The sequence below is a fragment of the Mus caroli genome, unplaced genomic scaffold, assembly GCF_978045245.1.
Source record: "Mus caroli unplaced genomic scaffold, Mus_caroli_1 scaffold_15, whole genome shotgun sequence".
Lineage (NCBI taxonomy): Eukaryota > Metazoa > Chordata > Mammalia > Rodentia > Muridae > Mus > Mus caroli.
Window position 1 is genome coordinate 58,287,044 of NW_028227270.1, and position 72,089 is coordinate 58,359,132.

Below are 72,089 nucleotides of genomic sequence, written 5' to 3' on the forward strand. Positions count from 1 at the left end.
AAGAAGGGTTTTCACCTAAGAATAAAATAACACATTTTTAAAAGGACTTAGCAGTACATTATTTTCTTTTGCAGATAAAATGTGTTATCACCTTGTACTGTTTTCCTCCATCCTTATAGGACAAAATGTTTACAATCTAAAATGAAGGTAATGTTTTCTGTTAAAATGTTTGATCCACCTAATCTTATTTGAGCATCTATGAGAAGGCTCAGTGTGAAACACTTCTGGTGTGCAAGGTTGGCAAACTGATATTGATCAATGTATATAGATGGCCAAATGTGATCACACAAAATCATCTTCCAGTCTCCATAAATCCATGGGGCCCTAAAGGCCCATTATCATATTCACACACATACAACACAAAACAAGATAATACATCTCATTGCTCTTGCAATATCTAGCATCTCTAGATAATTCTATCACAACTGAGTAATTCAAGATGAAGTGCCAAATGGATAACTAATGGGGATATGAAGGAGCATGAATTGCCAAATTATACATACATCTTTGGGCTGGAGAGATGGCTCAGTGGTTAAGAGCACTGACTGCTTTGCCAGAGGTCCCCAGTACAATTCCCAGCAACCACATGGTGACTCACAACCATCTATAATGGGATCTTATGCTCTCTTCTGGGGTGTCTGAAGATAACTCTGGTGTACTCATATACATAAACAAATCTTTACAAAAAACATAAAACAAACAAACAAATAAATAAATAAAAACAAGACAGCAGATCTTCTGTGAGGCAAAGGTCACTGCCAGTAGGACCAAACAGGAGCCTACACACTGGAACATAATCTTCAATAATCCTTCATCTGACAGAGGTATAATATTCAAATTTCTAAAGAACTCAAAAGGTTAGACACCAACAACCCAAATATCCCAATTAAAGTATGGGGTACAGTACTTATCAGAGAAGTCTCAACAGAGGAATTGTGAGTGGCCAAGGAATATTTAAGAAATGCTCAAAGTCTCTCGTCATCAGGGAAATTCAAATCAAAACTTTGAGGATCCATCTTACACCCACTGGAATTGCAAACATCAAAGACTCAAAAAATGCACATGTTGGAAAGAATGTGGAGCCAGAGAAACACTCTTGTATTGGTGGTGGGTGCGCAAACTTATAGAACCACTTTGGAAATCATTTTGTCAGCTTCCAAGAAAACTGGGAACTGTTTTACTTCAAGAGCCAGCTATATCACTCCTGGGCATATACCCAAAACATGCTCCCCCACTCCACCAGGACACTTTCTCAACTATGTTAATAGCAGGTTTATTCATGACAGATATAAACTGCAAAATACACCTTTCATGTCGCTGACCTGAAGAATGGATAAAGGACATGCCATTCCTTTACACGAGAACAGTCAGGCATTGAAAACAAGGGCATGATGCAGGCAAATGGATGGAATAAGAAAATGTCATCCTGAGTGTGGTAACCCAGACCCAAAAATACATGAATGTTATGCACTGACTTATAAGTGGATATTACAGATAAAGTATAGGACAATCGGCCGGGCGTGGTGGCGCACGCCTTTAATCCCAGCACTCGGGAGGCAGAGGCAGGCGGATTTCTGAGTTCGAGGCCAGCCTGGTCTACAAAGTGAGTTCCAGGACAGCCAGGGCTATACAGAGAAACCCTGTCTCGAAAAACCAAAAAAAAAAAAAAAAGTATAGGACAATCATACTAAACTTCATAGATCTAAAATACCCAAATAATTAAGAGGGCCCAAGGAAGGCTGATTGCATGTTCCTCATAAGATTTCAAACTGGGTGGGAAAAGAAATTTGAAAGGAAGCTGTGGGTGAGGGGAATGAGGTTCAGGTGCAGGGAAAGCAGAGAAGATAATGGAAATGGGTGGTATAGGATCCAAAAGACATGTTTAGCTTCTGCCAGGAATCACAGACAGAGGGAGCCCACAAGATGACTATTGCAAGCCTCTAGCTAAAACTCCTAGGACTGGAAGATGTGGATCATGAATTGCCCACTTCCTGTAGCCAAGCAGGTCTCCCAGTGGAGAAATAAGGACATCATCTCACCCACAAAATCTTCCATCTACTCTTGACTTCTTGCTCTAGCTCTGTCCTCTCCCTCCTGCTCCCCCTTTCACCCCATTCCTCTTCCCCTCTCTCTCCAGTGCTCATGGCCAGCCTCTACTCCTCTATTCTCTCTCTGACCTTCTCTATCTCTACTACCTTCTTAACTCCCCTCCCCTGTGCTTAATAAACTATATTCTCTACTCTATCTATCTATCTAAAAACAAACTTCCTTCTAAAACTTGCCCTGTCTATAAGACAAACAGGGAGAAGATAGCAAAGAAGGAAGAAGTGGTCAATCAATAACTGGCCCAAATTGCGTCCCATCCCATGGACAAGAACCAATCCCTCACACTATTAATGATATCATGTTATGCTAGCAGACAGGATACTAGCAAACCTCACTTCTGAGAGACTCTAATGAACAGCTAACAGAAATACCTGCAGAGACAGACAATCATTAAACAGAGCTTGGTGAAGTGTTTGGAAGAGTTGAGTTCAGGAAAAGATTGAGGGACCCAAAGAAGATAGGGAATCCACAGGAAGACCAATAGAATCTACTACCCTGGAATCTTGATGGATCCCAGAGACTGAAGAACCATCCAAATTGTGAGGATGAACTGGACTTAGGCCCTCTCTCATATATGTAACATAGGTACATATTGGTTTTAATGTGGATTCCCCAAAAACTATAGTGGTGGTTGTCTCTGATTTGATGCCTGCCTGTGGATTCCATTACCCTAAGTGGGCTGTCATATCTGATCTCAGTGAAGAGATGTGCCTAGTCCTGTAGAGAATGATGTGTTCAGGCTAGAGGGGTGGAGATAAAAGTAGATTTGAGGATTATACACAGGACTGGTTCCTCCATCTCAAAACAGAATGTGGAGAGGACCTGTAAGAGGGTGGTGGGAGAAGAGGGCCTGATACTGGGGTTTTAGTTTAAAATAATAATTTTGTTAAAAAGTGTAATCAATTGTTGATTCTGAAAAAAGGACAAATAAGCTAAAAAAAAAAAAAAAAGAAATCTACGTAGCTATCCTAATTTGAAAAGGAGAAAGCAGGGCTGGAGTGATGGCTCAGCAGTTACGAGAACTTCTGAAAGTCCTGAATTCCAATCCCAGCAACCACATGTGGCTCACAACCATCCATACCAAGATCTGACGCCCTCTTCTGGAGTGTCTGAAGACAACTACATTGTACTTACATATAATAAATAAATGAATCTTAAAAAAATAATAAAAGATGGCCATTCCCCTGCAGAGAGAAAGGCATTAAGAAAGTGCTATATAATCTTGCCCCTGAATACAATGTTAACTTCTGAGATATGTAAACATACAATGTCTTAGGGTTTTACTACTTAGTTAGGGTTTTACTGAACAGACAGCATGAACAAAGCAACTCTTATACAGCAAAGAAGTAATTGGGGCTGGCTTACAGTTTCAAAGGTTCAGTCACTTATCATTCAGGTAGGAGCATAGCTCTGTCCAGGCAAGCATGGTGCAGGGGGAGCTGAGGATTCTCCATCTTCATCTGAAGACTGATAGCAGAATACTGGCTCCCAAGCAGCTAGGACAAGGATCTTAAAGCACACACCTATAAGGCCACAGCTCCAACAGTGACACACCCTGGGCCAAGCATATAGGAAACATCACAAATACACACAGTTAAAACCAATGGCCTGTTTCCTCACCCCTCTGAGATGAATTACCTATGAAAGGTGATAAAACATATCTACAGGGCGCACCTGGTACGGGTAAATTCAATATTCACTGGGTCAAGCACGCCTCCTCAAATTGTATGCATACAAATCTGCTGGGAACCTGGCGTGAATTATTAATACATGCAGAGAAATTACAAAATCCTTCAGCATGTCACAATGCGGTACTTTTGCATAATTGTCACTCTAGCAGCTGATTGCTTAGAATATTTCTCCCTGTGAATTGTACAACAAGAGACTACTCTGATTCTGGTGTGAAGTTAAAAGCCATTGTCCACATCCAAATCCTTTTCCTCTTGCTGTGATGCAAAGTTGACAACATGATTCAAATGGGTAACTGAAAAACTGAGTGGTGGGACACCCAGCTAATTGAAGGGTTTAGCTAGGTTAGTCAAGAAGACAACATGTTATTGCCCTCAGGAGCAACAGTGGGATCAAGGCCACCAGAGTCAACCAGAGGAGCTTTTCTCAGTCTGATTCTAGACTGGGAGCAGCTGCTCTAGAATCAATATGTATCTCTTGGAAGAAATTATTCCACACATATAAAAGATTTTTTTTTCAAAAAAAAAAAAACTTTTTAGTAACAGCCAAAATTCAGCTTGAGTTAATTCTCAAAGACAAGACAAGCAAGAACAAAATTTGTATTCCGCATATGATGTCATTCTGGAGGCTGTTTTGTTAATAGTCTGAAAAGAAAACAGTCCTTTCCTGTTTATAGTCTGAACAGAAAACAGTATTCTACTGATGGAATCTCTCTATTTCTTTGAGCATTAGTGAGAAGGATCAACGTGAAATGTCTACGGTGAGCAAGGCTGATAACCTGACCTAGATCTCCATAGAATGATGGCCAAAAGTGGAAGCCAAAAAGTTGTCTTCCAGTCTCCACATATCTGTCCTGACCTAAAAACACATCACCACATCCTACACAGACTCAAAGTAAAAAGATTTAAAATCTCACTGCATTTACATCATCCTACATCTACAGATAATTTCATTAAAAGACAGCAGTAGCTCAAGATGAAGTGCCAACTGCATAACTCACAGGACATGAAGAAGCATGGGCTGACAAATAATATATACACACACATTGCATAGAAAGCTATGTTGTGAGATATACAGTTGATTGCTGATTATTCTACATTACATTTCTATGAGATAGAGGAATATGATAGGAATTTTATTGTTCTTTCTATTTCCATCCATTAAGCACTTTAACATTAATATTATTTAAACATGATAAAGAAAAAGGACACACTGAGCATACATCTCCGATTCCTGGACTTGTACTCAGAAGGCTGACACATGAGTATCAAGAGGTAAAACTAAATACTGACTAAAGACTGACACCAAAGCCAGGCTGGATAACATACAACAATATCTCAAAGAAGTTCGTGAATAAAATGAAACAACAAACAGATATCACCATGCTTTTAGCAGCAACCTTACTGGAAATGTATAATCACACATATCCTTATATTTAAAGAATGGGCCACTTAGAAGAGGGGTATCCAACTAAATTCATTGCAGCAGAAAAATACCTTTCAACAAGTAAAGTTGAAATAAAGGTGAACTTAAGTCTCAGAATGAACTCAAGGATCCCCTAATAAACACCTGTAAATGGATTTGAAATTCATAGAACAAACGTCAATATCGATTCCAAAAGTTTGAATATAAAAATCCACCACCACGACTGGTGATCTCTACTACAACACATGGGTGACAATGGGAAATAATATACTTCCTTCAAGGCCAGGATGAAGAAGAAATTAAACAGGATTTTTTTTCCCTGATGTCAAAAACAACTGTGGTGTCTAAAGTCTATAATGAGATCATCAACATACATAGGGTTTTTCTCTTGTATAAGTGTTTTCCATTTTCTGACATCAAGATGATATAAAACACTGTAAAATATTTACATGGGTAGACACATGGCCAAGCAATTAAGAAAAGTTTATTCCCAGGAACCAGGTCAGGGTTTTAGATCTTCCTATATTTTCTGCTATACAACAGCTTAATTTTCTGGAAATCAGCATTCACATAATCACACAAAGCCACAGACAAAGCATAGCCTAGATGAACCAAGGCAAATTCTAGGATGAAATCATTGGCTGGGAAATAGACATAATAGCATAGAGCATAAATATCTGCCAAGCTCATGTGCTGACTAAGGCTTATTATAAATATAAAGGCTGTGTGTCTTTTACCTGAAAAATAAATGGCCAAAGTTGGGATTGGAAACCCTGGTTTGGGATTTTTCTACAATAATTAAAATATTTTCTCCCATCAACAGAAAACACACTAATATGCACCCATAGTTTTACACATGAATGAGTTATTTAATGGACTTAAAGTGAACTGTGAAATTTAAACCAGTTACCTTATCAATGAAATTGAAAGGGCTTTTGAACCTATGAATTTACATGTTAAAAAAATAGAGACATTTCATATTTGAGCAGATAGTTGACACTTGCTAGAGTTTTTCTCAGGAATAAATAATTTTGTGTAACTTAATGAAAGTGGATTGGCTAAAAATTGTTCCAAGTCCATCAGAGTCGTAGCCTGCCTTACTTATGAGTTCTTAGAGGTTGAAAAATTACTGTGATGTGCTAAAGTAACAGATTTAGTATAAGCTAATGGCTTTCCTCTCACATAAAGATACTGTGAAGTGCAAAGCTTTACCTTAATGACTACATTTGTAGGGCTTTCCTGCAGCATGGATTTTTACCACATTGTGTACATTCATAAGTTCCCCCCCCACACACACACCTCTGTCTCCCCAGTATGTGCTCCTTGATGCATTAGAAGATAAGTGTGTTGGGATAGGTTTTATCACACAGTTAATATTCAGAGGGTTTCTTGCCAATACAAATATGTTCAGGATGATTAAGACTATGGATACTTGTAGATTTTACCATATTATATACATTCTTAAGCTTTCTCTACAGTACTAATTCTTTTATGCTTTTGAAGATGCCTGTGACATATTCAGGCTTTCACACATAGATCACATTCATCGGGTTTCTATCCAGTATGTATTCTTTTATGTCTTTGGAGATTATACTGTCGAAAAATGGCTTTCTCCTTTTTATTACATCTGTAGGGTTTCTCTCCAGTATGAATTCTTTTATGTGAATGGAGCTGACTATGTTGTAAAAAGCCTTTCTCACATTTATTACATTGCTAGGGTTTCTCTCCAGTATGAATTCTTCTACGGGACTGGAGGTTACAAGGTTGTGAAAAGGCTTTATCACATTCATTACATTTGAAGGGTTTCTCTCAGGTATGTGTTCTTTTATGTATTTTGAGATTATGATGTTGGGAAAAGACTTTCTCACACTGATTACATTTGTAGGGTTTTTCTCCTGTCTGTGTCCTTTTATGCTTTTGGAGATCACTGCTTTGGGGAAAGGCTTTTTCACATTCTTTACATTTGTATGGTTTCTCTTCAGCATGTATTATTTTATGCACTTGGAACATAATATGTGGAGAAAAGGCTTTGTCAAATTGATTACATTTGTAGGGATTCTCTCCAGTTAATGTATTCTTTTATCCATTTGGAGATCACGGTTTCGTGAAAAGGCTTTATCATATTCATTACATTTGTAGGGGTTCTCTCCTGTATGTGTTCTTTTATGCTTTTGGAGAGATTAGTGTTGTGAAAAGGCTTTACCACATTGATCACATCAGTAGGGTTTCTCTCCAGTATGATTTCTTCCATGCCTTTTAAGACGACTATGCTGTGAAAAGGCTTTACCACACAGATGACATTCATATCATTGCTCTTCAGTATGTGTTCCTTCAGGTTGTAGGAGATTACTGTGACTTGAAAAGGCTTTTTCACACTGATGACATTCATAAGGTTTCTCTCCGGTGTGAATTCTTTCAGGCATTTTAAGATGACTGTGATCTGCAAAGGCTTTACCAGATTGCTTCCATTCATAGAGTTTCTTTCCACTTTGTGCACTTTTATGAATTTGGAGACTATGTTGAGCAAAGGCTTCAACAAATTGAATAATTCCATGGGTGTTCTTTTCTGTATGAATTCTTTGAGCATGACTGTGAGCATAAAAAAAAAAGACTTTATCACATTGAGTATATTCAGACGCTTTCTCTGCACTCTGACTTCTTTCATGACTGACAAGAAAATTGGAACATGTGAAAGCTTTATCACACTGACGAATACTTTCACCTGTATGAATTAATGGTATTATTTGTCTAAATAGAAGGGGAATCAGATCTTAAGATTTTTATCACTTTGCAGTTTATCATTCATGCTATTACCTCTTCCTTATGGTTTTGGGTTTTTTTCACCTTCAAAGATACCTGAGAAGGTATGACCATATATTACATGGATCAACTGTTGGGAGTTATTAAGACAACAATTGATCTCTGAATTGAGCCTCCCCACCATCCCCCGAGAAGAAAAGGGTCAAAAGTGGGCCACTGATACACCGATTCCAAGAATAACTACAGAATGTTCCAACGCTAAGTCATCGCCGATGTCTTAATTAATTAATTAATTAATGCTTTTAGAAGAATTAATGATTTTATGGAGTTCCTGATTTGATTAAAATAATATGAGGAATATTTTTTATAGTGTGCCCATTCCTCATAAAACTAAGTAAAGTTTTCCAAATAAGAAATACAATGACAGGATCTTAAGACTTCTGGTGAGTGGAACACAGCTTCTGCTCCAATCCAATTGCGCGCGGGACCTGAGAGTGCATTAGTTAGGGAAGCAGAAATCCGGCCTGAGTAGGGCCACAAGCCTCTTCAGGTCGAACCAGCACCGGGGTAGCTAGGGCACAGGGTCGGCTGACACCCGCCAGCTGCCCACGACACCCACTACAGGATCTTGGGACTTCTGGTGGGTGGAACACAGCTTCTGCTCCAATCCAATCGCGCGGGACCTGAGATTGCTTTAGTTAGGGAAGTAGAAAGCCGGCCTGAGTGGGGCCACAGGCCTCTTCCTGTCTGACCAGCACAAGGGTGGCTGGGGCGCGGGGTCAGCTGACACCCGCCAGCAACCCACAACATCCGCCACAGGATCTTAAGACTTCTGGTGAGTGGAACACAGCTTCTGCTCCAGTCCAGTTGAGTGCGGGACCTGAGACTGCATTGGTTAGGGAAGCAGAAAACCGGCCTGTGTAGGGCCACAAGCCTCTTCCGGTCGGACCAGCACTGGGGTAGCTAGGGCGCAGGGTCGGCTGACACTCGCCAGCTACCCACGACACCCGCCACAGGATCTTGGGTCTTCTGGTGGGTGGAACACAACTTCTGCTCCAATCCAATCGCTCGGGACCTGAGACTGCTTTAGTTAGGGATGCAGAAAGCCGGCCTGAGTGGGGCTACAGGCCTCTTCCTGTCTGACCAGCTCAGGGGTGGCTGGGGCGCTGGGTCGACTGACACCCGCCAGCAACCCACACCACCCGCCACAGGATCTTAAGACTTCTGGTGAGTGGAACACAGCTTCTGCTCCACTCCAATCGCGCGGGACCTGAGACTGCTTTGGTTGTGGAGGCAGAAAACCGGCCTGAGTAGGGCCACAAGCCTCTTCTGGTCTGACCAGCACCTGGGTAGCTAGGGCGCAGGGTCGGCTGACACTTGCCAGCTACCCACAACACCCGCCACAGGATCTTAAGATTTCTGGTGAATGGAACACAGTTTCTGCTCCAATCCAACTGCGCGCGGGACCTGAGACTGCATTAGTTAGGGAATCAGAAATCCGGCCTGAGTAGGGCCACAAGCCTCTTCCGGTCTGACCAGCATCGGGGCAGCTAGGGCGCAGGGTCAGCTGACACCCGCCAGCTACCCACGCCACCCACCACAGGATCTTAAGACTTCTGGTGAGTAGAGCACAGTGTCTGCTCCAATCTTTAAACAGAGACAACGATAACAACTAACCCCAGAGATTACCAGATGGCGAAAGGTAAACGTACTAATCTTACTAACAGAAACCAAAACCACTCACCATCATCAGAACCCAGCACTCTCACTTCCCCCAGTCCAGGGCACCCCAACACACTGGAGAAGCTTGACCCGGATCTAAAAGCATATCTCATGATGATGGTAGAGGACATCAAGAAGGACTTTAATAACACACTTAAAGAAATACAGGAGAACACTGCTAAACAGGTAGAAGACCTTAAAGAGGAAACACAAAGATCCCTTAAAGAATTGCAGGAAAACCAGACCAAACAGGTGATGGAATTGAATAAAACCATCCAAGACCTAAAAAGGGAAGTAGAGACAATGAAGAAAACCCAAATTGAGGCAACGCTGGAGATAGAAACCCTAGGAAAGAAATCTGGAACCATAGATATGAGCATCAGCAACAGAATACAAGAGATGGAAGAGAGAATCTCAGGTGCAGAAGACTCCATAGAGAACATCGGCAGGACAATCAAAGAAAATACAAAATCCAAAAAGATCCTAACTCAAAACATCCAGGAAATCCAGGACAAAATGAGAAGACCAAACCTACGGATAATAGGAGTAGATGAGAATGAAGATTTTCAACTCAAAGAACCAGTAATTATCTTCAACAAAATTATAGAAGAAAACTTCCCAAACCTAAAGAAAGAGATGCCCATGAACATACAAGAAGCTTACAGAACTCCAAATAGACTGGACCAGAAAAGAAATTCCTTCCGACACATAATAATCAGAACAACAAATGCACTAAATAAAGATAGAATACTAAAAGCAGTAAGGGAAAAAGGTCAAGTAACATATAAAGGCAATTCTATCAGAATTACACCGATTTATCACCAGAGACTATGAAAGCCAGAAGGGTCTGGACAGATGTTATACAGAAACTAAGAGAACACAATTTCCAGCCCAGGCTACTATACCCAGCCAAACTCTCAATTACCATAGATGGAGAAACCAAAGTATTCCATGACAAAACCAAATTCACACATTATCTTTCCACGAATCCAGCCCTTCAAAGGATAATAACAGAAAAAAACCAATACAAGGATGGAAACCACGTCCTAGAAAAAGCAAGAAGGTAATCCCTCAACAAACCTAAAAGAAGACAGACACAAAAACAGAACACCAAATCTAACAACAAAAATAAAAGGACGCAACAATTACTTCTCCCTAATATCTCTTAATATCAATGGACTCAACTCCCCAATAAAAAGACATAGACTAACAGACTGGCTACAGAAACAGGACCCAACATTTTGCTGCTTACAGGAAACTCATCTCAGAGAAAAAGACAGACACTACCTCAGAATGAAAGGCTGGAAAACAATTTTCCAAGCAAATGGTAGGAAGAAACAAGCTGGAGTAGCCATTATAATATCTGATAAGATTGACTTCCAACCCAAAGTCATCAAAAAAGACAAGGAAGGGCACTTCATTCTCATCAAAGGTAAAATCCTCCAAGAGGAACTATCAATTCTGAATATCTATGCTCCAAATACAAGGGCAGCCACATTCATTAAAGATACTTTACTAAAGCTCAAATCACACATTGCACCTCACACAATAATAGTGGGAGACTTCAACACACCACTTTCACCAATGGACAGATCATGGAAGCAGAAACTAAACAGGGACACAGTGAAACTAACAGAGGTTATGAAACAAATGGATCTGACAGATATCTACAGAACATTTTATCCTAAAACAAAAGGATACACCTTCTTCTCAGCACCTCACGGTACCTTCTCCAAAATAGACCACATAATTGGTCACAAAACAAGCCTCAACATATACAAAAATATTGAAATTGTCCCATGCATCCTATCAGATCACCATGGACTAAGACTGATCTTCAATAACAAAATAAATAATAGAAAGCCAACACACACGTGGAAACTAAAGAACACTCTTCTCAATGATACCTTGGTCAAGGAACGAATAAAGAAAGAAATTAAGGACTTTCTGGAGTTTAATGAAAATGAAGCCACAACATACCCAAACTTATGGGTCACATTGAAAGCATTTCTAAGAGGAAAACTCATAGCTCTGAGTGCCTCCAAAAAGAAACTAGAGAGAGCACACATTAGCAGCTTGACAACACACCTAAAAGCTCTAGAACGAAAGGAAGCAAATTCACCCAAGAGGAGTAGAAGGCAAGAAATAATCAAACTCAGGGGTGAAATCAACCAAGAGGAAACAAGAAGAACAATTCAAAGAATCAACCAATTGAGGAGCTGGTTCTTTGAGAAAATCAACAAGATAGATAAACCCTTAGCCAGACTCACTAGAGGGCATAGGGAAAGTATTCTAATTAACAAAATCAGAAATGAAAAGGGGGACATAAGCCGGGCGTGGTGGCGCACGCCTTTAATCCCAGCACTCGAGAGGCAGAGGCAGGCGGATTTCCGAGTTCGAGGCCAGCCTGGTCTACAAAGTGAGTTCCAGGACAGCCAGGGCTACACAGAGAAACCCTGTCTCGAAAAACAAAAAAACAAAACAAAACAAAAAAAAAAAAAAAACAAAAGAAAAGGGGGACATAACAACAGACCCTGAAGAAATCCAAAACACCATCAGATCCTTCTACAAAAGGGTATACTCAACTAAACTGGAGAACCTGGATGAAATGGACAAGTTTCTAGACAGATATCATGTACCAAAGTTAAATCAAGATCAGGTTAATGATATAAACAGTCCCATATCCCCTAAAGAAATAGAAGCAGTCATTAATAGTCTCCCAACCAAAAAAAGCCCAGGACCAGATGGGTTTAGTGCAGAGTTCTATCAAACCTTCAAAGAAGATCTAGTCCCAGTTCTACACAAACTATTCCACAAAATAGAATCAGGAGGTACTCTACCCAACTCATTCTATGAAGCCACAATTACTCTGATACCTAAACCACATAAAGACCCAACAAAGATAGAGAACTTCAGACCAATTTCCCTTATGAATATTGATGCAAAAATCCTCAATAAAGTTCTCGCTAACCGAATTCAAGAACACATCAAAACAATCATCCATCATGACCAAGTAGGTTTCATCCCAGGGATGCAAGGATGGTTCAATATACGAAAATCCATCAATGTAATCCATTATATAAACAAACTCAAAGACAAAAACCACATGATCATCTCGTTAGATGCTGAAAAAGCATTTGACAAAATCCAACACCCATACATGATAAAAGTCTTGGAAAGATCAGGAATTCAAGGCCCATACCTAACCATGATAAAAGCAATATACAGCAAACCAGTAGCCAACATCAAAGTAAATGGTGAGATGCTGGAAGCAATCCCACTAAAAGCAGGGACTAGACAAGTCTGCCCACTCTCTCCCTACCTATTCAACATTGTACTTGAAGTCATAGCCCGAGCAATTAGACAACAAAAGGAGATCAAGGGGATACAAATCGGAAAAGAAGAAGTCAAAATATCACTTTTTGCAGATGATATGATAGTATACATAAGTGACCCTAAAAATTCCACCAGAGAACTCCTAAGCCTGATAAATAGCTTCGGTGAAGTAGCTGGATATAAAATTAACTCAAGCAAGTCAATGGCCTCTCTGTACACAAAGGATAAACAGGCAGAGAAGGAAATTAGGGAAACAACACCCTTCTCAATAGTCACAAACAATAAAAATACCTTGGCGTGACTCTAACTAAGGAAGTGAAAGATCTGTATGACAAGAACTTCAAGTCCCTGAAGAAAGAAATTAAAGAAGATCTCAGAAGATGGAAAGACCTCCCATGCTCATGGATTGGCAGGATCAACATTGTAAAAATGGCTATCTTACCAAAAGCAATCTACAGTTTCAATGCAATCCCCATCAAAATTCCAACTCAATTCTTCAACGAATTAGAAAGGGCAATCTGCAAATTCATCTGGAACAACAAAAAACCTAGGATAGCAAAAACTCTTCTCAAGGATAAAAGAACCTCTGGTGGAATCACCATGCCGGACCTAAAGCTCTACTACAGAGCAATTGTGATAAAAACTGCATGGTACTGGTATAACGACAGACAAGTAGACCAATGGAACAGAATTGAAGACCCTGAGATCAACCCACATACCTATGGTCACTTGATCTTTGACAAGGGAGCAAAAACCATCCAGTGGAAAAAAGACAACATTTTCAACAAATGGTGCTGGCACAACTGGCGGTTATTATGTAGAAGAATGCGAATTGATCCATTCCTATCTCCTTGTACTAAGATCAAATCTAAGTGGATTAAGGAACTCCACATAAAACCAGAGACACTGAAACTTATACAGGAGAAAGTAGGGAAAAGCCTCGAAGATATGGGTACAGGGGAAAAATTCATGAATAGAACAGCAAAGGTTTGTGCTGTAAGATCGAGAATCGATAAATGGGACCACATAAAGCTGCAAAGCTTCTGCAAGGCAAAAGACACCATCAATAAGACAAAAAGACCACCAACAGATTGGGAAAGGATCTTCACCTATCCTAAATCAGATAGGGGACTAATATCCAATATATATAAAGAACTCAAGAAGGTGGACTCCAGAAAATCAAATAACCCCATTAAAAAATGGGGCTCAGAGCTGAACAAAGAATTCTCACATGAGGAATACCGAATGGCAGAGAAGCACCTGAAAAAATGTTCAACATCCTTAATCATCAGGGAAATGCAAATCAAAACAACCCTGAGATTCCACCTCACACCAGTCAGAATGGCAAAGATCAAAAATTCAGGTGACAGCAGATGCTGGCGAGGATGTGGAGAAAGAGGAACACTCCTCCATTGTTGGTGGGATTGCAAGCTTGTACAACCACTCTGGAAATCAGTCTGGCGGTTCCTCAGAAAATTGGACATAGTACTACCAGAGGATCCCGCAATACCTCTCCTGGGCATATATCCAGAAGATGTGCCAACTGGTAAGAAGGACACATGCTCCACTATGTTCATAGCAGCCTTATTTATAATAGCCAGAAGCTGGAAAGAACCCAGATGCCTCTCAACAGAGGAATGGATACAGAAAATGTGGTACATTTACACAATGGAGTACTACTCAGCGATTAAAAGGAATGAATTTTTGAAATTCCTAGGCAAATGGATGGATCTGGAGGGCATCATCCTGAGTGAGGCAACATATTCACAAAGGAAGTCACACAATATGTACTCACTGATAAGTGGATATTAGCCCAAAAACTTAGGATACCCAAGATATAAGATACAATTTATTAAACGCATGAAACTCAAGAAGAACGAAGACCAAAGTGTGGACACTGTGCCCCTTCTTGGAATTGGGAACAAAACACCCATGGAAAGAGTTACAGAGATAAAGTTTGGAGCTGTGAAGAAAGGATGGACCATCTAAAGATTGCCATATCCAGGGATCCATCCCATAATCAGCTTCCAAACGCAGACACCATTGCATACACTAGCAAGATTTTGCTGAAAGGACCCAGATATAGCTGTCTCTTGTGAGACTATGCCGGGGCCTAGCAAACACAGAAGTGGATGCTCACAGTCAGCTATTGGAGGGATCACAGGACCCCAAAGGAGGAGCTAGAAAAAGTACCCAAGGAGCTAAAGGGAACTGCAACCCCATAGGTGGAACATTATTATGAACTAACCTGTACCCCAGAGCTCTTGACTCTAGCTGCATTTGTATCAAAAGATGGCCTAGTCGGCCATCACTGGAAAGAGAGGCCCATTGGACTTGTCAACTTTATATGCCCCAGTACAGGGGGATGCCAGGGCCAAAAAGTGGGAGTGGGTGGGTAGGGGACTGGGGGGGGGAGTGTATTGAGGACTTTTTGGATAGCATTAGAAATGTAATTGAGGAAAATACCTAATAAAATAAATTAAAAAAAAAAATCAGGTCCTGTTTTCCAAATGGAGAAAAATGGGCTCCTTAAAGGAGATAAATGGAGTTTATCTCTCCCTTTCATTATTATTTTCCAGAAATGAAGTTTATTTTGCCCTTTCAACATGAGATTCCAGACAACTTTGGGAGAAAAGCAGGGGATGGATTCCAATTACTATGGAGCACTATTGTAAGCCAGCACATCTTCCTAAGTGGGAAGGTGAAAAAACATGTCTGTATTATTAAAGTTTTTCCATGGGAACAGAACTCAGAGCATGGATCTCTCTATGCATGTAGATAGTGGATGTGTAAGAATGGCTCACAGCAGGGCTGGAGACATTGCTCAGCAGATAAGAACCACTGACTGTTCTTCTGAAGGTCCTGAATTCAAATCCCAGCAACCACATGGTGGTTTACAACCATCTTTAATGTGTTCTGATGCCCTCCTCTGGGGTGTGTGAAGGCAGCTATAGTGTATTTACATAAAATAAATAAATAAATCTGTGGGCCAGAGCAAGCGGGGTCAGAGCATCTGAGGCCGGAAAGAGAGATAAAGTGTCTGAAAATAGAACAGTGTACTTAAACATAATAAATAGATAAATCTTAAAAAAAGAATGACTCACAGAATGTGGTCCCACTAGTAAAACAAAGATCATATACCAATTGGAAGTTGAAGAATACAGTAGGGCTTGTATGTCTCAGCTGGTCTACAGCATATGTCAGAATTCAAAAGAAGGAATCTCTAATGCTAGAAAAATAAAGTGATCTCTCTTACAAGATATGGCAAGGCTGGGCGTGGTGGCGCACACCTTTAATCCTAGCACTCGGGAGGCAGAGGCAGGCGGATTTCTGAGTTCGAGGCCAGCCTGGTCTACAAAGTGAGTTCCAGGACAGCCAAGGCTACACAGAGAAACCCTGTCTCGGGAAAAAAAAAAAAAAGAAGAAGAAGGAGGAGGAGGAGGAGCTATCAATCTTGTAGAAGAAGGAGGAGGAGGAGGAGCTATCTTCCCAAGGAGCTAAAGGGAAATGCAACCCTATAGGTGGAACAACAACATGAACTAACCAGTACCCTGAAGCTCTTGTCTCTAGCTGCATATGTATCAAAAGATGGCATAGTCAGCCATCACTGGAAAGAGAGGCCCATTGGTCATGCAAACTTTATATGCCCCAGTACAGAGGAACGCCAGGGCCAAAAAGTGGGAGTGGGTGGGAGGGTATTGGGGACTTTTGGGATAGCATTGGAAATGTAAATGAGGAAAATACCTAATTTAAAAAAAAAAAAAAAAAAAAAGGCATGCACCACCAAGCGTGGCTTTTTTTTTTTTTTTTTTTTTTTTTTTTTTTTTTTTTTGAGACAGGGTATCTCTCTATAGTCTCAGCTGTACCTGGAACTCACTCTGTAGAGCAGGGTGGCCTCGAACTCAGAAATCCGCCTGCCTCTCAATATTTGATTTTTTTCAAACTTAAATAAAACTGAAAAACTGAGCCGGGCGTGGTGGCGCATGCCTTTAATCCCAGCACTTGGGAGGCAGAGGCAGGCGGATTTCTGAGTTCGAGGCCAGCCTGGTCTACAAAGTGAGTGCCAGGACAGCCAGGGCTACACAGAGAAACCCTGTCTCGAAAAACCAAAAAAAAAAAAAAAAAAAATTGAAAAACTGCATAGACATACTGACATTCAAAACTAGCAGCCCATATCCTCACATCAGGAATAGCATTAATCAACACTATTTGAACTTGCCTCTATGTGGACTCTTAGCTGCTGACACCTGTATCTTGACACACGCAACTACACCCACTGGCCTGGGTTTCAGTTCCTGTGCTGACGTAATGATGTCAGGGAAGATTGCACATGTATCTGTAGAACAGTGCCCTACGTGCAAATTGAATACTCATTGGCTTAACTGACATTCACAAATCAAACTCCCAAAATATAGGCTGTCTTCATCACAGAACGTGATTAATACATGATCCACAATTAAAAATCACCTCCCTAGCCGGGCGTGGTGGCGCACGCCTTTAATCCCAGCACTTGGGAGGCAGAGGCAGGCGGATTTCTGAGTTCGAGGCCAGCCTGGTCTACAAAGTGAGTGCCAGGACAGCCAGGGCTACACAGAGAAACCCTGTCTCGAAAAACCAAAAAAAAAAAAAAAAAAAAATTGAAAAACTGCATAGACATACTGACATTCAAAACTAGCAGCCCATATCCTCACATCAGGAATAGCATTAATCAACACTATTTGAACTTGCCTCTATGTGGACTCTTAGCTGCTGACACCTGTATCTTGACACACGCAACTACACCCACTGGCCTGGGTTTCAGTTCCTGTGCTGACGTAATGATGTCAGGGAAGATTGCACATGTATCTGTAGAACAGTGCCCTACGTGCAAATTGAATACTCATTGGCTTAACTGACATTCACAAATCAAACACCCAAAATATAGGCTGTCTTCATCACAGAACGTGATTAATACATGATCCAAAATTAAAAATCACCTCCCTGCCATAATCAGGTCTTGTTCATAATGACAACTCCACCAGCTGATTGCCTACATTGTTTCCCCAGTAGGGATCGCAATAATCTCCCTTCTCTTCTGGTGTGAATGCAGAAGCCATGCCCTTCATGCAAATCCTGTTCCTCTTACTGTAATAAAAAAGTTGATTACATACATGACTCATCAAGTAATTTAAAAACACAGTGGTGGTAATGATTTAGACTTAAGCATTTAGTTGGTTTAGTCAATGGGAGAACAATGTTATTGTACTGGGAAAAAACAGAGCGGAATGAATGCTACCTGACTCAACACAGGAAAGCTTATCTCAGAAACATTATTTAAAGCCTGCAGGTACACTGGGTGTGGATTAACATCTTTCCCAGGGAGAGGTCACTTATTCACCTCTGGCTGATGCCCAAAGAAGACCCAGCCTAGGAAACAGTATGAATTGCACATATGATGTCATTAATAAGTCCTTTTCGGTTCTGCCACCAGGTTACACTTTGAATCATTTACTGGAGGACAGGACCTTGCAAGTCACTGAGACTGATGGAGATTTACAGAGCAAAACTATCTTCTAGTCCATAAGGTAAGATCTAGAAAAGAGGTTTTGTTGTTATAGTTGTTGTTATTTGTTTTTTTGTTTTGTTTTGTTTTGTATTTTCAAGACAGGGTTTCTCTGTATAGCCCTGGCTGTCCTGGATCTCAATTTGTAGACCAGGCTAGCCTTGATCTCCAAAATCTCCCTGCCTCTGCCTATCAAGTGAAATTAAAGGCATGTGCCACCACTACCCGGCTTAGAAAAGAGTTTTAAAAGATAGATCCATGCCACAACTCTCCCATACATAAAGGAGAGAGAACAGAAATACAGAAAATATCAAGGACACATCATCTAATAGCACTGTGGTTATGGTTCTAACATGATCATGTCTGCTGACCTTCTCTAACCTCAGAATAAGACTGTGTGAAGGTTCTGACTCACCCACCCTCCCGTCCATCCATCCATCCATCCATCCATCCATCCATCCATCCATCCATCCATCTATTCATCCATCCATTCATCCAAATATATGTGAGTAGCCATTTTCCACTTTGCCCACTGTATATGTTTCTGTGTGAGTGACTCCTTTCCTTTCCTCTCCTCATTCTCTTGAAGAAAGTTAACAAACTCCCTGGCCAGAAAGTAGATTCTAGGAAGAAATCGTTGTATTTAATACTCCCCAGGCTAACCAGCATGCTCTAATCCCCTGATGTTAGTGTTTATTTATGTATAAATAAAAAAGAGTTGGGCTGGCGAGATGGCTCAGTGGTTAAGAGCGCCGACTGCTCTTCCAAAGGTCCCGAGTTCAAATCCCAGCAACCACATGGTGGCTCACAACCATCCGTAACAAAATCTGATGCCCTCTTCTGGAGTATCTGAGGACAGCTACAGTGTACTTACATATAATAAATAAATAAACCTTTAAAAAAAAAAAAAAAAGAGTTAAGTTGATAGCAATAGTAAGACATAACAGACATAAAGAGTTAATAAAGAATTGTTTCTCCAGGACTTAATGTACCACAAAATAATGAGAAAGAATTTAGATTTTAACCACAAGATTGTAAGAAAGAGGTAAGATTTCCCAGCACGGCATGAAGCACAGAACAGTGAAAAAGTTAAGAAGGAGTTAAGTTTTCAGGGCTTAATAAAGCACACAATAGTAAAAGAGAGTTATAACGTGAAGATGCAGCAATTAATAAAACACAGAGTTTCATAAAGTAAAAATAATGCACAGTGAGATAAAGAGAAAATAAGACAGCCATTTTCAGCCACACTATGAGCAAGAGTGTGCCAAGTCTCTAGAAGCCATTAGTGGATAGCATCAAGTACAATTTTGGCCCTCATCCAATGCTGTGTCCCACTCACCTGAGTGTAAACACCCAAGAGCTGGTACGCCCCCAGCAGCAGGGGCTGTACCTAAACCTGTAGCCTGATGTGGTATCTGATGCACCTAATCTGGGGAAGACTTGATGAGCAAAGGGGGGAAGATACCTGGGGCCAGGTGAAGAAATGGGAAAGGTCTCTATGACAAGGAGGGGAGATCTAGGATTGGACAGCATTTGAAATGCAAAAAAACAGCACCTCAGTTTAGTAAACCTTTCACCAAGAACCTAAGGCAACTCTGAGAGGCAAAATGTGAACTTGATCAGTGTTACCAAAGGCTTTATGTGTAGAAAATTAAAACACCACAGACTTCTCAATGCCCACAATAACGACTCAAACTGGACCCTAATCTGTTATATTTCTCACCCTCCAGCTACTACTGATCTTTCTTCCAAGCCTGATCCCTATCACCTCCTCTCTCAGTTTTGAAACTATTTGTAAAGTTCATCACACAAACATGTCTGTGGAATGACATGTTCAGAAACCCTAGAAACCAGAAATTTATTCTGTAAAATTGTCTTTCTACTACATCCACAAAACAATGTCTCAGTGAGTAAAATGCATAGTAATTTTGTAAGCACCACAGTTTCCCACTGACATGACTGCAGAATCTCTCTCTCTCCATGAATCCAAACTCAGGAAGGCTGACAGGCCAAGGGTTTCTGCTCAGTTCACCACATGTACGAATAGAACCATTGTCTGACCCACAGACCATCCCAGTCCCTGCAGATCAGATTCTGATAGCTCAGCCTACCTGCTCTTCCTGGTCATGGAATTTCCTGTCCCAAACAGTGGCTGCCACACTAAGCAAAGTATTGCTTGTGGTCTACCTCACAGACCACTCTTGCTGCATCACAGGAGAATCCCAGCAGGATTCCACAAGGTACCTCTTAATGTTGCTCTTAATGACTAGGTCTCCGCAGAATTCATCACAACCTAGAGTCACTCAGCCTACCTCAGGACAGCAGCAACACTGCTACTGGATGAACAAAGAACAAATGACTCAGACAGCACAGACCTACCTAGCCAGGTACTTCCACAATAGGGGCAGACAGGGCCCTAGTCTGGGAAATTTGGAGTTATCAAGAAATTCTTCCAATCTCCCAGAAAACATCTTCTTATTCAATCAAGGAACAGAGTACCTTGTGTGTGCATTCTATTACCCTCCAATAGTCCATTTCAGCCTTTAACTCATTTCATAGTTAGAAAGTCCTGCAGGCAGACATAGGTCACATTCAAACATTAACCATTGTTCAAGCTAAAACAGCTCTTAGATGATAAACAAGAGTCGCCTATGGAAGGATTTGGAGGCAGAAGATGGATGGTGGAAATGCCATAAGTATAGTCCGAAAATATTGTTTAAAAGGTGAAATGGGCCTTATAGGCATGTGCTCTAAGAAGCTGGCCAGTTTGAGTCTTAGTCATGATGTTTGTCGAGGAATACAAACTGTGACTAAGACTGTGATGCTAATGGTTGTTTGCTTGCACTATTTCTCTCCGTGAAATACACAAGAATCTTGTCCCACTCTGGTCTGAAGGCAGAAGCCATGCTCCACATGCAAATCCTTTCCCCCTTACTGCAGTGGAAAGTTGATGATATGACTCGAACAGGTAAGTTTTAAACTCAGTGGTAGTGCAGGCAGTTCATTTAAGAATTTAGCTAGCTTAATCAAGAAAAGAAAATTTTACTGCCCACAGGAGCAACAACTGGGATCAAAGACACTGGAGTATATGTGGGAGAGCATTTCTAAAAACATCTTTCTAGGCTGGAAATACAGCTGCTCTAGCATTAATGTGTTTTGATAAGGAAATCACTCTACACAATTAAAAATTATCTTTAAAAATCTTTTTTAATTAGATAATTTCTTTATTTACATTTCCATTGTAATCCCCTTTCCTAGTTTCCTCTCTGAAAATCCCCTATCCCTTTTCCCACTGCTCTTCAACCCACCCACTTCCACTTCGTAACCTTGGCATCCCCCTATACTGGGGTACAGAACCTTCTTAAAACTAAGGACCTCTCCTCCCAATGATGACCGACAAGGCCATGCTATTCTACATTTGCAACTGGGGCCATGAGCCTCACCATGTGTTTTCTTTGACTGGTGATTCAGTCCTAGGGAGCTCTGGGGGAACTGGTTAGTTCATACTGTTGTTCCTCAGCCTGGAACTCTCAGCCCCATAAAAAATAGGGGAGGTTCAGAAGGGAAGTTAAGTCAAGAGGGTGGGTTTTCTAATCTCAACATTGTCAGTCCCTCAAAATCAAAGTTGCCCCTTAACAAGAAACAGAAAACAGAGTGGACAGAAGTGACAGAGAGCAAAAATAAACAAGACACAATATGGCGAGGTTCCACATCCACTCAGACTTTTCCAGAAATTAACACCAGGAACACTCTGTTCCCTGGGGTCCTTGGAACATCTCTCAAGGCCCCATGGCTATGAGGAACCAGCACATCTGCTGCAGCGAGATTCCACATCCCCTTTTGTCATTTCTTCCATGAAATACAAAGTTTTAGGCTTCTTCAGAACAGAATTAGAGAATTATTTAGAACAGAATTATTGTGGTACCACACAGGCACATAGACACAGACATTACTGGCATTGAGACCTACTGTGTTGGGTCCTGGTGGCCTTGGAGTTCCTGTGCCAGAAAGCATTCCTTAACCCCAAAGACCACCAAGGAGCCATTTCTGATGTAATAGAATAAGGGTCGCTTAATTACAACTCAGGCTTGGGCTCTTCTCCAACCCAACTCTGACACAGTGGGACAGGAAGGAAAAGTGGATGAGCCCCAAATCTCAGCAGGACAAGATTTTATAGGAAAATAGAACCCAGTGAGGGGGTGAGGGAGGTAGTCCAGTCTGACAAATATCTATTAGAATAACTATTGTAAGCCAACAGGTGGGTGCAAAAGGCAAGATCATATACAATCACCACAAGTCTGAAAGTACATCTGAAACAATCAGACTATCTTTGATTAACTGTTGCTTGGAAATAGCTACTGAGGAACTCTGGCCAAGGATAAACAGTGGGGTCCTTGCTGGTATATTAGTGGGGTTTTGGGTACTCCTGTAGGTCAAGTTGTCAGGGTTTTTTTTTTTTTTTTCTTGTCTTTAAGATGGAGGACGGTCCCAAGATGGAGTAGATAAAATCTCTCAAAACAACATCTCAAAGTAATTTGTGGAAATATGAAAAACAATACAAAGCAAAACTGCTCCGAACAAGCAGAATTCCTTGAAAAGTATGATTAAACACAGCCTGATATTTGTATAAACAGTGAGGCACTTAGATGATAGGAGTCTCATTCTATGCACTGCTGTAGAAAGCTACCTATCACCAGGTGAAAGAATATTCCAAGATGAACAGGAGTTACAAAAGGAAGACAGGAAGAGCCAAATAATTTCTCTGAATAGATTTGTCACACACAGAGCAAATGTTAATATCTACTACTAATGTTTCAATAACCCAATTGGTGATCTCTCCAAAAGTACTTCAATGAATGTGGTAAATAATTTACTTCCTTCAAGGCTAAGATGAAGAAGAGATAAACCAAGGTTTTTTTTGTTTTTTGTTTTTTTGAGACAGGGTTTCTCTGTATAGACCTGGCTGTCCCGGAACTCACTCTGTAGACCATGCGGGCCTCAAACTCAGAAATCCACCTGCCTCTGCCTCCCAAGTGCTGGGATTAAAGGCATGCACCCCCACGACCGGCTTAAGTTTGTTTTTTTTTTGAAATTAGATGTTTTGCTCTTGAAATAAAAGACAACTCTGATGTCTACAGTCTTTACCAAGTCATTTACATGCATAGGATTTTTCTCCTGTAAAACCTTTTCCTATTTACTGACATTAAGATGATATAAAAAGACTTGAAAATATTTACAGTGCTATGGACATAGACAAGCCGTAAAGAAAAGTTCATTTCCAAGACAAATGAAGTTTTTGACAACGTTTTATAATTCCTTCTAAAAGAAGATTTATTGGTTAAATCTTCTGGGAAACCAGTATGTATATCCTATCACAAAGACACAGAGATGTCTCTTGATAAAAAATTAAAAGAAAAATCTACAAATATACTTACTGTGGTAAATGTCTACGCCTCATGGTCTCTTTAAAAGTAATATTTTGAGAGTGTACTCAGTCTGTCAAAGCCTTTGCATAATACAGAAGTCTTTGAGGAACAGAGAGAATTAATACTGAAGGAACTCTAAGACTACAGAGAATGTGGTATGAGCTTTAGCTAGCCCGCTTATGTTAAGTTCCACACGATTGTATTTTCTTTTTTTTTTTTTTTTTTTTTTTTTTTTTTTTTTTTTTTTGGTTTTTCGAGACAGGGTTTCTCTGTGTAGCCCTGGCTGTCCTGGCACTCACTTTGTAGACCAGGCTGGCCTCGAACTCAGAAATCCGCCTGCCTCAGCCTCCCGAGTGCTGGGATTAAAGGCATGCACCACCACGCCCGGCTTACGATTGTATTTTCTTGAGAAAAACTCTAAGAAGTATCATGAGTCTTCTTAAGTATATTGATGTCCCGTTCTATTGTTTCTGTATTTGCAAACTCATGGAAAGAAACCTATGAATTTTATTGATAAGGAAACCTTTTTGGTTTTACAGTTTTCTTTACTTCCATGAAATAACTCATTCAGGTGTAAAAGGTTATGGCTATGTACGAGTGCCATCTCAGCTGCTGGCGATAAAACAAAATATCTAAGGCAAGGCAACATTTTTTTTTTTTGGTTTATTTTTGAGACAGGGTTTCTCTGTGTAGCCCTGGCTGTCCTGGCACTCACTTTGTAGACCAGGCTTGCCTCAAACTCAAAAATCCACCTGCCTCTGCCTCCTGAGTGCTGGGATTAAAAGCATGGGCCACCATGCTCAGCCTCTAAGGCAACTTTTAAAAGTGTTTAACTTGAGGCTGGAGAGATGGCTCAGCGCATCTGGTCACTGGTTCCCACCCAGCCAAGGGAAGTGCCCACTTCCCCAGCTTCAAATGTTCATGCCCTTGCTCTTTCAAGTAAGAGGCAGCTGTCACAGACTCACCATAAGAGCAGAACTTCCAGTATGACACAAAGTACTGGGAAGAACCCTCCTATTCTTCTGATTGGCCTGCCTGGATGCCCTGATTGGCCAGTGATTCTTGAGTGACATAAGCATGCTCCTTAGGGTTAGAGTGTGCTGAAGGCACACAGTATACACCTTCAATGCTCAGGATTCTAGTTCAGGAACTTTGAAAATAGTGTAGTCACAGCCCAGAAAGGGACAGGACAAAAGGAAGTAGATAATTTCGCTGCTTTGACAGTACATAATATTACGAATGAACAGTGAGGCAATCAATTTTAGACCATTGACAAGAGTCTGACTGGCCCATTTTTTGGGTCCACACAGTAGGCAATCAAGAATCTGCATAAAAATTTGAACTGCGAAACCAAGATAGTACATGAGTCCACCAAATCTAGGTAATACAATGTGGCCCATCTACTCAGAGGAGAAGGGGAGGGGGAGCTGGGGGAAGAATTGAGGGATGGGGGTGACTGGGAGGAAGGCAGTGAGAAGGATGTAAATTGAATAAATAAAGAGAAATCGATTTATTAAAAAGTAGGGGAGTGCTTTTATAGTCAAGCTCAAGGCCTAGGTACATAGCATGTGCGTACAAAAGGGGAATCTTTTTCAGATAGTAACTTAGTTCACTATCACAGTTAACAGAACACACCAGGAACACTGGAATCCATTTCTGATGTGGAAACCACAAAACTACAAATAAAGAACAAGTCAAAAAAAAAAAAAAAAAAAAAAGAAGGTGACTTCTAAGTTGGAATAGAACTGTAACATTAATATTAATTTGTAAAAGAAAGAAAAACTGGAGTCTTCAAGCCTATCACAAATACAATCCTGATTATTTCCTGTGCTTGAGACTGGGTCTAATTCAGATGCCCAGCTGACTTTGATTCCCTAATCACACTACAATGTATCATACATATTAAAAGTATAATAGATAGCAGGATGTATGTGCCTTTGAGAAAATATTCCTAGCATCAGAATCTTCTATAGAAGAGAGAGCTGAGAAGTCATTTGGTGTTGGTCTGGTTATTGGTAAAGGAGAGTGATCTTGAAAAAGTGCAGGCCATTCCCTGGCAGAGAGAATGGCATAAGAAGATACAGGTTGATCTCACCCCTATGTGCAATGTTAGTTGCGAGAGATGTAACACACAGCTTCTCAACACTCTGAGCTGAAGTAACTGTGCAAGTGGATTGGACACATCTGCCAAGGGGTCCCCTCTAGTTGGAAATTCAATGTACACTGGATCAAACTAACCTCTCAAAAGTGTATGAATTTGTATTATGAATTTATGTGAGTTTATCCATATTTGCTTGTGTAAAAGTCTTTCCTTCTGTGAGGGTGGCTCTCTTCTCCTGGTTTAAGAGATATTTATTGCTCCAAACTTCCCCCAAGCTTAGCAAGCAAGAGGCATCTGGACAAGAGGGAAAGGCTCTAGCAATGATTCCTTTACTTAATCACCCACTCCCTTTCCTTAGAGAACTTTCATAGGAAACTTTTTAGAAGAACTTGGAAATAAAGATTAAAGACATGTCCCACTTTTCTTCCTGTGACTTCAACTAACAGCTGGAAGTTAGAGCAGCTCAGTTTCTGTAGAGATAGAACAAAGGCTACTCACTTAATCCCCTGCTGTTTTTAGAGGAGGCTCTAAATACCAGAGATTGCAGTATCCAGCCTTGCCTCATAGGAACTCAGGCGGGCAGGTCGGCTTCAGCTGCAAAGCAACTGAGATGTAAAATAGGCAAACGTCTTACTAAACAGCAACCCTAAACATCTCTGAAAACCAAGTCTTGTCAGCTTAGACACTGTTCCCCCTTCCCTGCCTCAAGAGGAACCAAGAAAGGCCAGGGCTTGTCCCCTGAATCCCATCACCCCGACTCCAGTGCTTAGTCCCCTGCATCCCATCACCCCGACTCCTACTTAGCACCCTGCTCCTTCAGGTTAAGGGCAGTGGTCACATGCTCACCATGTCGCCACGTTGTAGATCGCTGCAAATTCCCTAAGGTCCCTGGCATCAGAGATCAAAACAAGTCAGACCAATCTTTCAGCCTGCTCTCAAAGGAGAGGTACAGCTAGCAGAGAAACAAGATACACGGAAGAACACGCCTCTACTTCTTTTGGCGGGCCTATCCGGTGGCTTTGATTGGCTAGTGAATCTTGGTTGACATGACCACTTCCCTTAGGGTAAGAGTGCGCTAAAGGCACACAGCATTGGGTTTCCTAGCGCGGGTTTTTTATCCAGGAGCTGACCATTTTCAGATTTGCAAAACTTTCTTTAGGCCCTGTCCTCCAATAGTCTATCTTTCTGTCATCCAGAACTCAGCAGGAATTTCTTCTTCCTTTTCATCCAAGGCCATGGCCACTGGTTCTCTTCCTCCTCCTCCTCGCTCCGCCCCCCACCCCCCTCGAGGAATCCGGATCCACACCTTGCACAGTACATTATTCAACTTGGAGCAGAGTGAACTATAGGTTCCAAGGATATTTACAATTAAAGAGAGACTTTAGGACACAAAATGTGATGTTTGCTTCTCTGATTTTACACTGACATCGGGAAAACCGCAGGTAATATTCAATTGCTACATATGAGACTCCAAACAACCCTGGGAGAAAAGCAGGGGATGGATTCCAATCACTATGGAGCACTATTGTTAGCCAGCACGGTTTCCTACGTGGGAAGGTGAAAAAACATGTCTGTATTAGTAAAGGTTTTCCAGATGAACAGAACTCAGAGCATGGATCTTTCTAAGTATGCAGAAAGTGGATAGATAAGAATGGCTCACAGAATGTGGCCCCACTAGTAAATCAATGACTGTACCCATGGAGAGTTGAAGAAAACAGTAGTTCCTGTATGTCCCAGCTGGTGTTCTGCATGTAAGAGAATTCCAAAGATGGAGCCTTAATGACAGAAAAATTAAAAGATCTTGCAAGCCAGTATGTGGGAAGAGGAGAAAGAGAAAAAACTATCAACTTCAATATCCTTTATATATGTAGGCTCACAGTAGAAGTTCTGGCCTAGATTAATTTTTTTAATTCTCAATCAAAACCTCCAGATTAAAGAAGTGTTTTCCCATGTTAAATGGTGAAAATAATAAAAACCCTCACAGTGCCCATCTGTTTGGTTTTAGGTAACTGAACTCCTGTAACTACAGTCATTTGAAATAATTGTATTGGAGGCAACAACAGTTGATAGGAAGTTCAGTTTTTATCCAGATTCTTTTTGTTTTTTGTTTGTTTGTTTGTTTGTTTGTTTTTTCTTGAGACAGGGTTTCTCTGTATAGTCCTGGCTGTGCTGGAACTCACCCTATAGACCAGGCTCGCCCCAAACTCAGAAATTTGCCTGCCTCTGCCTCCTGAGTGTTGGGATTAAAGGCATGCACCACCACCGCCCGGCTTTTATCCAGATTCTTTTTTTTTTTTTTTTGGATTTATGTATTTTTATTAACAAAACTTGCTTAAAATTTCACACTGTATGATTATTTCAGAATTGATACATTTATGCTTTTACTAATACAAATCCATAATTTAAAAAAAATTCAAGGCTTCAAATTTCATGGAGAGTCATTGTCTATGAGCACTTGACTCATGCCACGATAACATCAGAAGTGCTTTGTGAAGAACACTGGGCTGGGACCTGCATCTGAGGCAAGTGTCCAGACCACTGACTACAGCTGAGCTCATGTCTTAACCTGGCTTCTGTATGGCTGCATTGCAAGCATTGGCAATTTCTTCTCTCTTTACTTCATCTGGGTACTGGTTCTCATTGAAGTAACTTTCCATGACAGCTAGGCACTCCTTTCTCCAGGTAAATCTACTCCCTAGTGGAAGCCGGAAGGTTCCAGGTGTGGAGGAGAATGGGGGAGGAGTTTGTCTCCATTCAGGGTCGTCTATTGGAATGGGGGCAGGTCTCATTCTTAACGTAGCCCCAGGGTTTGTCTTCTCAAGTTGATACCATCCATAGAACACCCTTTTCTTCTGCTCACTCAGATCTGATCCCTGCTGCAGCAACCAGTGAGAGATTCAACTCTGACTGATTCCTGTTACCTGTGCAACAACTGCTTGGGAAATCCTCCGATTAGCAAGAAAGGCTTTGATTTCCTCTTTTATCACACTGCTGTCTCTTCTCATTAATTCCTCCACTTTATCATCTACATCTAGGTCCTCTTCTGAGGCCTCAAAGCTATATGACCTCTGACCCATGCTGTTTGCATGGTAGCAAGATGGTGACATCTTCCCATTGGATGTGGAAAATCGATCATTGGTCTCCCTCCCATTTTGACTGGTAGTGCAAGGCAGTGGGGAGGTATAGTAACTGTTGCTAGGTGATGGGGACATTTCTGACTGCTGGGTCTGCGTGGAAGGTGTGGTTATAGAGAAAGATGCTGGAACGATGTTGGTACTGTTCCCATATGAGCTTCCCCCGTAGCTGGACCTCCTTCCAAACTTATCACTATGCTCTTGATCAAGACGGTCCAAAGTTTCTAATGCATGAAGAATTTCATGTTTGGTCATCCCGGTACGCTGAAGATGTCAGAGCAGATCTATCTGTTCTATGGTAAATCTGGGTTCCTCTGTATAGTGAGACATGGTATCCAGCAAAACCACTGGAAAGGAGCTGAGCATACTTTACATGAGGCAGATCAATGGCCTTTCCTAAGATGGCCAGCCTTATTTACCATTCTCAGAAATCCAGCTGAGAGTTCTCTGCACCAGGCTCAGCCCCCTCCCCAGTGTTCCAGTGCAAGGCTGAGGGAGGGAGGAGGAAGGCTGGAGGGGGAGGGGATCTTCACTGCAGGGACGCCCTGCGGGAGGGGCTGAGGAGGGCTCCAGGCCCTCACAGGAAGAGCCTAGGTGGGAGGGGAGGCCCCTATCTCCCAGTCTCCCCCTGAAAACCTCACATGTCTCAATCACATCAGACTGACTGTCTTTGTCTGGCTGACAACCGCCATGTTGATAGGAACAGCTCAGCTCCCACCTGCTGCTGCTCTTATCCAGATTCTTAATTGCCTGGTCTTCAGACCAGAGTAATGGCCAGTCAAGGTGACTATCAAGATGGAAAATTGGTAACCTCACTGCTCATTGCTAATTTCAAGTACAGCCATACCAGGAAAACTTTCACCTTCAAAGCCTAGCCTAGAAGAGGTGCAGGAAGATGGGGGTGGGGAAGCAAGTTGCTTAGGCTTATGCTAAGGAAGCTTCATAAGAATGGCAGCTTTGAGCCAGGCATGGTTCGAAGGGCTGAGTTCGAGGTCAGCCTGGTCTACAAAGTGACTTCCAGGACAGCCAGGGCTATACGGAGAAACCCTGTCTCAGGGAAAAATAAAGAAAAAGAATGGCAGCTTGTAGCCGGGCAGTGGTGGAGCATGCTGTTAATCCTTGCAATAGGGAGGCAGAGGCAGGCGGATTTCTGAGTTCGAGGCTAACCTGGTCTACAGGATGAGATGGGGACAATTATATATGAGAAAGATTTAAGAATCCCAAACTTAATCAGCCACTTAAGTATTAAGGATCCAAACACTGATTACTGCGAGAACTGGAAAACACAGATTTTCAAAGAAATGAGAGAGGCAATTCTTTTGGGTTAAAAAGAGAAAACTAAAACTATATTCCATAGAATGTTCCCAAACCAACAAAAACTCAAAGATCTTAAAATACAATAAGTTATAAGAAGACGAGCCGGGCGTGGTGGCGCACACCTTTAATCATAGCACTCGGGAGGCAGAGGCAGGCGGATTTCTGAGTTCGAGGCCAGCCTGGTCTACAAAGCTAGTTCCAGGACAGCCAGAGCTACACAGAGAAACCCTGTCTCGAAAAACTAAAAAAAAAAAAAAGTTATAAGAAGACAAAAGAGGTTAAGGCTTATCATTTCCTAGAGAAATAACAATATAATATGATTATTATTAATGAACCCTACACCATAGATGGCAACACTGAAAAAAGGGAACACAAAAACAGACCTATGAATCTAGCATGGTCATTTAAATTAAGAACTGCACGATTGTAATCAGAATAAAAATTACAAAATCAGTGGCCAGCACTCTTCCTGTTCATTCTGGTTCTCTCCTTTGACAATAGTGGGAGATGGACTGGGAGCGGAGCCACTTCCAACACAAGAAGAGATTAAGCATTCTGACACTTCAAGTTTGGAATAAATAGGATTGATAAAGCTACCTAACTCTTTTATGTTTAGAAAAAAAAAAAAAGGTTCCTGTTAGGATAACTTAGAAACCATGTTGTAGCTGGCCGGTGGTGGTGCATGCCTTTAATCCCAGCACTCAGGAGTCAGGGGCAGGCAGATTTCTGAGTTCAAGGCCAGACTCCTCTACAAAGTGAGTGCCAGGACAGCCAGGGCTACACATTTATGAAATGAAAACCTTGAAAAAAATACAATATAACATATTAAAAATCAGTGTATGGTTTCTATTATAAACATAAATTGGCTTGATTTGCTCTATAAGATATTAGCACGTTTCAACACATATGTCAGTCACCATTTTCATATGTATGTTTTTATGTGTGACAAAAAGTATATTCAGCCAGGTCTACAAAGTGAGTTCCAGGACAGCCAGGGCTATACAGAGAAACCCTGTCACAAAACACCTCCCCCCCCCCAAAAAAAAAAAAGAAAAAGAAAATATATTCCATGTTGTGCAAGTGACACAGTGAAAAAAAGATGAAATTTCAAGACCTGTAAGTCATATAAAGTACTGAGAAATTGCTGGTTGTTTGTGAGCTTAGAGGCTGCCTGGGGCTGAGAAAAAAGAAAAACAAACCTGGGTATGCTCCATAGTTAAAACATTCCTGGGAACAGCTTAACCATAAGATAGAAGGAATGTGAAGACATAACAGGGCTATCTGAACTGAGTCAACAACTCACAGAACTCTGACACCCTGCACGAACATGTAATTTTTCTGCTGATGTTTGAATAAGCCAACAGTGTGTCGCTATGCTGAATTCCACACCCCTAAGCCCCTTACCCCAATAAAACCCCTAGCTTTCAAGCTTAGTGGCTGACATCCGTTATCTCCTGTGTGGGATGCATGTTGGTCCGGAGCTCTGTCATTAAACGACCTCATGTAATTACATCAGGGTGGTCTTTAGTGATTCTTTGGGTGCCCGCCGAATCGGGAATTGAGTGGGGGTTTCCCTAATAGGTTCTAACAACAGCAGAGAAGAGGGTGTCAGATCCTCTGGATCTGGAGTAGCAGGTAGTTCACATGGGTGTTGGTATCTGAACTCAGGTCACCCCAAGCAAAATGCTTCCTGAGAGGCCTGCCCAGCTCACAGAATCTTTTCGCCCAATAAAGTAAAAGATTTTCACAGATTCATAACAATAAAAATTTAAATTAATAAAGAACTAAATAAATTAATCCAGGGAACCGGAAGCTCGGTATTTTATGTTAGTTATAGGAACAGGTTAGGGAGGCGTGGGGACCATCCCAGTAACTGTTATCTGAGACACAGTAGTCATGGTTACCCCTACTGCTGCATCTTCCACTGCCCTCTGATAGTGCTGCCAATGTGACCTTCCTGGTCTGGGGTCATTGGTCCTCACCTTCACTATGGTAGGACTGTAGTCCCCCTCAGAGTTACTAATGGCCTTGTCTCAGGAGAATCCTAGAAGTATCTGCAGGTTATCTCCCTCTGGTGCTGCTGACTGCCAGGCCTGCCCTTGTCCCTCATTCACTCGGACCACACAGCTGGGCCTCAGGAACTTAGCATCTCCCCTACTGGAGGTTTAGTGATCAAGTAACTCAGACAGAACAGGTCTTCAGAGATCCACTCTTCCACACGATGTTGTCAGTGAGGTCAATTCTTTTATTTTATTTTTCAATGAGCAGCAATTTATCTTTAAGAGACAGCTCATTTTACCATTAGCAAAATACATCAAAAAATATTAAAGCACTAAAATAAATACATTATACTACATTGTCAATCACTGGACTCATCATGACATGTACTGAATGAGTTGTGATCAAGTATGATTCTTTTAGCTTTGATAGTGCAGAGTAATCTAACTAGCAAATTATGGTGTGCACAGTCAGATATATATCTCAAGGTCTATCTCATCTGCAAGATAAGACAATGGACATGACAATTCTGGAGCAATGACAGGGGTCAAAGTGTAGTTTACCCTTGAGATGTTCACTTTAAGTTTTCCTTCCCTAGACAATTTATTCTTTCAAAATCAACCTGCAATAAGGAATCTATACGTTAGCAACTTTACAGCTTTTGAATTTTCAAGTAAAAAGATTTATTTGATTTCCTTTAAGGAAATCTTTGAGAATATTATTTACACTAGCAGTTTCATAGTTTCAAAAAATGCAAGTTATTGCTGATGACTGTTCTTCCTAGTGGAACATCTCCGTGTGATGTACCCTACATGGACACACAAGAAACCTGCACTGTACCTTCTGGGTAATTAGTGACTGAAGGCTTTATTTGTAGATACACAAGAAACATCTTATGAGAGACTCTGCGGGGCATGGTGGCACACGCCTTTAATCCCAGAAGATGGGAGGCAGAGGCAGGCAGATTTCTGAGTTCAAGGCCACCCTGGTCTACAACGTGAGTTCCAGGACAGCCAGGACTATAAAGAAAAAAAAAAAAAGAAAAGAAAAGAAAAGAAAAGAAAAGAAAAGAAAAGAAAAGAAAAGAAAAAGAGAGACTCCTCATAAAACTACTGAGAACTGGGCTGGTTAGCTGGCTCAGCTGGTAAGAGCACTGACTTGTTCTTCAGAAGGTCCCCAGTTCTATTCCCAGCATCCACAGGGTGGCTTACAACCACCCATAATGAGATTTGATGACCTTTTCAGGTGCTGCCTGAAGACAGCTACAGTGTACATATTTATTATAATAATAAGTAAATCTTTGGGCTGGAGCAAGGAGGGACTGAGCTAGCAGGCTGACCAGAGTAAGAGGGGTTGATCTTAGCGAGTCTTGGTCCTAAATTCAATACCTAGCAACCACATATACATTTGTGTACTCGTATACATAAAATGAATAAATAAAATTTAAAAAAATATGAAAAAATACAGAGAACCATTTATCAATTATAACTATTTATATGAGAGCTTTCTAGATAGGCCTATATTTCCTTCAAGAACAGTGCAGTCAATTCTTACAAAAGTTCTTTATTTGTAATTAAGGATAGAGACTTCAGAAAACAGCCCTGCACTGGTCTGTTTTCCTTCCCATTGACCAATCATAGCATATCCTGGAAGGTGTTGCAGGACTGTCTTCCAGGAACTGGGTGGCAGAGTCAAGATGGACTGTTCAAAGTAATTCTCAATTAAATAGGATAAGTCAAACATGTGCTACAGAAGATACTGCTATGAACAGAGATAAATAAAGTAATTGGGGGAAAAGTGAAAATATTAGTGATAGGGACATGGGAGTAATGAAACGAATAAAGGTTTAGGCTGAGAATCTTTACAAAATGAAATTTAACATGTAATGACAAAATTGGACCTTGGGGGAAGATATATATAACTGCAAAAAGACATAGGTATATTGACTTTGAAAAAAAAAGCAGAGCCGGGCGTGATGGTGCATGCCTTTAATCCCAGCACTCGGGAGGCAGAGGCAGGCAGATTTCTGAGTTCGAGGCCAGCCTGGTCTACAGAGTGAGTTCCAGGACAGCCAAGGCTACACAGAGAAACCCTGTCTCGAAAAACCAAAACCAAAACCAAAACAAAAACAAAAACAAAAAAAGAAAAGAAAAAAAAAGCAGGCCATCTCCTGGCAGAGGCAATGGCATTAATGAAATACTTTTTGATCTTGCCCTTATGTCAATTGGTAGTTGCTGAGTCCTGTAACCTGACACACACAGCTGCAGTCAATGAATGGCTTGTGTCTCAAAAATCTGAGCTGACCTAAACATGTCATTGAGGACCAGAGATATCCACAAAGGACAGACAGTACCCTAACTGGAAATTCAATATTCATTGGATCAACCCAATCTCTCCTAATCGTACAACCACCAATCATGTGTATTTTCACTAATATGCATGAATTGATCCATGCTAGGAAATTTTAAAATCACCCACCCTGCATCCATCAGCTCTTTCTTCATAATGGTGAGACCTGCAGCTGGTTGGCTCAAACTTGAGTTAGAAAGGCAGAGGAAAGAGAGAAAGTAGAAACAGAGAGACAGGCCATGGCCAAGAGAAGAGAAGGGGAAAAGGAGAGAGAGAAGAAAGGCTGGAGAGGAAGAAAGCTTAAAGAGAGAGAGAGAGGTAAAAGCTTAGGAGAGTAAGACAGAGAAAGTAAGAGGGAGAGGATAAGGAAAGTAAAGGCTTAAGAGAGCAAGGAGTGGCCAAGCAGCCCCTCTTAGAGTGGGCTGTGTTATCTTGCTGTTGCTAGGTAACTGAAAGGAGTTTAGCCTGAAGGTCAGAAGCATGGGACATTGTCTATGTGACTGAAAGCCATGAGCTTGTCCTCTGGGGGCTGTTGGGGTGGTAACTTTGTCAGGAGCCAGGGGTCCAGGAGAATGAGGGAAGCCTTCCTTCCCATGTAGGTGAAAATTATCACCATCATTTGCACCGGGGTTTTCACCAGGGTTCCACCTCTCAACTGGACTGGAGACCCCCCTGTCTGTGGTGGTCATTAGCTCATTGTCCCACAATGTATATGGGTAGTGTATATGTGCCTGTGTGAGTGACTCCTTTCCTCTCTCTCTGGTTCAAAGAGGTAACAAACTCCCAGGCCAGCAAGAAGCATCTAGCAATAAATCCTTTCACTTAATACCCCCAAACTAAACAGCATTTTTTAATCCCCAGATATTAGCACTTATTTATGCACAAGTAATCAAGAGTTAAGTTTTTAGCACAGAAGAGTAAGAGCTGTTTCTCAAGCACTTAATGAACCACAGAATAAATCATAAGAAACGATTTAGATTTTTAGCATAGAACACTAATAAGGAGTTAATAAGGAGTTAAGTTTTCAGAGCTAAATAAATCATAGAAGAGTAAGAGAGAGTTATAACATAAAGATACAGCATTGAATAAAGCCCAGAGTTTTATAAAGTAAAAATAACACACAGCAAGATAAGGAGAAAAGAATCAAGCCAAGAGAGTGTTAGTTTTCTAGAAGACATTAGCTGATAGCATCCAGTACAATTGGAGAAAGTTACAAGACCAGTGATCATCATCCAATGCTGTGTCCCACCCACCTGAGCTGTAAATCTCCAAAAGCTGGTTCGCCCCCAGCAGCAGGGGCTGTCCCTAAACCTGTAGCCTGATGTGGTATCTGATGCACTTAACCTGGGGAAGACTTGATGGCCAACAGTGGGAAGATAACTAGGGCTAGGAGAAGCAATGGGAAAGGTCTCTATGGCAGGAAGTGGGTAGTGGGGAACCAGCAGAAGGAGCAGCCTTTGGAATGCAAAAAAAAAAAAAAAAAGTACCTAACTTTAGAAAAGTTTTCACCAAAAACCTAAAGATCCTGGGCAAGGCAAAATGTGAACTTAACCAATGTTACCTATGGCTTTATGTGTGGAAAAATGTATAGAACATTCTGAGCTTTTGGGCTAATATTCACTTATCAGTGAGTGTATATGATGTGTGTTCTTTTGAGTTTGGGTTACCTCACTCATGATTCTATTTCTATCCATTTGCCTGTGAATTTCATGAAGTCATTGTTTTTCATAGTTGAGTAGTACTCCATTGTGTAAATGTACCACATTTTATGTAGCCTTTCCCTTGTTGAGGGACATCTGGGTTCTTTGCAGCTTCTGGTCATTAGATACAAGGTTGCTCTAAACGTGGTGGAGCATGTGTCTTTGTTATATGTTGGAGCAGGTTTTGGGTATATGCCCAGGAGTGGTATTACTGGTCTTCGGGTAGAGGTATTTCCAGTTTTCTTAGGAACTTCCAGATTGATTTCCAAAGTGGTTGTACCAGCTTGCAGTCCCACCAGAAATGGAGGAGTGTTCTTCTTTCTCCACATCCTTGCCAGCATCTACTGCTGCCTGAAGTTTTGAACTTACCCATTCTGATTGGTGTGAGGTAGAATCTCAGAGTTGTTTTGCTTTGCATTTCCCTGATGACCTAGGATGTTAAACAATTTTTAAGGTGCTTCATGGCCATGCTAGATTCCTCAGTTGAAAATTCTTTGTTTAGTTCTGTACCCCATTTTTTACCCACAGAACATATGAAGCTCAGGGGGAAGGAAAACCAGAGTGTGGATGCTTCAGTCTGGCATAGAAAGGGGAACAGGATGGTTGAAATAGGTAGAAGGAATAGGGACCTGGGAGGGAGACATGAGGGGGAAGGAAGGGAGGGAGGTATTGGAGGGGACAAGAGAGAATTACAGAGGATCAGGAAATCAAATAAAATTATGTATCAGTGGGGGATGAGGAACTGGGGGTAGCCACCGGAGACCCAGAAGACAGGGAAGTGAAAGGCTTCCAGGATGCAATGGGGATAACTTTAGCCTCAACAGGGATGACTTTCGCTGAAATGAGAAGCAAAGGGGAGATAGAACCTCTAGAGACCACCTCCAGTAGATTGGCATGTCCTCCAGTCAAAAGATGGAGCCACTCACCTATTTCAAAGACTTTAACCCTGAAATATCTCTGTCCAAAGGAAAGACAGCGAGAAATATTGGAGCAGAGACTGAAGCGGGCCATCCTGGGACCACTCCAACTGGGGATCATCCCTTCTGCAGACACCAAACTCTGACACTAGACACTGTCATTGTTACCAAGAGGCGATTGCAGACAGTAACCTGGTGAGGCTCTTCATGGGAGGTCCTGCTAGTACCTGATGAGAACAGATGTGGATGCTCTCAGCAAAACATCACACTGAGCTCTGGACCCTGGTGTGGGAGCTCAGGGGAAGGACTAGAAGAGCAGAGTGGGATTGCAATCCCATAGGAAGAACAATGTAGGCTGAGCTGACCACTCAGACCTCCAAGGGACTGGAGGGACTTGGTCCTGTGGAGGTTTGATGCTTCAGCATAGGGGGCTGATGGTGTGGTATGGCAGGAATGGGTGAGTTGGTGGGAGAGCACCCTCATAGAGGCAAAAGGGACTAGGGAGAAGAGAGTTGGAATGTGGTAGTGGCAGAGATGTAACTAGGAAGAGTGATATCATTTGAGATGTATACTAATTGAATGATAAATTAACAAAATTTAGTAATTAAAAGTACAAAGATGACTGGGCGTGGTGGCACACGTCTTTAATCCCAGCACTCAGGAGGCAAAGAAAGGTGGATTTCTGAGTTCGAGGCCAGCCTGGTCTACAAAGTGAGTTCCAGGACAGCCAGGAATATAGAGAGTAACCCTGTCTCAAAAAACAACAACAAAAAACAACAATAACAAAAATTTCAAAGACTTCTCAACACCCAAAATAATAACTCAAACTAGACCCTGATATGTAATTTGGTATATTTCTTTTCTTTTCTTTTTTGTTTTTGTTTTCTACACAGAGTTCATCACAATCTAGTGTCATCCTGCTGGGCCTCAAAACTGTGGCAGCACTCCTACTGGACAGAAGAGATCAAATGACTAAGACAGCACAGGCCTGCCCTGCTTCCACAATAGGGGCACACAGGGCCTTAGTTTGGGAAATTTGTAGTTATCAAGAAATTCTTGTAGTCTCCCAGAGTACATTTTCTTATTCAATCAAGGGGCAGAGTACCTTGTTTGTACAATTACTTCCAATTTTCTGAGGGATGGCTAGATTGACTTTCAGAGTGGTTATACAATTTTACAATCCCACCAGGAGTGGAGTGGTCCCTTTCTCCACACCCTTGGGAGCATGTGCTCTTACTTGAGTTTTTGACCTTAGTCATTCTGATTGTTTAGGAGGAATTTCAGGGTTGGTTTTTTTTTTTTTTGCATTTTCCTGATGAGTGATGAATTTCAACATTTCTTTAAGGGTTTCCCAAACATTCCAGATTCTTCTGTTGAGAATTTTGTCTCCAATTACATGCTTAATTTTGGAGAATTTTCTGTGAGGTGCTGAGAAGCAGGCATATTCTTTTGTCTGAATGTGAAATGTTCTTTAGATATCTGCTTTTGAAAGAATTCTAAAAGAGCTAGAAAATTTCAAAAAAGATCTGCATTATCTCTCTACAGGTTTTTCAACCAATATCCTAAATTCCAACTGAAAACATTGTTTTCAAGAACTATTTAGTTTTTCCAGATATGTCCAGAGTGCTCAGGTCTTGCAAAAAAAAAAAAAAAAAAAAAATCTAAAAAGGAAGTGGTACAGCTTTTAGCTAGATAATCTCATGCAGACCAAAAGCCAAGGTTTTAATTTACATATCAATTTAATTCTTTATTGTAGGGTCCATTTTGATTATCCTATGAATTAACATCCATAGTCACCAGAACCTTGACAACAAGCACTTTTTTTTTTAAGCACTGCAAAAGAATTCAAAGGTCTGTCTTCAGAGCATAAATTTAGCTGGGTGAGACCTTGTCCTGAGATTTCCATTCTGACCACACCTAGACCTAAATTCTCTCTGTTGCAGGCTGACTTTAAACTCAGGGATCTGCCTGCATTTGCGTTTGCCTGTCTTTGAATCTTTCTGATAAGCTGTCTTGTAGTATAGCTGCCTGTTTTTCTTAAGATCTGTGAAGATCCTTATACAATTTATACTGCACCCTTATATTTTTGTGTAGTTCAGAAATGATATAGTTTCAAACTCACGATTTTTAAGTTCTTTTGCACAGGCTTAGGTCATTCCTGAACCTCCTAGTATTTACCATGTTGATGAGATGTTAGCCACACCTTTTCTCCCAAGTAGCCACACCTTTTCTTTCCAGCCTAATTCTGTCTCTGATTATCTTGGAGTCATTAACATTAACAGGGAGGAGACTCCTCAAGGAGGAACGTGAGAACGTGTACAATATAATACAAACAAGCCTTACCTCCCCAGCATTCATTGACTCCAAGTGGCCCATGGCTTCTGGTCCTGTCCTAGGAACAGGAACCATGTCTTGCTGTCCCCACCAAGGCCATGCTGGACTCTGGCAGTATCCATTTCTGTTGCTTGTGTGTATATTTCAGGGGTGAACATTTTCCATTGAAAATGACAGTAGGGAGCTCATCACTGCCTGGGGATAACTTTCCCCCTCACAGTACATTCTGGCCCTGAAGTAACCTAGGCTATCTAGGATAGGAAACATTATCAACAATAGAGCACTCGGCATGGTGAATATGTGTGCTAAAAGTTACAGGTGTCATAGCCCTGAAGTTCTGCAGCTGCAGGGAAAACTATCCATATTGGCCTGAGCCAATCACTCACAGGCTCTCTTGGCTCTCTGGATCTCCCACCATACCACGCTAACCACTCTCATCTTGAAATTTTAACAGTGCTATCTAAGCACCATGTATACAGGCCTGTATCACCATGCCTGGTTTAGTTGGCTTCCACTTCACGTAGCTGGTCATTACAGTTACAGGATGAATAAGATGAACAGTTACACTGAAGTATAATCAGATACGACTTAGCTCTGTGAGCCTGGTTTTCACCACTTATAGAAAAAGGAATGAACTCTGCCCTAGTTCTTTGGTGAGTGTTAACAGATGCTGTGAAAAAGCAAAAACAATACAGCTTGTGTTTGGAAGACAGTGAGGCAGGAGGGCTGCATTTGATAGGAGCCTTCTTCTGTTACTTGAGTTAGGACCACTGCCTGATCTCTGATGTCTTCACACAACCTACTGCACATACTAGATTCCAGGTGAGCCTGAAATTAATAGTCAGATAATTCTTTAAAATAAAACAATAATAACTGAAAGAACACAAAATATTAATGAAAATTGAAAATATGTTAACATATTTATTTAGTGTGCTAATTTGGAACACTGATGAAGACATAAGGTAACTAACCCATCCTTGGGGACCTACCATGTTTTTATGTGCACAACTTAGTAATATGCTCAATCCATAGACTATTTTCCCATCTGTAAATGGATTCCTGATTTTTAGCTCCATTCTCTCCTTTAAAGTATTCAGATAATGACTAAATGTTTATTCAGCAGAGAAGTTCTCATCTGGAGGAATAAGTCTTTTTCCAGCTGAGATTCCAGGGAAATTCTAATTGAGTGGGATGCACTGTTTCACTGGACATTAGCCAAAGGGAGGATTTGAATGTCTCTTTAGATATGTATGTTTCTTTAGAATATACAATTCCTACCATGCTGGCATGTGGCAGGAATGACCCAGTGAGGAGTGAGGAGCTTTAAGGAACAATGGGAGAGCGCCAAATGGGACCTGCAGGGTGCTGTCACTGACAGCTACAGGTAGCTGCCAAGAAAAAACAAAGAGTGGAAGACCTAGAGGGGCTGACCAACCACAGCTGAGTGGATACAGAGAGTACAATAGGAGACAGCTGGTTCTCAGGTACACCCCAAGCACTGGACTCTAAACTGTTCATCCCTAATCCATGGCTCGTTTGTAAATGCCTCATGTATGTAGCCTTACAGTGACTTCTGTTTGAGGTTCAGGTTCCTCAGACCCCAAAAAACCCAAAAAAAACAAAAAACCCCCCCAAAAAAAAAACCAAAAGAAAACTTGATGTCATTCAGAGTCACCACCAGTCAGGGCTCCTAAGTACATCAAGAAAGCAGAATATGATCCTATTCAGACAAATCAATCTTCAGGCTTGCATGTTCCTTTTCTCTCCTTACAGGAAACAAAAATCACATTAACTGACATGTGTCCTTGCGGGCTCATATGAAATCAGATAATAACAATAATTTCAACTGTGAATCATTTCATATGTTCCCAATAATTTTGTGATTTTCTTTGCTTTGCTAATTTCACCATACAAATGCTATGGTGTTTGCGGATATACACCTGTGCCATGGTGTGTAGCTGGCAGTGAGAGTAGACCTTACAGGTATCTGTTATCTGGGTCTACTAGGTGAGGTCTAGAGATAAAACCCAAGGAGCCAGTAGGCTCCGAGCGTCCCTTATTTGGGCTTAAAATATATTCATGTAAGTGCTGGGGTGTGAGCATGCATATGCCAGAGTCTAACTGTAGAAACACAAGAAAATTTGTACAAGTAATATGAGTTTCTAAGAGATTAAACTCAGGTTTCCAGGCATAGCTGCAACCGACTTTACCCATTAAAACAATTCTCTGCCACTCATTTGTGATTCTGAGAAAATTGTTATAAAGAAGTGCTTACTCTGGGTGTTATGACTCCTCCTCTGAAGGTCCTGAGTTCAATTCCCAGCTCAGAATTCACTGCTCACAACCATCGGTGATGACATCTGATGCCCTCTTGTGGTGCATCTAAAGAGAGCCACAGGGTACTTACATATAATAAATAAATTTAAAAAAAGAAGTGTTTACTCCAAAATAAACTAACACATTGCAGAAAAAGGAAACAATAGTATATACTTTTTTTTTTTTTTTTTTTTTTTTTTTGGTTTTTTCGAGACAGGGTTTCTCTGTATAGCCTTGCCTGTCCTGGAACTCACTTTGTAGACCAGGCTGGCCCCGAACTCAGAAATCCACCTGCCTCTGCCTCCCCAGTGCTGGGATTAAAGGCGTGCGCCACCACGCCCGGCAGTATATACTTTTCATTGGCAAATAAGATTTATTATCCTTTGATGACACTATGTTTGTATGTTGAAAAGAAGAAAATATTTTAGTGATGGAATCTTTTATCTAATCTTATTTGAGGATCAGCAAGAAGGCTTAGTGTAAAACATTTGTGGTATGCAAAACTAGCAATCTGACCTTGATTGAGGTCATGATGGCCAAATGTAGACTCTATAAAGTTGTCTTCCATTTTCAAATATCTGTGTTGGCCTAAAAACCCACCAGCATATTACACACATACACATAGACACACAGACACAAACATACATCACAGAAAATGAGATCTCATTGTTCTTACACAATGTAGCATCTGTACATAGTTTCCACTGAAAGCTGTACTTGAAGATGAAGTACAAAAAGGATACATGATACAGGCATGAAGAATTATGGGTCATCAAATAATACATATATACTCATAGCACAGAAATCTATATTATGAGGTACATATTTGATTGGTGATTATCCTACGTTATTACATGTGTGAGAGACAGTTGGAAATGATGCTTGGGATACACACGTGACCTATCATTGTTTATTGTAGCCCCTTGTATTAAGCATTTTATTTATTTATTTATTTATTTATTATATGTAAGTACACTGTAGCTGTCTTCAGACACTCCAGAAGAGGGCGCCAGATCTCGTTACGGATGGTTGTGAGCCACCATGTGGTTGCCGGGATTTGAACTCTGGACCTTCGGAAGAGCAGTCGGGTGCTCTAACCCACTGAGCCATCTCACCAGCCCCTGTATTAAGCATTTTAACATTAATATTATTAAAACATGTTGACAAAACAGAGCACACTGGGGGTACATCATCTACTCCTGGAGTTGTCCTCACAGGGTTGACGCATAAGAATGAAGAGTTAAAATGTAGCCCTGTCTAATAGCAGACCTCCAAGCCAGGCCACATAACAAGCAAAAACTCAAAGGAATTTGATAAAATATGTAAAACAAAACCAGACAAAACAGCCCACAACCCTTTCCCAAGCACCCTTACTTGAAAAGTATGATCAAGCACAGCCTGATATTTGCATAAACAGTGAGGCACTAAGATAATAGGAGTCCCATTCTATACATTGCTGCAGAAAGCTACCTATCACCAGGTGAAAGCATATTCCAAGGTGAACAGGAGCCACAGAAGGAAGACAGGAATAGCCAAAGAAACTTCCTTGATGGAGTTGCCACACACAGAGCAACGTTAATACCTACTACAAATATTTCAAAATATAATCAACAACCACAATTAAGAATTTAGAAAGTTTAATCTAGAGGATAGCAAGGTCATTGTCCTGGGGAGTCCCTGAGGCAACATAGTTCGTGTCAGAACATTTTTCTAAAAGGCTGAAAATCCCAGCTCTTCTAGAATTAACATGTCTTCCCAGGGATGAAATCAGACAACAAACAATTAAAATATTAATTAAGAGGAAAAAAATCTCTGTAGCGATACCACTCATCTAGCTCTGGCTAATGCTGAAAGAGGAGCCAGGCCACAAGTGATTTTGCATCCTATATATGCTGTCATCCTTATGTCTCTTTTTGGTTTACACCCTAGGTTATACTGTGAACAATTTAAGGATGGAGTGGAGACTCCTTGGTTTAGCCACTTGGCAGTTGGGAGATTTACATAACAAATATATTTCAGCAAATATTTTTTTTAAAGTTTTATTTATTTATTATATGTAAGTACATTGTAGCTGTCTTCAGGCACTTTTTCTTCTCCCTCCGGCCCCGACCCTCCAGTTCTACTTACTCCAGCCCAGTTTGCTCCAGCAAATATTTCTTAAGTACACCAATACCCTGAAATACCAGCCCAGCCGGAAACTACAGTGAGAATAAACTTTAAAATAAAACAAGAATGAATTTTAAAAAAGGAAATTACTTATGAAAATTAAAATAGATTAACATATTTCCTCAGTGTGACTTATTTGGAAAAGGGGATCTTCTCCCTTTCCTAGCTCCTTAACTAAATTTTAGCTCCTTTCTCCCCTGGAAAGTATTCAGTAAACGAGTATATATAATGCAGAGAAGTCCCTACCTAGAGGAATCAGTCATTTTCCAGAGATTCCAGGGGAAATTCAAAGTTCATGGGATCCACTGTTACACTACACCACAACCAAAGGGAGCAATGTGAATGTCTCTTTAGAATATCTAATTCCTACCAGGAGGACAGGTTATAGGTTTGATGGGGTGGGGACTGAAAGGCTTTATCATCTAATTGGAGACTGCCACGTGGGGTATGCAGGGTGCTATCACAGACATCTCTGTGTAGTTGCCAAAGGGGGTGGGGGGTGGGGCAGGACAGGGGAAGAACTGGACAGGACTGACCCAGAACAGCTGAGTGGATACAGAGAGCACAATAGAAGGCAGCTGGGGTTCAGCTACACCTCAAGCATTGCACTCCAGAGGGCCGTTTTCTTCTTTTACTTCCAAACACCCAACCACCATCACCACCACCACCACCAATAGTTCATCCATACTCCATGGTTCTTTCTGAATGCCTGTCATGCAGTTTTAGAGTGACTTCTGTTTGAGGTTCAGAGTCCCCTGATGACAGCCTTGCTGTCACCTAGAGTCAACACCACTCAAGAGTTCCTAACTGGATGTTTTGTAGGCATCATGGAACCAGAATAGGATCCAATTCAGCAAGTCAATCTTCATGCATGCATGTTACTTTTCTCTCACTACAGGAAGCATGAATTACATCAGAGTTTCACCTGACATACATTGTTGTGGGCTCCTACTGCTGCCAAATGAATCCAGAAACCAGTCAGATTCTATTAGGAGATTTCAATAAAATGAGGTATGCTCTGTCTGTTTAGACTTTTACTTGAGACAAAATGTCACTATATATGATGGCTGTCCATGAACTCACTATGTACACCACCCTGGCCTAAAAGTCAGAGAGACTGGCCTGCCACTGTCCCCAATGTCCTGGGATTACAGGTATGTTCCTCAAAGTCCAGCTGAGATTATTTTTCTTCTTTTTTTTTTTTTTTTTTTTGGTTTTTTTCCAGACAGGGTTTCTCTGTATAGCTCTGGCTGTCCTGGAACTCACTTTGTAGACCGGGCTGGCCTCAAACTCAGAAATCCGCCTGCCTCTGCCTCCCGAGTGCTGGGATTAAAGGCGTGCGCCACCACGCCCGGCCGAGATTATTTTTTCAATGGCTTATCTTCGAATCAAAGAAAGAATGAATGATAAAGAAAGATTTAAAAAGGAAATCTCATGTTTTTGATGTTCAGTAATACCTACTGATATTTCATAACAATGACTTAAACTGGCAAAATCATTTCATATGTTCTCAAAATCTGGGATATGTTCTTTGCTTTGTAATTCCTCCATGTAAAAGTGTTTCAACCATGTTTCATGGATATACATGTGTGCCATGGCATGTAGGTAGCAGTGAGAAAACATCTTACAGGTGTTTATTATCTACTTCCACTATGTGAGTTCTAGAGATAAAACCCAAAGAAAACCTCCAACTCACCCGTGGCTGCAACTCACACCGTTGTTCCTTATTTTGTTTAACATTTTATATACTGCTGGTGTGTGCCATACATATGCCAGAGCCTAAGTATAGAAATAAGGATAAATTTGTAGTAAGACAATATAAGAAAAAAAAAAAAGATTTCTACTCTGTATCTGTGCAATATAGTACTTGAAGCACTAGCTAGCACAATAAGACAACAAGGGAGAACAAGGAGATACAAACTGGAAAGGAAGAAGTCAAGTGTCACTCCTCCATCTGATATAATGATATAAATATCTAATGTCTAAAATTCTTCCAGAGAATTTCTGAAGCTGATAAACCCCTTCACCAAAGTGACTGGAAACAAATTAACTCAAAAACAACAAACAAACAAACAAACGTTAGTCCTCATTTATACAAACTATAAATATGTGGTGAAAGAAGTCAGTCACAATATCCATAAATAATATAAAATGTCTTGGTGTAACTCTAGCCAAGAAGTGAAAGATCTGTATTACGATAACTTCAAGTCCCTGAAGCAAGAAACTGAAGAAGATATCAAAAGATGGAAAGATCTCCCATGCACATGTCCCCCATACCTCCAGGACACTTGCTCAACTATGTTAATAGCAGCTTTATTCCTAATAGACAGAAAGTTACAACAAAACAAAACAAAACACAAACAACAACAAAAACAACAACAACAAAAACAACAACAACAACAACAACAACAACAACAAAAACCCTGTCCCTTCAACAGAAGCATGGATAAAGGAAATGTCATTCAATTACACGGGGACCCCTCAGGCATTAAAAACAAGGACATCATGCAAGCAAATGGATGGAACTAGAAAATGTCATCCTAAGTGGGGTAACCCAGGCACAAATGGGTATGAATGGTATGTATGTACTGAGTTATAAGTGGATATTACCGATAAAGCATAGGATAACCGTGCAAAAATCCACAGACCCAAAGAACCCAAATAATTAAGAGGGCTCAAGGAAGGCTGGTTCAATTTTTCACATAAGACTTCAGAGGTGGATAGTGGAATGGATCTGGGTAGGAGAAGAAATGGGAAAGGAAGCTGTAGGGGGAGAGGGAGGTACAGGTGCAGGGGAAGCAGAGGAAATCATGGAAATTGGTGGTGTAGGGATCCAGAAGGCATCTCTAGAACCTGCCAGGAACCTGGGACTAAGCGAAGCCTACAGGATGAATATTGCAAGACTCTAGCTAAAACTCCTAGGAGGGGAAGATGTGGATCATGAATTGGCCACTTCCTGTAGACAAGTAGATCTCCCAGTGGAGAAATAAGGACAGCACCCCACCCACAAAATCTTCTACCTAACATCTGTCCTGTCTGCAAGACAAATAGGGAAAGGGATAGAGCAGAGAAGGTTGGAGTGGCTAACCAATGCCATTAAGGAACTCATCCCAGCCGGAGGATAATTTTTTGACTTACAGGAGAATCAGAACCTGAAGTAAATTTGGCTGTCTTAGACAGGAAACATTATGGAAATAGAAATATAACAGATGCATGATAAACCAAAACAATAGTGCTCTTAGTTGGAAGACAGTGGAGTTTTAGACAGGAGGGTTACATATGATGGGAGACTTCTGTTACTAGTGTTAGGGCTAGAGCCTGTGTCCTACCTACCCTACCCAGCTTGGCCCAATCATTCACACTCATAAGCAAAAAAGAGTAATCCAGCAGTAACATGCCCACCTATAAAAAGTGTTTCCTCCTAAGACTGAACTGCCACATTACAAAGAGAGACACAATAGTATTCTATTTCCTTATTATTCAATTTGTCCTGTATTTCTCCATCCTTAGATGACAATAAATTTACAATCTGAAAAGAAGACAGTATTTAACTGATGTAATCTTTCACCTAATCTTATGTGAGCTTCAGTGAGAAGGTTCAGTGTGAAAGGTCTGTGGTAAGCAAGGCTGCCAAGCTGACCTTGATCTCTGTATAATGATGGCCAAAATTAGAATCCACAAAGTTGTCTTCCAGTCTTCATATAGCTGTGGTTGCCTAAAAACCCATCACCACATTCTACACACACACAACTGTAAAAAAAAAAAAAAAATTAAAATAAGCCAGGCGGTGGTGGCGCACACCTTTAATCCCAGCACTCCGGAGGCAGAGGCAGGCAGGTTTCTGAGTTTGAGGCCAGCCTGGTCTACAGAGTGAGTTCCAGGACAGCCAGAGCTACACATAGAAACCCTGTCTAGAAAAACCAAAAAATAAAAAATAAATAAAATAAAATAAGATAAATCTCACTGCACTTACATCATTCTACATCTGCAGATAATTGCCTTAGAAGACATTAGTTCAAGATGAAGTGTCAATTGCATAACTTGCAGGACATCAATTAACATGGACTGCCAAATAATATATACATACACATTGTATAGCAAGCTACATTGTGAGATATACAGTTGATTTCTGATTATTCTACATTATTACATCTCTATGAGATAGATGAATAGGATGCTTTGGGAATATATACCTAAAGTATTTCATGTTCTTTCTAATTCCATCTATTAAATTAAACATTTTAACATTAATGTTATTGAAATGTGCAGAGCAAACAGGATACATTGAGAGTACATCTTCTATCCCTGGACTTGTACTCAGAAGGCTGAGTATCATGAGATCGAGAGTTAAAACATGGGGGCTGGAGAGATGGCTCAGAGGTTAAGAGCACTGGCTGCTCTTCTAGAGGTCCTGAGTTCAATTCCCAGCAACCACATGGTGGCTCACAACCATCTGTAATGGGATCGAATGCCCTGTTCTGGTGTGTCTGAAGACATGACAGTGTACTAATATACTTAAATTAAATAAAATCTTTAAAAAATATACACATATATTTTTTAAAAAGTTAAAATGTAATCCTGACTAATGGCTGACATCAAAGCCAGGCTGCATAACAAACAACAGCATCTCAAAGGAATTTGTGAAAATATGAAAACCAAAAATGAGCCTACCAATGCTTTCACCAGGAACCTTACTTGAAATGTATGATCACATATACCCTGATATTTAAATAAGTAATGAAACACATAGAAAATAAGCACTCAACTCAATTCATTGCAGCAGAAAAATACCTATCACCAAGTAAAGTGGATTTAAGGCTGAACAGAAGTCACAGAAGGAACTGGAGAGCAGCCTAATAAACATCTGTCAATGGATTTGAAACACATAGAACAAAGTTTAATGTCTATGCCACATATTTGAAACTATAAACCACAGCCACAATTGCTGATCTCTACTACAAGACTTTAGTGAACGTGGGAAACAATTTACTTCCCTGAAGGCTATGATGAAGAACAGAAGAAACAAGATGTTTTTCTGAAACTGAAAACATTGTGATGTCTACAGTCTATATCAAAGTCATTAACATGAACAGGATTATAAGTTTTTCTATTTCCTGACATCAAGATGATGTAAAAACACTTTAAAATATTTACACCCCTAGAAACATGGCCAACTAATTAATAAAATCTCATTCCCAGGAACAAGGTTAGATTTGGACATCTGTGATAAGAAGATGCTACAGTTTAGTTTTCTTGGAAATCAGCATACACATGCACCCAAAGACACAGACAAATCTCATAATTAAAATTCAAGTAAGTTGATGAACAAAGAAAATTTTACTCATGATGTTCTTCTATAAGCATTCATTACTATAACCCAGGGGTTGTAGCATCTGAAGGCTTATCCACAGAGCTTCTCTCCATCATGAATTGGCTCATGTAACACAAAATAACCAGATAGGCTTGAAGGCAGGGAAATCAATCCTTCTCAGTTGGTAGTGTCATTTGGGGAGATTTAGGAAATGTTCCCCTGCTGGAGAAAATAAGTCATTGGGGGTAGACTTCAGCGTTTACATCCTGTCTTAGTCAGGGTTTCTATTCCCACACAAACATCGTGACCAAGAAGCAAGTTGGGGAAGAAAGGGTTTTATTCAGCTTACACTTCGACATTGCTGTGCATCACTGAAGGAAGTCAGGCCTGGAACTCAAGCAGGTCAGGAAGCAGGAGCTGATGCAGAGGCCATGGAGGGATGTTCCTTACTGGCTCATTTTCCCTGGCTTGCTCAGCCTGCTCTCTTATCGAACCCAAGACTACCAGCCCAGAGATGGTCCCACCCACAAGGGGCCTTTCCCCCTTGATCACTCATTGAGAAAATGCCTTACAGCTGGATCTCATGGAGGAACTTCCTAAACTGAAGCTCCTTTCTCTGTGATAACTCCAGCTGTGTCAAGTTGACACACAAAACCAGCCAGTATACATCCTCACACCTTGTCTGGTTCCCATGCTGTCTTTAAGGCTATAGGTTGAGGATGTGAGCTCTGAGCTCCCTCCTTTAGCTGCCACAAATGACACTTGTTGCCTTGAAACTGTCATGGTGACCCCATATCCCTTTGGAACCATAAGGCAATTTAAACACTTTTAAAAGTTGCCTTCATGCTGAGGTTTAGTCTCTTGCTATGTACTGTAAAGCTAAGTCCAGGACCCTAAAACAAGTTTGCCCTAGAAAAGAGAAAATCTGCACATAGACCCAAGTGAAGCTATGGACCTTGCTCTCAAGTTAATTCCCATTGTTGCATAAAGATTACAACAATCAATGGCTGAGCATAAGAGACATAGACAGGGCTTAGGAGAAGAACCACAAGGAGAAACAGTTAATAGAGAAAAAGCAGCCTTAGGTTAGGTCAATAATAAAATAATGGCCATGTGGGGTGACCAATTGGAGTTAAGCATAGCCCAGATAAAGCAAGGCAAAATTATATGATGAAATTATTGGCTGAGAAAAACACATAATAGCATAGAGGATAGATATCTAACCAGCTCTTGTGCTGATTAAGGCTTATTATAAACATAAAGTTTGTGTGTGTGTTTTACCTGGAAAACAAATGGTCAAAGGTAAAGTAGAAACCCTGGTTTGGGATCAAATTTTTCTACAATACCTTAGACATTTTATCACAGCAACAGAGAAGGCACTAATATGCACCCATAGTGTTTTACACCTAAGTAATTTATTTCAAGTAATTGAAGTGAACTTTGAAATCAAAACAGTTACCTTATCAATGAAATTCATTGGGCTTTTGTCCCTATGAGTTTATAGGTATGAACAAAACAGAGACATCATCATATTTGAGCAGAGAGTTGACACTTGCTCGAGTTTTTCTCAAGGATGAATAATTTTGTGTAACTTAATATAAGTGAATTAGATAAGATTGTATCAATCCATCAGAGTCGTAGACTGCCTTAATTGTGAGTTCTTCTAGATCTTAAAAGACTACTAGGATGACATGCAATCTTTAACAGATTGATCTCCTGGTAAAGGTTTTACTCTTGCATAAAGATATTCTTACTGTGAAGTTGCCTGCAGAATGGGCTTTTCTCATCCTTTCCAAAATGACTGGTACATGAACAAAGTTTACCACATTGCTTATTTTCATGAAGTTTCTTACATGTGTGTTATTTTACACATTAGGAGATAACTGTCACCTGCAAAGGCATTACCACATAATTCACACAGGGTTTCTCTCCTTTATGTGTTCTTTTATAAATTCTGAGATATGATATATGCTCTTTTATTTATTCAAAGATGACTGTGATATGCAAAGGTTTACCACACTGTGTACATTCATAAGTCATCTCTCCCTCTTTCTTTCCTTCCCTCCCCACCAACACCCCTCTCTCCAGTATGTGTTCCTTGCTGCACTAGGAGATAACTGTGTTGGGCAGGATTTCTCTGTGTAGCCCTGGCTATCCTAGAACTCACTCTGTAGACCAGGCTGGCCTCGAACTCAGAAATCCGCCTGCCTCTGCCTCCCATGCTGCTGGGATTAAAGGTGTGCGCCACCACACCAGGCTGTATGTATTCTCTTATGGCGTTGGAGATTATTATGTTGGGAAAAGGCTTTATCACATTCATTACATTTGAAGGGTTTCTCTCCACTATGAATCCTTTTATGCTTCTGTAGAACACTGTACTGTGAAAAGGCTTTTTCTCACAGATTACATTGGTAGGGTTTCTCTCCAGTATGTGTTCTGTAATGCACTTTGAGATGAGAGTAATGTGAAAAGTCTTTACCACGTTGATTACATGTGTAGGGTTTCTCTGCAGTATGTGTTCTTTTATGATTTTGGAGATTATAATATTGGGAAAAAGCTTTCTCACATTGGTTACATTTTTATGGTTTCTCTCCAGTATGGATTCTTCCATGGCTTTTAAGATGATGGTGTTTGTAAAGGCTTTATCACATTGATTACATTTGTAGGGTTTCTCTAGAATACTGTACTGTGAAAAGGCTTTGTCACATAGATTACATTTGTAGGGTTTCTCTCCAGTATGAATTCTTTTATGCTTTTTAAGATTACTGCGATTTGTAAAGGCTTTACTCCATCTTTTACCTTAATAGGGTTTCTCTCTAGTATATAATCTTTCATGCATTTTAAGATGATTGTTCCTGGCATCAAGGGTGGGAACTGCGGTCTTGCTAGTATGTCTGTGCTGACCTACCTGGTACCTTTCGGTTGCGTTGGAGGCTGCCTGCTCCAGGGCTTCCACGCACGTGCGGGTGGCTGGAGAAGGTAGAGTCTGTCATGCTGGTGGTGGTGTACAAATTCAGCCCTGGTACAGGGAGTTTCCACAGTTTACCCGGTCCCAGGTGATCCAGGGCGAGTTCTTAAGCTCAGTCATGTGGTTCTGGATACTTTGGCGATTTTGGCATGACTCGGATGCTGTGCTGGGTCATTTTTAAAATCCAGATCCTTCACAATGGACAGACGGAAGAACTGGGAATCCCTCCTGATGATGAGGTCTGACGCTGTAAACTCTCTGAACAAGTAGGAGCAAGGTGAGACATTTCAAGAAATTACAGACTTCATTAAAGGCATAAATTAAAGTGGCTTGCCAAAAATGAGGGAAAAAAAAAAAAAAGGTTGTTCCTTCCAAAGGCTTTACCACATTGATTACATCCATAGGCTTTCTGTCCAGTTTGTGTTCTTTTATGTATTTGGAGACTAGTATAAGGTGCAAAGGCTTCAAAACATTGAATCACTTCATAGGGTTTTTTTTTTTCTTCTGTATAAATCTTTTCATCCCTTTGTCCATGACTGTGAACATGTAAAGCAAAGGTTTTACCACATTGAGTATATTCAAAGGTTTTCTCTGCAATCTGACTCCTTTCGTGTCTGTGAAAATAATCGGTACATATGAAAGCTTTACCACATTTATTACAGTGATGAGCATTTAATATATGGCTTAGTTTATCCATCCTTTTTCTATAAAAACTTATTCACGCCGGGTGTGGTGGCGGACACCTTTAACCCCAGCACTTGGGAGGCAGAGACAGGTGGATTTCTGAGTTCAAGGCCAGCCTGGTCTACAAAGTGAGTACCAGGACAGCCAGGGCTATACAGAGGAACCCTGTCTTGAAAAACCAAGGGAAAAAAAAAAAAAAAAAAAACGAAACCAAAACAAAAAAAAACTTATTCACATATTTGAAGAAAACTGGGAGCTTTATCACAATGAATGCACTCAAAGTTTTTCCTATCGTATGTCTCCTACCACATTTGTAATTTGCAAAGTGAACCAGGAGAAATAGAAGCATCTCCAAATCCCTAGGACTCAAGTGAGTTTTCTACAGAATGAGGTTGCTGATGTATTGCCAATGACATCGGAAAACCAAAAACTGTAAACTGTATCACATTCAAAAATTCTACTCTAACTGCAAACTACTACATATCTTCTAATTGTTATGGGAGAGAGAAGGGTACATTGTTTCCCTCAATATACCCTTTGTATACATGGTTTGGATCCACTATGATATATATGATATATGAAAGGAAGACTAACAAATAAAATGTTTGAACATTGCATTCACAGAGTTTGACTTTATAGGTGATCTGAGGATTAAGATTACCCCCACAACATCCATGTAACTACAGATAAGTTGCACAATTTACTAAACATAGGAATGGCAGTACTAGTTGTACTCTGGACTATTTGTTCATTAGAAGCTTTGGACATAGTTTTATCACCCATTCAACATCTACACCTTTTGCAATATCAGAGTCAATGGATTCCCATTTTAAAGGGTAGTTCACATAGGGCTATGTTTCAAATGCCTGAGCTAAGGCATTGTTTCCATGTCCTCTTTCTTAATGAATGCCTTGCAAGATTAATTCAGATACTGCACATTCAGAAACATGGTTCTGTTAGACTGTAGCAATCCCAATATGCTGAAAGCTGTGCTTATTTACACTGTTGCTTCTCCTTAAAACTTCCAGGACATATTAAAACTCCTTCAGAAGCATATTTGTAGGAGCTTGCACATATAAATTACCTTCCATGTCTTCTAGAAATTTGATAATGTTCTTCACTATTTTGATCTTTCCAACTGACGCCTAAAATAGAGTAATAGAAAATGTATGATATATTATTGATAATTATGGAAACTGTAAATTACTAACTTCAGTGAACCTTAGAGTCATGCATGATTTATTCACCTAATTCTTCTTCCATCTCAACTGAAATTACAAAAGAGCATCAATAAGAAAGAAACAATTTTCTCTAATTTTTAAAAGGGAATGGAAATTCAGTCTTACCTATAGCATTGAAGTTCCCGTAGGTCTCTAGCATGACATCTTTGTAGAGTTTCTTCTGGAAAGGAACCAGCAAGGACCGTTCTTCCTTAGTGAAGTTCACATGAACATCCTCATAAGTCACTGCATTCTAGAGCATCCCATATATGTGAAAAACATAAAGCACAGTAGAGACAACATTCGGCATGTATTCTTCATAGACAATGTATTCATAGGATTCTGGGTCCTGGCACACTTGTTTCCTGACACAAAAAGTTCTACTGTAACTACCAAGTCATTTTAGAAGGATACTTAATGAGGTTCACCCCTATCATTTCTTAGGCCTTTGAATAGGATATAGACTTTCTAAAGAAATGCCAATTAAGACACATAAAGAGAAGACAAGCAAACCCATCAACAGTACTTAGCCCACATCAAAGAAACAGGCCCAACTAAGAATGTTGCTGAGTTTGAGAAGAAGCTATGTCATTCTCCATCGTGAAGGCCTCAGGGATAGCCGTGCTTGATCAGGACAGTCCTCACCACAACAGTGTTTTTCCTTTCCAAATGGTGTTGACATATGTCTTGACCATGGGGCAGAATTATGCCTTTTCAAGAAGAAAAATGGTCCTTTATGGGACACCAGGCCTTAGTGTTGGTTGTGAGCCTGCAATACCTCATTGAGCAGCTTGTTAAAGGGCTGGTCTGTGACCTGGGAAAGGGCCTATTTGTTAATCAGGGTTGTCCCCTTTGTTATGACCTGGAGCCATATTTCCCACAATCCTGATGAACAAACATGTATATCCCAGCATCCTAATCTCTCAGATGCCTGGTTACCATACTACTTCTCTGTGGGTGTTTAGGAGGCAGTCCCTCCCTCATGTAAATGTGACATCCCATTTTCTTATCATTGGGAAGTCTTTTCCATCAGCGATTCTACTCTATGCTTCTTATCACAGCATACTTTTGGAGTTCCTGGGATGGGGTTTACAACTGCCACAAAATTAATTCCAAATGGATCTTAAATGATGGCCAGGGCACAATGTCTAGAAGATACCAGAGAATCTCAGCCTCTAAAATTAGGCATCATGCTAAGGATGCTTCTACATCGCAAGCCCTTTCTCCAAACGCTTTGCACAGATGAAGCTCCCATAATGAAGCTATTCAGATGCCACACCGGAGTATATCTAGTGGCTAAGACCTCATGGAACCTCATAGATGGCTTCTAGTTTCAACTCAACCTAGGGGAGGGACCACTCTCAGGACTCCTGCTTGTCAGAGCACTGCTCCTTTAGGTTAGTGGAAAAGGTCCCATGCTCACCATCATGAGAGTTATTAGCTCGCCTGCACTCTGCAAAGGCACCCAGCATCAGAGGTCAAACCACATCACACCAACCATAGAAGCCTGTTTTGCAATGCTGCTAAACCTGCAAAGCACCCGGAAGAGTCCTTCTCTTCGTATGATTGGACAGTTTTCCAGGAGGACTTAGGGATAGACTGTATTGAAAGCTTGCCTCTTAGGGCTTCCTGCCCCAGGAAATCAGTGCAGGACTTGACACTTTTCAGATTTGCAAGATCTTTGTTTCAGTTTTGCCTGTGCCTGTCCTCCAATAGCCTAGCTTTCTGTTACCAGTACTGAGCACAAATATCTTCTCCCTCCATTTCATAATCCTCCCCCTCCCCATCTTCTTCCTGCTTCTCCTCCTCCTTTTTCTCCTCCTACTTTCATCCTACTGTTCCTCCTCCTGGTCCTCTTCTTCCTAATGTTCCCCCACCCCTCCTCCTTCCACTCCTCTTCCTCCTTTTCTTCTTCTCCCTGCCCTCCTCTGCCTCTCCTCCTCCTCCTAAAATCAAGGTGGGTAGCTTGCACAGTTCACTACTCAGCTTGGAGTAGAGTGAGCCATAGGCAGAATGGTTCTATGCATATTATGAATTACTGCATCATTTTAAGATATAAAATGTGATATATGTTTCTGTGATTTTACACTGATCTCAGGAATTCGGCAGCTAATATTCACCTGCTACATATTGAAAGGGTCCAAAACTCACTAAAGACCCCCAAATCAGATAATATGCAAAAAGAAAAAGCACTTATTCTGGAGAAACAACCAGCGTTCTTTGAAATGGCGACCCCAGACAAAGGTACGAGGACCTCCTTATAGGAAACAGGTGGAACCCTCTTGAACGATAGGGTAGTTTAAAATTTCATTGGTGGGTGTAGGGGGTGGCAGGTTGTCAGTGATCTGCATTCCAATGCCATGAACTTTCCACCATATGATGAAGTAGGGCTGCCCAGCCCGGATGGACCATTCTCAGATAGTTCTCGATTTCTGTGGTCATCCCCAGTCTGGTCTCTGGAAGGGGGTTCTACAATCTTTTTTTTTTTTCTTTTTTTTTTTTTTTTTTGGTTTTTCGAGACAGGGTTTCTCTTTATAGCTCTGGCTGTCCTGGACCTCACTTTGTAGAACAGGCTGGCCTCGAACTCAGAAATCCGCCTTCCTCTGCCTCCTGAGTGCTGGGATTAAAGGCGTGCGCCACCACGCCCGGCTAAGAAGAAAGGGTTTTACCTCACCCCTATGAGCCATGTTAGCTGCTGAGATAAGTAACTTAACACATGCAGTGAAATCAATGGCCTGTTTCTCAGCCCTCGGAGCTGAAGTATATTTGCAAGTGGATAAGACATATAGGCAATATTGACATCTAGTTGGAAATTCAATATTCATCAGACCAAGCTAATCATCCCAATGTGTATGACCACCAATCTGATCTGCTTTCACTCACATGACATGAATTAATAAATGCTGGGGAATTACAAAATCACTCACCCAGGCATAACCTGGTACTTCTACATAATGATGATAGATACTAACAGTTGTTTGTGTGCCCAATGTCTTCCCGTGAATTACACAAGAATCTTGTCCTCCTACTCTGGTCTGAAGGTAGAAGACATGCTCCACATGCAAATCCTTTCCCCCTTACTGCAATGGAAATTTGACTACATGGCTCAAACAGGTCATTTAAAACTGAGTGGTGCTGGAGGCAGTTCATTTAACCATTTGGCTAGCTTAATCAAGAAGACAATATGCTATTGCCCTCAGGAGCAAGAACTGAGATCAAGGTCACCTGAGTGTAAGTGGGAGAGTTTTTCTCAGAAATATCTTTCTAGGCTGGAGGTACAGCTGCTCTAGCACTGATGTGTTTTGATAAAGAAATCACTGCACAAGAGTAATGATTATTTTGAAAAATCTCTTTAGAAAGAGTATGTATTCAGCTCACATAGAAACCAGCCAGGAACAGATTTTGCATTTCACACATGCTACCATTGTAATTCTTTTAAAGTTTTAGGACCCAGGTCATATTTTGAAACACAGCAATAGGGAAAGGAGTCTGCAAGTCTAGCCACTGAGGCACATGAAGATTTATAACTCAAGTCCACATTTTAATCATGAAGTAGGGTTTCAAAGATTGAGTTAAAAGATGTATCAGTGCCACAATTTTCACACACAAGGAACACAAAACACAAATATAGAATATTGCAAAAATCACTTAACAGTACTGAGGTTGCTGCTCTTACATGAATTCTGCAGAGCTACTCTAACCTCAAAGAAAAATATCTTTCCCTCCTGAGCAAGCTGGTTCAGAGGAAGGCAATGGACTCATCAATGCAGGACAAGAAAGAGTTACATTCCAACTAGCCTGACTGCTGTCTATCTCAAGGCCATTACTTCAGTGTGGGAAAATTCCAGGTTTTTGAGTAATACTTTTAAAATTTTTATTAATATGTAGTTTACTTTTATTTTGCATGCATGTGTCTGGGCTCTGTATTTTCTGAGACCTGAAGGCAACAACAAATACTTTGCAATAATAGTCGCAACCAGGTAGTTTTAAACGGGACCCATGTCTACAGTAACAATATCCAGCTTATGTTAACTGCTAGGCTGTCTATCTGGCAAGGTGCTTATTTAAACTGTACTTTCGTACATGTTAAGTAAAAATATTGCATTATTTTCTGCTTCATTTTCTATTCTTTATTCATTCCCAAATGTATTTCAATATCTTCTTTGTTAAGGGTGAAAAATAATCCACAAATACATGAAGAAAACCTGCTGTGTGCATTCCTTTGACTGTATTTGTTTTTTCAGGGATGAATAATTTGCATTGAATGTGTCATGAGGAAGCTCATCCCAGCCTGAGGAATTTTTCACTTGTGGGAGAATCTGACCCTGAAGAATAAAACTTATAGTGGCAAACATCTCAGATAACATTTACTGGTGTCATGAATCCGAACTTCTGGAGCTGCAGTGAAGACTATGGCTATTGGCTTGAGACAATCACAGTCTGCCTTGGCTCTCTGGACCTTGCAACACACCCCGTTGACCACTTTTAACTTGGATGACTATGAAATCCTGGTGTTCTCACTCTGTAAGTACCATGAATATAGGCATGTGCAACCATGCCTGGTTTAGGTGGCTTCCACTTCAATTACTAATTCATTAGAATTACAGCATGTATAAGATGAACAGTTCCAATTAAGTATATTCAGAAGTCACTTAACTCTGTGACCCTCAGTTTTACCATCTGTAGAATAAAAATAGAAGTCTACCCTAGTTTTGGTGAATTATAACAGATGCCATCATAAACCATGTATGTATAATATATATATCACTTTTTCTCTGTGTAGTCATGGCTGTCCTAAAACTCACTTTGTAGACCAGGCTGGCCTCGAAATCAGAAATGTGCCTGCCTTTGCCTCCTGTGTGCTGGGATTAAAGCCGTGCTCCACCACACCCGGTAAATAATATTGTTCTTAGTTGAAAGAATGGTTTTTAGGTAGGAAAGGTACATATGATGGGAGATTTCTGTTAATAGTGTTAAGTCTAGGGACTGTGTCCTAACTACTCTAACCAGCTAGGCTGAACCACTCAGCCTCATTAAGTCAAGAAAAAAAATTGTTTTCTGGCAACAACATGCTCACCTATGTGTGAGATACATAGTTGATTGCTGACTATTCTACATTATTACATCTCTATGAGAGGGATGAATAGGATGCTCTGGGTGTGTACCTAAGGTATTGTTGTTTGTCACGTCTGCTCTCGACCAGCAAGAAGGACAGGACACAGTCTGATTCTTCTCAACAGCCTTTATTGCAGGAACGCCTTGAATCTTCTACAGGGACCCTGGGTGCCCAGGGAGCCCTGCTTATATGCACTCAGCCCCCATCCACTCACGGCAGGCCACGTCACCTCACCAGGCACGCAGTTTCAGCCAATCAGGATGGCAGGGACATGTCTACACCAAATATGGACTTGTTTATACTGCCAGTATCATGGTGCACCTGTGCAGCTCTCATGATGGTTATGGCTTATTTTTAGGTGTATGAGGAAGTAAGGTGCAAGTCATAAGAATTAGCTGCAGTTCCGAGCGCCATCTTGGGACTGTTGCCACACCCGCTCCTCACAGTTGTTCTTTCTATTTTCATGTATTAAGCATTTTGATTTTAATATTAAAGCATGTTGACAAAACAGGACCCTCTGAGTGTATATCTTCTATCTTTGGACTTACATTCAGCAGGCTGACACATGACTATCAAGAGTAATAGGACAAGCCAGGCTTGGTGGCACACACCTTTAATCCTAGCACTTGGGAGGCAGAGGCAGGCGGATTTCTGAGTTCAAGGCCAGCCTGGTCTACAAAGTGAGTTCCAGGACAACCAGGGCTATACAGAGAAACCCTGTCTCAAAAAAACCAAAAAACCAAAACAAAATAAAAAAGTAAAAGAATAACCCTGACTAATGACTGACACCAAAGCTAGGATGCACAACAACCAACTCTCAGTGGAATTTGTGGGAAAAAGAAACACAAAGCAGTGCCCACCATGCTTTCACCAGCAACCTTACTGGAAATGTATGATCTCACTACCCATATATTTAAATAAACAAGGGACCACTTAGAAGATGAGTATCCAATTCATTTCATTGCAGTAGAAGAGTACCTATCAACAAGAAAGTGGGATTAAAGCTGAACAGATATCACAGAAGGAAGTCAAGGATCACATAATATAGGTTTGTAAATGGATTTGAAAGACATAGAAAAAACTTTAATATCTATTCCAAATGTTTGAAAATAAAACCACAAGCACAATTGGTGATCTCTACTACAACACTGGAGGGACCATGGGAAATAATTTCCTTCCTTCAAGGCTCTGATGAAGAATAGAAGAAACAGGATGTTTTCCCTGACATGGAAAACATCTGTGATGTTACAGGCTATAACAAGGTCATCATCATGGATAGGGATTTCTCTTGTATAAGATTTTTTTCTATTTCCTGACATCATGATGATATAAAACACTTTAATTATTTAGATGGCTAGAGACATGGCCAAGTAATTAAGAAAATTTCATTCCCAGGGACAAAGTCAGGTTTGGACATCTTGGTGTATCTTCTGCTAGAAGATATAACAACTTAATAATCTTGGAAATCTTCATAGACATGCACATACTCACCCAAAGATGCAGACAAACCCCATAAATAAAATTAAACAAAGTTGGTCGGCAAAGAAAATTTCATTCATGATGTTATTCTTGTATAAACATTGACTACTATAACCCAGGGTTTGTGGCAAATCACGCCTATCCAGAGTTTTTCTTCATCATGAGTTGGCTTATATAACAAAAAGCAAGCATAGAGGATTGATGGCAGAGAAATCAATACTTCTCAGTTAGTAGTGTCATTTGGGGAGATGTAGGAAATATCTGCCTGCTGGAGAAAATATGTCACTGAGGTTGAATTTCAGAGTTTACTTCCTCAAATCATGTCTAGTCCTAACAATTCTCTCTCTCTCTCTCTCTTTCTCTTGGTTTTATTGAGACAGGGTTTCTCTGTGTAGCACTGACTGTGCTGGAACTCACTCTGCAACCAGGCTGGCCTCAAACTCAGAAATTTGCCAGTCTCTGCCTCCCAAGTGCTGGGATTAAAGGTGAGTGACACCTCACCAAGCTCTAACACTCTCTTTGAGGCTATAGGTTGAGGACGTGAACTCTGAGCTCCTCCTTTAGTTGCCACAAATGACACTTGTTGCCCTGACAATATCATGGTGATCCTATATCCCTTTAGAACTCTAATGAAATTTAAATGCTTCTAAAAATTGCCTTCATGTTGGGGTTTCATCTCTTGCTATGTACTGTAATGTTAAAAGCAGGAAACTAAAAAATGATTGCTCCTTAGAAGACAAGATCTGCACACAGATCTAAGAGAAGGTGTGTGACCTTGCTCTCAAGTTTCTTCTGACTGGTTATTAAAGATGACAACAATCAATAGCTGGACAGTAGCTGGGAAAAAGACACATAGACAGGGATTAGGGATACTAGACTTGGGATCAGTGGAGAACCACAAGGAGAAGAAAGTAGACAGAGAAAAAACAGCCTTAAGTTAGGTCAACAATAAAACAATGGAGTTAAGTATAACCCAGAAGAAATAAAGCAAAATAATGACAAAATTACTGGCTGGGAAATATACAAGATAGCATAGAGGATAGATATTAGCCAATATTGGGTGTTGACTAAGGTTTATTACAAATATAAATGTTGTGTGTGTTTTACCTGGAAAAGAAATGGCCAAAGCTGGGGTGGAAAACTTCATTTGGGACTTCAGTTTTCTATTGTACCTTAGATATTTTATCACAACAACAGAAAAGGCACTAATACTCACCAACAGTGTTTCACACCTGAACGAGTTATTTCACGGACTTAAAGTGAACTGTGAATTCTAAACCAGTTATCTTATCAATGAACCTCACAGGGCTTTTGTCCCTATGAGTTTCCAGGTATGAACAAAATAGAGACATCATCATGCTTGAGCAGATAGTTGACATTTGCTAAAGGTATTGTCAAGAATGAATAATGTTGAGTAAATTAATGTAACTGGGTTGGCCCAAGATGGAACCATGTCCATCAGAGTCACAGACTGCCTTATTTTTAAGTTCTTTAAAGTCTTTTTTTTTTTTTGATTTTTAATATTTTTATTACATATTTTCCTCAATTACATTTCCAATGCTATCCCAAAAGTCCCCCATAGCGCCCCCCACTTCCCTACCCACCCATTCCCATTCTTTTGGCCCTGGCATTCCCCTATATTGGGGCATATAAAGTTTGCAAGTCCAATGGGCCTCTCTTTCCATTGACTAGGCCATCTTTCGATACATATGCAGCTAGAGACAAGAGCTCCGGGGTTCTGGTTAGTACATCATGTTGTTCCAACAATAGGGTTGCAGATCCCTTTAGCTCCTTGGGTACTTTCTCTAGCTTCTCCATTGGGAGCCCTGTGATACATCCAATAGCTGACTGTGAGCATCCACTCCTGTGTTTGCTAGGCCCCGGCATCGTCTCACAAGAGACAGCTATATTTGGGTCCTTTCAGCAAAATCTTGCTAGTGTATGCAATGGTGTCAGCGTTTAGAAGCTGATTATGGGATGGATCCCTGGATACGGCAGTCTCTAAATGGTCCATCCTTTCATCACAGCTACGAACTTTGTCTCTGTAACTCCTTCCCTGGGTGTTTTGTTCCCAATTCTAAGAAGGTGCACAGTGTCCACACTTTGGTCTTCATTCTTCTTGAGTTTCATGCGTTTAGCAAATTGTATCTTATATCTTGGGTATCCTAAGTTTTGGGCTAATATCCACTTATCAGTGAATACATATTGTGTGAGTTCTTTTGTGATTGTGTTACTTCACTCAAGATGATGCCCTCCAGGTCCATCCATTTGGCTAGGAATTTCATAAATTCATTCTTTTTAATAGCTGAGTAGTACTCCATTGTGTAAATGTACCATAATTTCTGTATCCATTCCTCTGTTGAGGGACATCTGGGTTCTTTCCAGCTTCTGGCTATTATAAATAGGGCTGCTATGAACATAGTGGAGCATGTGTCCTTTTTACCGGTTGGGACATCTTCTGGATATATGCCCAGGAGAGGTATTGCTGGATAGTTCTTTAAAGTCTTAAAAGATTATTGTGACATACAAACTTTAAGTGATCCAGTACATGTTAAAGGTTTTACTCTCACATACAGATACTGTGACATACAAAATGTTTCCACAGTGGCTCCGTTTATAGGGTTAACTTGCAGCATGGATTTTTCTCAAGAAAAAACGACTGGTCCACACACAAGCTTTAGCACATTCCTTGTTTTTATGAGGTTTCTTACAAGTCTGTGTTAATTTATACATGATGAGGTCAATGTCAATGTCAACTGCAAAGGCCTTACCACATTATTCACACACAGTTTCTCTCTTCAGTGTCTTCTTTTATGTATTCTGAGATATATCATGTGTATTATGTATTCAAAGATAACTGTGATATGCAAAGGTTTACCACATTATGTATATTTATACGGTCTCTCGCTATATATATCTCTGTCTGTCTCTCTCTCCAGTATGTGCTCCTTGCTGCATTAGGAGATAACTGCCTGGCATAGATTTTTCCACATTCCTTATACTCAGGATTCTGGCCCCTACAAATATGTTCATGACGATTAAGACTATGATCACATTCATAGTCTTTCTCTTCAGTACGTTCACTTATACATTCAGAAATGATAGTGTTGTAAAAATATTAGCTCACAATCCAATTCCATAGTAGCTTTTTTCTCCAGTGTGGATTCTTTTATTCTTTTGAAGATGAAAATGTTTTGATAAGACTTACACACACTGAACATACTTGAAAGGTTTCTCTCTAGTATGTCTTCTCTTATGAATTTGTAGATTATAATGGTGGGAAAATGCTTTATCTCATTGATTAAATGAAGGGTTTCTCTTAGGTATGTGTTCTTCTATGAATGTGGAGATTACTGCATCGGGAAAAGGCTTTATCACATTCATTACATTTGTAGGGTTTCTCTCCGGTATGTGTTCTTTTATGAATTTGAAGAGTACTGTGTTGTGAAAAGGCTTTGTCACATTGATTACATTTGTAGGGTTTCTCTCCGGTATGTGTTCTTCTATGAACGTAGAGATGACAGTATTGGGAAAAGGCTTTATCACATTGATTACATTTGTAGGGTTTTTCTCCAGTATGTATCCTTATATGTTTTTGGAGACTACATTTCTCAGAAAAGGCTTTATCACATTGATTACATTTGTAGGGTTTCTCTCTGGTATGGATCCTTATTATATGTTTTTGAAGATTACTTTTCTCAGAAAAGGCTTTATCACATTGATTACATTTGTAGGGTTTCTCTCCAGTATGTATCCTTATATGTTTTTGGAGACTATGTTTCTCAGAAAAGGCTTTATCACATTGATTACATTTGTAGGGTTTCTCTCCAGTATGTATCCTTATATGTTTTTGGAGACTACATTTCTCAGAAAAGGCTTTATCACAATGATTACATTTGAAGGGTTTCTCTCCAGTATGTGTTCTTCTATGACTTTGAAGGGTACTGTATTGAAAAAAAGCTTTATCACATTGATTGCATTTGTAGGGTTCCTCTCCAGTATGTATCCTTATATGTTTTTGGAGATTACTTTTGTGAGAAAAGGCTTTATCACATTGATTACATTTGTAGGGTTTCTCTCCAGTATGTGTTCTTCTATGACTTTGAACATAATTACGTCGTGAAAAGGCTTTATCACACAGATTACATTTGAAGGGTTTCTCTCCAGTATGTATTCTTCTATGCCTTTGAAGAGTATTGTATTGAGAAAAGACTTTATCACATTGATTACATTTGTAGGGTTTCTCTCCACTATGTATCCTTATATGTTTCTGAAGATTACTTTTGTGAGAAAAGGCTTTATCACATTGATTACATTTGTAGGGTTTCTCTCCAGTATGTATCCTTATATGTTTTTGGAGATTACTTTTGTGAGGAAAGGCTTTATCACATTGATTACATTTGTAGGGTTTCTCTCCAGTATGTGTTCTTCTATGACTTTGAAGATGATTATGATTTGAAAAGGATTTATCACACTGATTACATTTGTAGAGTTTCTCTCCAGTATGTGTTCTTCTATGACTTTGAAGATGATTATGATTTGAAAAGGATTTATCACACTGATTACATTTGTAGGGTTTCTCTCCAGTATGAAATCTTTCATGCCTTTTAAGACGACTGGGCATTGCAAATCCTTTACTGAACTGATTACATTCATAGTGTGTCTGTCTAGTTTGTGTTCTTTTATGTACTTGGAGACTTGCGTAAGGTAAAAAGTCTTTGACACAGTGAATAACTTCAGAGGGGATCTTTTCTGTATGAATCCTTTCATGCCTTTGGGCATGACTGTGAGCATGTAAAGCACAGGCTTTACCACGTTGAGTATATTCAGAGGGTTTCTCTGCACGCTGACTCCTTTCACACCTGAGAAGTGAATTGGCACATGTGAGAGCTTTACCACACGGATGAATACTTTCTTCTTGTTTTTCTGTTTGGTAGTTTGATTACTTATTATATGTAAGTACACTGTAGCTGTCCTGTCTTCTGACACTCCTGAAGAGGGAGTCAGATCTCACTAGGGATGGTTGTAAGCCACCGTGTGGTTGCTGAGATTTGAACTCAGGACCTTAAGAAGGGCAGGTGGTGCTCTTAACTGCTGAGCCATCTCTGAAGTCCCAGAATACTTTCATCTCTAGGATTTAATGTTACTCTTTGTCTAAATGTAAAGAGGCATCAGACCTTTCATCCCTTTGCTTACATTCATGCTGTTCCCCTTCATTATGGGTTGTTTCTCATGGTCAGAGATACCTGAGAAGGTATGAACATTGATTACATGGCTCAGTTTTAGGTATTCTTTTTCAATAAAATGTTGTTCCCGTACATTAAGAAAAGTGGAGGAATTCAGAGCTTTAACGCACTAAGTGTATTCCAAATTATACTGTACTGTGGCTCATAGTATATTTGCAAAGTGAACCAGGAGAAATAGGAGCATTTCCACATCCCTAGGACTCAAGAGAATTTTCTCCAGAATGAGGTTGCTGATGTATTGCCATCAAACGTGGAAATGTAATGAACTGTTAACTTGTATTATGTTTAAAAAGTCTACTCTATAACTGCAACCCACTATATATCTTCTAATAGTTATAGGAGTCAAAAGAAAAGAGAGAGAGAAAGAAAGACAGATATAGATTTTTGGGATATCTGTTTGGTATACATGGTGTGTATCCATTATAAAATATTATATACTTATGAAAGGAAGTCCAATACATAAAATGTTGAAGTTCGCATTCACAAGGTTTGACTCAGTATTTTCATAGACATATGAAATATGGATTAAGGTTACTGCAAAACCTCCTACTCACCTCCCAAATGCTGCCCTTCTAACTAAACTTAGCACTGACACTGCTAATAAATGAGTACAACCAGCTTAAATATAGACTATTTGCTTCTTAGAAGCTTTTGGACACATATTTATCAACTATTCAATTTGTGTAGCTTTTCCAAAGTAAGCAGAAACAGACTGGCAGTTGTACTGTGTAGCGTGAATAGGGCTATGTTTCAAATGGGGATACACACTAAGGCATTGTTTCTTTGTCCTCTTTATTAAAGGAAGGACTTGCAAAAAATCAGATACAGGACATTAAAGAGAATGGTTTTGTGGAATGCAGCAATCATCAATACCCTTACAGCTGTGCTAATTTACACTGCTCCCTTTCTTATCAATTTTCAACACACATTAATATATCTTTAGAGGCAGATTTGTATGAGCTTGCACATGAAAATTACCTTCTGTGTCTTCCAAAACTTTGACAATGTTCTTCAATATTTTGGGTTTCCCAACTAAAGCCTAAAACAGAAAATGTATGCCTTGAAATTTAGCAAAATGTAAGTTACTATCTTCAGTGAACCTTATAGTCGTGCATGATGTATTCACCAAATCCTTCCTTCATTTTTATTGAAATTACAGAAGTGCATCAAAACAAAATTTCTTTTCTTGAATTTTAAATCAAGAAAGGGAATTCACAAATTTACCTATAGCATTGAGGTTCCTGTAGGTTTCCTGCATGACATCTTTGTAGAGCTTCTTCTGAGAAGGATCCAGCAGAGCCCACTCCTCTTGAGTGAAGTTTATATGCACATCCTCGTAAGTCACTGCATTCTACAGCATCCCATAAACATGTACAAAGGAAAGCACAATAGAAACAACATCGGGCATCTATTCTACATAGGCAATGTGTTCATATAATTCTGGGGCCTGTCCCACTTATTTATTCACATCCAAGTTCTACTGTAACTACCAAGTTATATCGGAAGGAAACTTAATAATGTTTACCCCTGTCATTTCTTTTTTTCTTTTTTTAAGAGTTATGTATTTCATATATGTGAGTACACTCTTGCTATCTTCAGAGTCCCACATGAGGGCATTGGATCCCTATTACAGGTGGTTGTGAGCCACCATGTGGTTCCTGGGAATTAAACGCAGGACCTCTGCATGAACAATCAGTTTCTTAAGTGCTGAGGCATCTCTCTAGCCCTGTCACCCCTGTCATTTCTCAGCCCTTCTAATAGGATGTAGCCTTTTTTAAAAATGTCAGTTACACATATAAAGAGAAAAGCTCTACAAGAGCAATAGTGTTTGGCACACACCAAAGAAATCGTATTAATATTAACAATTACTACATATAAAAATCAATAAGCATGCTGGATCGACTGGCTTATGCATTTAACAATGCAGTCAGAGTCAGGCATGGTGGCACATGCTTTTAATCTCAGCACTTGGGTGGCAGAGGCAGGTGAATTTCTGAGTTAGAGGCAAGCCTGGTCTACAGAGTGAGTTCCAGGACAGCCAAGGCTACACAGAAAAATACTGTCTTGAAAAACCAAACCAAACCAAACCAAACTAAACCAAACCAAACCAATGCAGTCAGGAGACATAGGCAGAAGACATTGAGTAGGATGTCAGTGTGATGTATACAATGAGTTCCAGGACAGCCAAAGATACATAGGAAGACCCTGTATCTCCTGCCATAATTAACCAACCAAACCAGAAAGACAGAATAAACTTATGTGCTTTTATTTAAGTTCTTATTTTTTTAAAAAAAGATTTTATTTATATATTTTATGTATATGTTACTGCAGCTTTCTTCAGACACATCAGAAGAGGGCATCAGATCCCATTACAGATGGTTGTGAACCACCATGTGGTTGCTGGGAATTGAACTCAAGATCTTTTGAAGAGCAGTCAGTGCTCTTACCTGCTGAGCCATCTTAACAGCCCTTTACTTAAACTCTTTTGAGAGTGATACATACAATACAGTTCTGTATTCATCTTCCAGAACCTGAGGTACACCAGTTCACAATATAACATTAATAAGATATTACCAAAATGGAATATATGGTTTAGCAGTTCCACTTGGACATAAGAAGATATTGGCCGAGTTCCTGGGTGCCTGGTTACCGATGGTCCCAGTAACTGCAGGTGTTAGGGCACATGTTTCGTGCTCCTCACCTCTAATCCTATGATCCTGGAAGTGTTAGAGCACTTGGGAGTGGTGCTTCCTCTTGGTCTTGTGGGACAGGCTGGGGAATTTACACCCAATGTCCACTCATGGCACCAGTCCAGAGTGGAAGCAAGTTGATCGATTCTTATCTCCTTGTACAAAGCTCAAGTCCACTTGGATCAAGGACTGCCACATGAAACCAGATACACTGAAACTAATAGAAGAGAAAGTGTGGGGGAGAGCCTCAAAAACATGGGCACAGGGAAAATTTTCCTGAACAGAACACCAATGGTTTATGCTCTGTCTTAGTCAGGGTTTCTATTCCTGCACAAACATCATGACCAAGAAGCAGTTGGGGAGGAAAGGGTTTATTTGGCTTACACTTCCAAACTGCTGTTCATCACTAAGGAAGTCAGAACTGGAACTCAAGCAGGTCAGGAAGCAGGAGCTGATGCAGAGGCCATGGAGGGATGTTCCTTACTGGCTTGCTTCCCCTGGCTTGCTCAGCCTGCTGTCTTATAGAATCCAAGACTACCAGCCCAGGGATGGTCCCACCCACAAGGGGCTCTTCCGCCTTGATCACTAATTGAGAAAATGCCTTACAGTTGGATCTCATGGAGACTCCAGCTGTGTCAAGTTGACACAAAATTAGCCAGTACATGCTCTAAGACCAAGAATTGACAAATTCGACCTCAGAAAAATGCAAAGCTTCTGTAAGGCAAAGGACAGAGCCAATAGGACAAAATGGCAAACAACAGATTGGGAAAAGATTTTTCCCAACCCTACATCTGCTAGAGGGCTTATATTCACTATATATAAAGAACTTAAGAAGTTAGACGCCAGAGAACCAAATAACCCTATTAAAAATAGAGTCCAGAGCTAAACAAAGACTTCTCAACTGAGGAATATTCAGTGGCTGAGAAGCACCTAAAGAAATAGTCAACATCCTTAGTCATCAGGGAAATGCAAATCAAAACAACTCTGAGATTCCACCTTACACCAGTCAGAACGGCTAAGATAAAAATTTCAAGTGACAGCAGATGTTGGTGACGATTGGCAAAAGAGGAATACTCCTCCAATGTTGGTGGGATTGCAAGCTGGTACAACCACTCTGGAAATCAGTCTCAAGTTTCTTCAGAAAATTGGACATAGTACTACCTGAGAACCCAGCTATACCACTTCTGTGCATATATCCAAAAGATGCTCCAACATATAACAAGGACACATGTTCCATTATGTTTATAACAGCCTTATTTATAATAGCCAGAAGCTGCAAAGAACTCAGATGTCCTTCAACAGAGGAGTGGATACAGAAAATGTGGTACATTTACACAATGGAGTACTACTCAGCTAGTAAAACCAATGACATCATGAATTTCTTAGGAAAATTGACGGAAATAGACAATATCATCCTGAATGAGGTAACCCAGTAAAAGAGGACACACATGATATGCACTCATTGATAAGTAGATATTAGCTGAAAAGCTCAGAATAACCAAGGTAAAATTAACAGACCATATGAAGCAAAAGAAGAAGGAAGGTCAAAATGTGGATGTTTCAGTCCTTGTAGAATGGGGAAGAAAATACTCATGGGAGGGAAAGTGTGGCAGGACTTGGGAAGAAGTGAGGAGTTGAAGGTAGGAAAAGGGGGACAGGACCAAGTATGGGAGGAGAGAGGGATGATTTACAGAGGATCAAAAGTTTGAACACAGGTGTGTAGCAATGGGGAAGGCAGATCTGGGGGTAGCTACTAGCAAGTCCAAGATGCTATGAGAGCAAAAGGCTCCCAGGATGAAACAGGGATGAGATTAGTTGAAATGCCCAACAAAGGAGGGGAGAATCATTAGAGAACATATCCAGAGGTTAGGCAAGACCCCCAGTTGGAGGCTGGGGCCACCCACTCATCTTCAAATTCCTAACCCAGAATGTCCTGTCTAAAGGAATGAATGGGACAAGGTATGGATCAGAGTCTGAGGGAAAGACCATCCAGAGACTGCCTCACATAGGAATCTAGCCCTTATACAGACACCATATAGACTGCCCCACTTGGGAATCCATCCCCTATACAGGCACCAAACCCAGACACTACTGTGCATGTGAAGAATAGCTTGCTGACAGGAGCCTATTATACCTTTCTCCTTAGAGGCAATGCCAGAGCCTGACAAATACAGAGGCAGATGATCACAGCCAACCACTGGACTGAGCACATGGACCCCAATGGAGGAGTAAGATTAAGGACTGAAACAGGTGAAGGGGTTTGCAACCTCATAGGAAGAATAACAATATCAACCAACCAGATACCTCAGAGCTCCTAGGAACTAAACCACCAAACAAAGAGTACACATGTTGGGACCCATGGCTCCAGCCCTATCTGGAGCAGAGGATGGAATTGTCTGGCATCAATAGGAGGAGAAGCCATTGGTCCTGTGAAGGCTCCATGCCCCAGTGTACTGGAATGACAGAGTGGTGAAATGGGAGTGGGAGGGTGGGAGGGGCATATCCTCATAGAAGCAGGAGGAGGGAGTATGGGAAAAGGGGCTTCCAGAGGGGAAATTGGGAACAGATGTAACATTTGAAATACACAAAATATCCTATTAAAAAAAAAAACCAAAACCTCCTTCCATTATTTGGGAATCTTATGATAGAAAACCAACTTCAAGTATAAAAGCAAAAACCATGAGCAAATATTGTTTCCTGGCTTGCTTTCTTGCTCATCCATGCCAGGTCTACTCACTTAGCGACTCTTCCACACTCAGTGGATGAGCCTTCACTAGTCAAGGGTCAATGCCACAATCTCCCATCAATTTACCAAACGACCATTCTGACTGTGTATCGCCTCAACTGTAGTTCTCTCAAATGATTGTAGGCTCTGAAATGCTGACAAATTAAGTAACTTAGGAGACAGAGACAATAATATATGAAAATAATTTAAGAACCCCTATACCAAATCAGTCAGTGAAGGATTACAAATCCAAACATTGATGACTGCAAGGACTGGAAAACACAGATTTTCCAAGAAAGGAGGAGAAGCAAC

The 72,089-nt window shown here is 40.6% G+C and overlaps 1 protein-coding gene and 3 pseudogenes across 1 annotated transcript; 1 reads left to right on the plus strand and 3 right to left on the minus strand.

Moving 5' to 3' along the window:
* Positions 1 to 6,738: 6,738 nt before the first annotated feature.
* LOC110288572 (uncharacterized) lies at positions 6,739 to 57,208 on the minus strand (annotated as a pseudogene).
* Positions 28,669 to 29,672, minus strand: LOC147000939 (homeobox-containing protein 1 pseudogene; annotated as a pseudogene).
* Positions 52,540 to 52,862, plus strand: LOC147000940 (NADH dehydrogenase [ubiquinone] 1 beta subcomplex subunit 2, mitochondrial pseudogene; annotated as a pseudogene).
* Positions 57,209 to 64,320: 7,112 nt separating the features above from the next.
* On the minus strand, positions 64,321 to 67,635 carry LOC110288722 (uncharacterized). Its single transcript, XM_085830736.1, has 4 exons — positions 67,587 to 67,635; positions 67,341 to 67,401; positions 64,555 to 65,978; positions 64,321 to 64,403 (listed from the first exon to the last, which is right to left on the minus strand). Exons 1-4 carry the CDS (start codon positions 67,618 to 67,620, stop codon positions 64,321 to 64,323), a joined length of 1,602 nt encoding a protein of 533 aa, XP_085686862.1. The 5' UTR covers positions 67,621 to 67,635.
* Positions 67,636 to 72,089: the final 4,454 nt, after the last annotated feature.

What these genes read in the sequence shown, in the direction of transcription:
- LOC110288722 (XM_085830736.1), bottom strand. Translation starts at nt 67,620, where the DNA reads ATGCAGGAAACCTACAGGAACCTCAATGCTATAG. An exon ending in CAGGAACCTCAATGCTATAG is followed by an intron (nt 67,402 to 67,586) that starts GTAAATTTGTGA and finishes TTTCTGTTTTAG; the next exon opens with GCTTTAGTTGGGAAACCCAA. An exon ending in AGTTTTGGAAGACACAGAAG is followed by an intron (nt 65,979 to 67,340) that starts GTAATTTTCATG and finishes TTCACTTCTCAG; the next exon opens with GTGTGAAAGGAGTCAGCGTG.